Source organism: Saccoglossus kowalevskii, chromosome 2 (genome assembly GCF_978046115.1).
Source record: "Saccoglossus kowalevskii chromosome 2, keSacKowa6.1, whole genome shotgun sequence".
Taxonomy (NCBI): domain Eukaryota; kingdom Metazoa; phylum Hemichordata; class Enteropneusta; family Harrimaniidae; genus Saccoglossus; species Saccoglossus kowalevskii.
Genome location: NC_140642.1, coordinates 40,365,657 through 40,433,898, shown reverse-complemented (window position 1 = coordinate 40,433,898; position 68,242 = coordinate 40,365,657). Strand labels below are relative to the sequence as shown.

General features: G+C 36.7%; 5 protein-coding genes across 5 annotated transcripts; all 5 read left to right on the top strand.

Annotated features, from left to right (window-relative positions):
* Window positions 1-7,563: 7,563 nt before the first annotated feature.
* On the top strand, window positions 7,564-9,780 carry LOC146749013 (uncharacterized). The gene is made up of 8 exons (XM_085505835.1): window positions 7,564-7,846; window positions 8,023-8,092; window positions 8,304-8,419; window positions 8,517-8,609; window positions 8,704-8,823; window positions 8,935-9,026; window positions 9,118-9,225; window positions 9,328-9,780. Exons 1-8 carry the CDS (start codon window positions 7,564-7,566, stop codon window positions 9,778-9,780), a joined length of 1,335 nt encoding a protein of 444 aa, XP_085361961.1.
* Window positions 9,781-13,153: 3,373 nt separating this feature from the next.
* LOC146749012 (uncharacterized) lies at window positions 13,154-15,571 on the top strand. The gene has a single exon (XM_085505834.1). The coding sequence runs from the start codon at window positions 13,154-13,156 to the stop codon at window positions 15,569-15,571; it is 2,418 nt and encodes an 805-aa protein (XP_085361960.1).
* A 50-nt stretch (window positions 15,572-15,621) lies between these two features.
* On the top strand, window positions 15,622-16,704 carry LOC146749011 (uncharacterized). The gene has a single exon (XM_085505833.1). It carries the CDS (start codon window positions 15,622-15,624, stop codon window positions 16,702-16,704), a length of 1,083 nt encoding a protein of 360 aa, XP_085361959.1.
* Window positions 16,705-16,914: 210 nt separating this feature from the next.
* Window positions 16,915-18,495, top strand: LOC146749010 (uncharacterized). The gene has a single exon (XM_085505832.1). It carries the CDS (start codon window positions 16,915-16,917, stop codon window positions 18,493-18,495), a length of 1,581 nt encoding a protein of 526 aa, XP_085361958.1.
* Window positions 18,496-23,727: 5,232 nt separating this feature from the next.
* On the top strand, window positions 23,728-36,005 carry LOC100374484 (leucine-rich repeat-containing protein 73-like). Its single transcript, XM_002738026.3, has 4 exons — window positions 23,728-24,160; window positions 27,555-27,715; window positions 34,556-34,779; window positions 34,919-36,005. Exons 1-4 carry the CDS (start codon window positions 23,889-23,891, stop codon window positions 35,531-35,533), a joined length of 1,272 nt encoding a protein of 423 aa, XP_002738072.1. The 5' UTR covers window positions 23,728-23,888; the 3' UTR covers window positions 35,534-36,005.
* The last annotated feature ends 32,237 nt before the right edge of the window (window positions 36,006-68,242 follow it).

The window sequence follows — 68,242 nt, the reverse complement described above, 5'->3', positions numbered from 1 at the left end:
CAAAAATCTTGGGTGCATTGACATTGGTAAAACAAATGGATAAGAGATTCAGAACATGATGAACAGAAAGTACACAGATCAGACTCCACAATGGGAGGGTTCATCTTGAATAATGTTTTGTTTGTGGTCAGAATATTATGGATTATTTTGAGTTGAAATTCTCTGAGGTGAGTATCAATTGTAGTACGAAAGGGTAACTGGTAGATTGGCAACCAAGACATCAAGTGTGAAGTATTCAATAATACAGTAAAATAGGTCTCAGATCTAGACGAGATAAATTTGTTTTTCACAATACTCTTAGCTACAGTTTTTGTAGTACAATTTTGTAACTCAACCGATGTACTGCCGTGTTTAAGTCTACCATTGTTACACTTACTACACTATAAAGGCAATAACTATGTACAAACATTTAATTACATTGAAGAAAGACAACATAGCTTTCAATGCTATGAAGGAAATGGAAACAAACAACAAATGGAACATTAACAAATGGAACATAGACATGCAAAGAACAGAATCTAAACTGAGGACTTACAGTTTATTCAAAAAAAACATCAAACAAGAATATTATTTACAACAGTTAACTGATAGGCAAGCGGTTCAAACAATGAGCAAATTTAGAATTAGCTGCCACCAACTGTACATAGAAGTGGGTAGACACGCAAAACCAAAAACAAAAATTCAGGACAGGAAATGTGACAAATGTAACATGATTGAGGATGAAATCCATTTCATCACTGAGTGTGATCTCTATACAGAAAATAGAATTATATAGTCTATTCTCCAATCCAAATTTCGAAACTTACAACAACAAAGATAAATGTATACACATTTTAAACACAACTAACAAACAATGTCTACTCGGGTTATTAAATTACACACAGAAAGCCTACAAAATAAGAACAGAAAAGGTGATAATTAATTAATGTATTGTTGTGCTATATTTTCAGTGTGATTTAGTTGTTGTTTATTTGAAGTCTATTATTGCATTGTATGTGTAGTTTGATTGTAGTTTATTTTAAAAAGCTTTAATACAGCAATTACCAAAACTGAAATGTCAGATTTCATTAAGAATGTAATAAAGCATTATTCTATTCCATTCTATTCTCTTCTATTCTATTCTATTCTATTCTATTCTATTCTATTCTATTCTATTCTATTCTATTCTATTCTATTCTATTCTATTCTATTCTATTCTATTCTATTCTATTCTATTCTATAGCGTAGGTCTATGTTTGTTTATGTTTACATTGTTTACCATAAATCGGACAATTTGACCATAGTTTTCATAGACCAACATATGTTGTCATTAAATAGTACATTGATACATTTTCCGCAATTGTCATCATTCATGAAAATATGCGAGAAATTGATATAAATTGTCATAGAAAAATTACTCTGACACCACTTATAGCCTCCGATTACCGTGGTATCTTTCTATTGTTTAATGTGCTGATAGTCAATTATTTCAAAACATATAGTATATTGGAGGAAGGCAGTAAAACTATATATAGTACTAAAATAAATATGTTCCTGGTCCAAGGTCACTTGAAAAAATCGTGGTGCAGAGCAAAATTTCTTTCGTTTTTACCTCAAATACGCGAACAAATATGAGCGATCGTTTTAAACCCGGGTTTTAAACTGACGCGCGCGGACCAGAAACGGTATATTTTTTGTTGGATTAATCACGATTCCTCGAAGTAACAGTGGATTAATGTAATATTTACTGTAAATGAAATGTGACATTCATTTTTGATTCTGCCGGATTGATTATGCTGAATGAGTTATGACGAAACTGAGTAGTTCAACTAAATCCGTATAATATTTGATGGTGCTTGTAAACCCTATTTGAATTATAAATAATGTACATTTGAGCTCATGATTCATGGTGAGATTAAACTACCCCATTCACACTCCGTGAAATCACCGTGATTCCCACAAATGCGTACATTTTCACTCAAGCATGTCACTGCCGGGCGCTGTGAGAGATGGTAATTTGTAAATCAATCTAAATCAACCAGAGCGCATATAACTAGAACGGGGATAATAACCATAAACTCACTGTCGTATAATAGAACAATAAATTTGACATATGCCTTCAATTGTATTTAATTGTCGCACCTCTCTTAACTCTAGTAATTCAATTGGCATTTGCGTATATCATCCATGATATGGTATTAGTTCAGCAACATAACGACGGTCATAGTCACGAAATGCACTATTTATCAATTATACTGCCCGACGTATTTAAAATAGTCTAAGATGAAACGCATCATTAATACAATGATTACTTTCTCCTCAAACTGCAAATTGGCGATGTTTGTTCAACATTAAGTGCCCAGAACTTGATAGGGCATTCCCCACTACAGTTTCCGCGTATATTGTGTTCGATACTGTCTCGGTCCAGTAACCGGCTTAACATTTCAGACAGGGTTTTTTGAGCGCACATTTGTATTATATCCGTCTAACCAAGCATCGAGACAGCTTTGGGAAAATATTTTTTCTAATAAAATTTCAAAATTTAAATATGTACTCGAGGTATAAATATCTGACAGTCCGTTCAATTACCATGGTCATGGTCGCTGTATCGAGATTTACACAGATTGACGAAGTCTCAAATATACACAATGGTTTCCTGTGGATGTAATTTACCGTTATTTTACTGAATGACAATCGTATCTTACCAATTACAACAACTGTATATGTGATGTTATTAATCCATGCGTGATTGTATCTCCAGCCGAGTATTATGACGCGCAACACAGAAATATAGTACTGTGGTCTCCTAATATGTGAAAGTAAAGGGGACAAAATAATACAAATAAACTGTAATCATTTTCGTACATACAGTAAAACGCTGAAATTGTGTGATAACACCCTGTGTGTGGCATTTCGCTTTTACGCGTACTTTTTTTTTAATCTTATCAAACCAATCATAGACCCTAAAATAGATCCATTGTAAGGTCTATGATGCAATAAGTCACAGCTGTGATTTGTGTATACTGTTGGCATGGGAACGGTATATAATGTCTGTAGCACTGCTATACACACTAAGAGTTATGCCACATACAATACGTCTATTAAAATGATAGACAACTTTCACTTATCCTAACACCCAAATAATAACACCAAAAACATTCGATGCTATTACACTAATGGATAACATGGTGAAACAGAATGAAATATATTTATATATTTCAATATTGTTAATATCTTGATGATAATTGATTTGTGGGACTTTTCAATAAATGATTAATATGATTTTCAGCTACACCTTATTCGGGCGTTCGAATTTCTAAGATTAAACGCTCACTAGATAATACAGTCATGGAGTGCACAACACATAATCAGACAGACTTTGTAGTGCGCCCTCACAGTCAATCGTTCGTCATTTCTGAGACCTGTGACTACTACAGCAACGCAAGGAATCTAAGGTGTTTGTTTATTGTAAGGGTTGATCGTGAGTTATGCTTCACACGCAGACCCGTGACGTACCTGTGACGTATTTGCCCTGTGTATCTGTCGCATACTAGTGGTCATTGACGGATTGCCATGGTATCGGGCAGACGTTAAAATCAATTAAATACATATGCTACATTTATTGATATATATGAGGGAGAGAAAATGTGTGAAAATGGCGAACCCTTCACAGAATACAAACTGGAATATTCCATAGAACATATATGTATATAGATAGCACACAACTTAAAATCACAATTTTGTTCCAATATAATTATGACACTACATAACAGCAAATACACGAGTTGAACAAACAATGATTAACTAACATCAGAGGTACATTACTTGGGGTTTGTAACTACGGTGACATGATACCAAGATCCCGTCACAATCTCGCTCTCGCATAAGCGTTCCAACTCAGAAAAAATGCGAATGCGCATGCCCGAGGTAACTGGGATACTGGGATGTCCAGGTGGATCAAAATAGCTGCCCACGATATGACGGATTACGAGAACTATATTTTCTGTACATTTTCGATGTATTACATTTTTCACTATGATAGGGACAAGAAAAGTTAATTTTTTTCATTACAAACTTTGAACATTGATATGCGTCATGTCAGAAGGTCGTCGCCTCAGTCTCGCTAGCTACGAGAAGAGACTTGAATAGGATCTTGACATGATGTCACCATACAGTACTATGCGAGTTGCAAACCCCAAGTAATGTACCTCTGCTAACATACATTATACAAAAAAAAAATGAAAACAATAATACAATCAAGTACAACACTCTCTACTTTAATAAAATGTTGTTATTTATTGATAACCATTTAAATATGCAAAGAAAACAGGTAATGTTTATACAATGTCAATGTACATGCGTTCTATATTACAGTAATATTTTGTAAGTCGCAAAAACAACGTGATTAGTTTTTGATAAATCACAATCCTATGTTATCATGAATATACAGTATAAAACAACACTATTAAAAGTACATGTTCTTGTTCATATTTCATCTTTAAAAAAGTAAATGTTATGCAGCATAATATGAAATACTAGTATATTTGTTATTGCACATGCAAATACATATAACATTTTATTCGATAGATTCCAGCACGTCCCAAGATCCTGTAAATAAAATTACAATTCACCATGGCGATTTTTGCATAATAATACCTAATATGTGTCAGAGTCGACCCAAACCAAGAATATGTCAAATTACTGCCAGATGTAAGTAATATTCATTGTAATCGTATCCCTATTTGGACATCAATATGAATATACAATAACATTGAAATATATTGTGTCAACATTTATTTGAATAAATTACACCATTACCTTCAACAATAACGCATTGAATTACTTTGATTTGTGTGTCCTCCCCTACGATTAAAATACACATAATGATAGTTTTTCATCATTATTTATGGTGAGTCTGAGAATGATGTTCTTCTGCTACAAAGGCAACATCTTTTATAGTTTGTGGTATAAATTGTTGTCACCGTCGATCACAATGTCATTATAATTTATTATATTAACTTTCTGGGTAATTATATGTGAAAATCATGTTTTTGAGACCAATATACTTGCCTTAAATTACCGGCGTTACGGTCACACTAATATCTCCTTTTCATACACGTATATTCAAAACAATAAAATAAATATATTATTCCCGCATATTTATATTTAATACATATTATAAATAATAAATTCGTATTTATTGACACTTCATCAATCAATCAATCAATTAATATTTGTATGTAGATCATCTGAATGCCTCGCTAATGACCCTGTGTTTTAGAACAGTTTCCATACATTGCAATCAGAAAAATGTTAATCAATTCTGAAACCGAGATTAAATAACAAAACATAAAAGTATCTTTCCCTATTTGTTTAAAGTATGTGACTGTTTTCTAATCATCTATTAAAAAAAGCAATGCAGCAAGATTAAAATGCCGTAAAAGGGCAATATTATTTTGCGACTCATCTAATAAATACTCACGCCTGTTGCTAGGGAGATGTATCACCACATGTGTGTAACAAGATCATTCCGCCAATTAAGGGAATGCGGACAGCTGTTTTTGCAGTTTTGATTCCTACATTACAACTCAGACTACTTAATATACATATTTGATATAGTATATGGTATCATTGCACAATAGGATATAATACTACGTAGCAACACATATAATTTCGGAACTGCATTTACTTACGCCCATACGTATAATTTGGGTGAAGAGGTCAAGTCTCGTTTTCACATGTGAACTCTGTTCGAATGAGAAATTCAATCGAGCTTGCTTGTACTCTCTTTACAGAGCGACAAACATATCAGCGTATTGCTCATAAAAAGGTCAGTTTAACTTTTTTTATTTGCACCCCAGTTGTTTGTAATAGTTGAAACAATGTGTACCTGAATTTCTGTGTAGTTGTTTTAGCAAAAAGTGTTTTTTCTAAGCTGCAAGTTTAGGGTGCAATGTGCCCGCGAAATTTGAAAAAAAGATCGAGCAGACAATTTAAAGCTTGTTGTGATCCAATTTGAAAAAGACGTTTTATGGAAATCATTTAATACCCATGTATAGATGTAAACTGTACACATTTTAGTACTAAGTATTACCACGGTTACTAAACAATATAATTTTAGTTACCGTGTTGTGACTAGCATCTTCAATTTAACCGTATAAGTTATGTGTTTGTTTTAGATCTGTCAATATTATTGATAAATCAACAATGAATGCTTATCTACCAGTAGCTCTGCGTACAGTGCTGTGTGTACGGGGATGCGTTCGGTTGATAGATGTCCCCACCACAGCCCTGCGTACCTCCATAGACAAAGTCCGGGACTTTGAAAAATATAATTTTTTTAATGAAATAACATGCCCAGGTACCAAAAATGATGATCGATCACCAGATATATCCAGAACTTTCAGTTCGGAGTCCAATTGTGGATGAAATTGGCTACTTTGACCTAAAAACAAACACATTCTCTTGCGTGAATGAAATTAAAAATGGCATAGTTTGGTGGATAATTCCTCGGGTACCTACGCGTTTACATTTTGTCCGTCTTTACTAGTCACTTTTTAAAGACATTTCAGTTTCAGATAACTTTGTGATGGTTGTTACGGATAACTATCGTCATTTCAACAGATTTCGGCTGGGAAACTACTTATTTTCAACTTGCGCACCAATTACGGTGCGCTCCCGGACTTTGTCTATGGAGGTACGTAGGGCTGTGGTGGGGACATCTATCAACCGAACGCGTCCCCGTGCACACAGCACTGTACGCAGGGCTAATCTACCAGTGTCTTCGGACATACAACGGGTAAGATACATTAATGTCAAGTATTTTCCAAAGTATCTGTTGTTGACTTAAATAATTTAAACATGAAGATGGTATTTGATATTATCTTATTCATATTTTTACAGGTGGTCTCCAAGACTGAATTCACCCACAGTAGTGGCAAACCTATGAATACACACGTAGGTGTGGTTGACACTGTCACTGATATTTCATCAACAGTTTAATCTGTGATTGCATTCAGCAAATCAGTGCATGAAACAACTCTTCCCCAGAAAGCAACTATTGGTTTACTCTTACTCACAGTCGGACAATTTGAAAAAACAGTTGTGAAAACCTGTCCACCTGCTTTGAAGCAGGATATGAAAACTGACATGTCAGAGATAAATAATGTTTTTCTTGTCACTGATCACGTTTGTTCCCGGGCAAGTATGATAACTCCAATTGCTAGTAGACCATCCAGTCAGACAAGTACTACTGCAACGGACAATGATACACAAGTGACAAACACAATGTCAGCAATTCCATCAAATGTAAGTGTGACCACTTCAACAGAGAACTATATTGCTGATCATACCCTCAGTGACTCTAAGATGGGCTTTGTTGACAATCAACAACCTTTCATTGCTTTTGCACAAGATGGTAATATTGATGTTGGAATGAGACCTAACATGAGGGCAAACCTGTTACAACAAAATATGGAATCTAGTCACGCAAGTTCTACTACTGCAGTGCCCAGTACCTTTGAGACAAAATCATTACTTCTTCTTAGTGAAGTAGCTTCTGCAGTCTCTGAAAACAATGAAAACATGAAAATAGAAGAGAAAAACACAGATCTACCCAAAGAGAAGGCATTATTTGTGTGTAAGTATTGTGATAGAAGTTTTCTAACTCTGAGAGCCTGTTGTGGTCACCAAAAGATTCACAAGAATCATAACAAGGCTGACATCATAGAATCAAAGAAGGTGAAGGCGAAGACTCAGAAGCAAAAATCAAGAAAATCTGATTCTGAGCGAGTGGATGCTAAATCATCAGTAAAGCACCTAAAGAATGAATCTTACAAAGTAAAACCTGGCACATGTGCCAATACAGGCAAGTCATCACTAATTTTGAAATTCTACTCCACATTTTAATTCCATTTTATGTTTACGTAGTCATTTTTCCTTCGATTTATGTGATAATTTTTATTTTGAATTTTTTATTTTGAATTTTTTATTTGTTATATTTTGGTATGATTTTTAAGAATTTAGATTATTTATTATTTTTAGGTTTAGGTAAAGCATCATCATCTTATAGATACAGGCTTAGGGCAGTCAGGTCATCATGGAAGAACAAAGTGTTAGTATAGGGCATATACTTCTATTGTATGCTTTATTATGTAATCACTTAGTAGATTTTATTTAGTTTTATAATATAATGTTAATATATATATAAATTTAATAGTATTGTAGTTTTAATGACAATAAACTAGTTGTCAATGAGAAGCAATGGTGAAACGTGTGTTTGTCTAACTGTTTGTATACAATCCATTCTTTCCATTTTATTGCAGTCATTCTGATGATACTGATTCAGAAAGTGATGAAGATGATGGGTATATATTTGACAAGCCTGGCTATATTCAAAATATCAGTTATCTTGACAACACAGCTGAAATTCCTAACTTGTGTAAGTGATTAAACATTACAATATTATCATGCCAGTGATAACATGTTTTAAACTTTACTAATACCATAATTGTAATCTCTGTATTTTTAATATTTAGTAACCAAGGAAGAGAAAGCAAACGATAGAAACGAGTCTAACATTGATGGTGAGTTGGTATGGCCACAGATTGAGGAATCCAACAGTAATAAATGTAAGTATAACACTTTTAAATTAGAAGAGTTAAAAAAATTACCAGTTACAACCACCTAAAGTTGTATAGATAATAATTTTCTATTTCTTTGTAGATGATGTATTTTCTATACATGAATATATTAAAACATCATCAGCAGCACCACATGAATTGTTATTAAAGAATGAAACAAATTCACATGAGAATCTTGATGATTATGATACTCAGATTCAAGGTATGTTTTGATTTTGAATTATTATATTTCTATTCCCGTCTTCACATACTATTTTCATAATTGTCATTCACTTTATGGGAGAATTAACATTTCTTTATTCCCATTTTTTAGTTGATGGTAAATCATGGTTCAAATGGGAAGTCAGACTATTTGAAGAGGCTATGTGGAAGTTTGAAAAAAACTTTTTCAAAATATCTGAATGGGTAAGTTAAACCAATTCTTGTTATTTTATATTTTTTTAAATATGTTATATCTCATATAATAATTTTCTGACTTACATATTCTAAATTACAGATTACAACTAAATCATTCGGCCAATGTGTTGAGTTCTACTACAAGTGGAAGCCTACACTTGAAGAATTCTATCCTGATAATACTTATAGAAACCGAAATGCTAAATTTGTAAGTATTTACACTATTAGCTGTTTGCAAATAAATATATTGTTATTATTCATATTGGTGTTGACAACTTTAATATGTACCAAATATTTTATTGTTTTTCAGCTTGAACGAAAGAAGCAAAAGAAAGAGAAGAGAGATGCAGAGCGTTTAAAACTACTGGAGGAAAAATTGAAGAAGGAAAGAGCAAAAGAAAACAAGAGAAGGGGAAAACAAAATCTGCCAATAAGATTGTGGAATAGAAATGAAGAGGAACAGTTAAAAATAGAACCAAAGATTACAATAACAACTGAACAGTATCTAAAGAAAGTTGAAAGAGCAAAGAAAATTCAAAGATTTTATTGTTATGGTATGGCTTATCCAGAACCAGAGATGCAAAATACTGTAGAAGATGAACATACATCACAAAACATGAATGGAGCTTCATGGAATCTGAAATCTAGAGGACAAAAGAGGCCATTAGATGATAATTGCCAAGAAATTGAATCAAAGAAAAGAAAGAATATAATGGATGATAAGCCTCTCTTTATCTCATTAACACAAGATAAGAAACGATGATATACCAGCCAAGAAAACTAAAATAATGGACGTGAACACCATGGGCAATAGTTCTTTATAGTTTTACAACTAACAATGATAACATTCACCATATTATATCTTGGACAAATTCAGAAAACTTTTTAGCTCACTTTTGCAACACAGATATTTTTTTTTTGAATGACATGAATGAATTTGTGCAAATAAATTACAGTATAAACTATGAATAATAATGATAAAAATTTCATATTACTATTATTAATTAAAATATATCATGCCTCAATATATATATTTTTGATTTAATTTGACTGTGTTATGTTATTTGAGTAAATGTTGTAAAATTATATGAAAATAAGTAAAGCTGTAAATAAATGTTTTACCATATAGATTTTAGATCATGTAAATGTTTCTTACATTACCTGGAAATGTATGTATTTAAGACTGAATTGACTGGTTTATTTATGATTGTCATTTTTTAAATACAAATGATCATAACTAATATTATTTAATGCTTCTCCTTGTTGAATTATTTATCATGTAAACTGTAATTTTAAGAAATTCTAAAATATTAAATTATTTTTTGGTATTACGAGTAGCTTAGCGGTGAGTGGCTTTCGCGGTAATTGGGTTTCGTATCTGTAGGGTTTCGCGGGAAGTAGGGCTTTGTCTCAGTAATTGGTCCTTTCGTCCTTGTTGAGTTTTATGTTTCTTTAACAACTGGCACTATTCTGGGAATACCATCCTGGCAGGAGTTCCAAAGACCCATGCTCTGATAATGCCTCTAGTTTCAAAGACCAATAAACAATTACTATTATAATCTTATTGTTGTTGCAAAGGATAGTTGAATATTGTTTATTGAAATTAATAATCCCCATAACCGCTTTCCAATATAGATAAATTGTAGTACGTAACAAACTGTATAACAACATTTCAGTGTTATTTACGAAAATATTTGTTTATAATTTTATATTGCTTGGCAATACCCACCCCAATTAGATATAATGTGTACATATTTTAATAAATAAAGATATACTAACAAAAATGAAATATTAATTATTTCATATTTTATTATATAACCTGCACAACAGTAATCAATATTTTTCCTTGCTCGAATGATGTGTAACTTCATACGGGAATCCTGATAAAGTTCACAACTGGCGATTTAGTAGTATTAGGGATTGTCAACTTCCCGTGAATTTGATTACCTAACATGTTTAGGTTCATGCGCTGCAAGTTGCAGAGCACATACCTAAGCGGCCGCCCCCACCCCAACAAATAATTAAGCCAAGGCGGTATCGAAATCAAGGAACCCTCAGATTTGACACAATCTGGGAAGTTTGAATTTCTTAAATGAAGCACAGGACGACGAAGCTGAAATATCCAAGAACACATACCAAAAATCTCAAAAGTAAATATTCTAATTGAAAAAAAATCTTAGCCCACCACTGTCATTGCAACAGCCAAAAACTGATTTTTGAATACTTTCGCCCCAAATTTATTACCTCCTATAAGTTTTGTAATTATAGCTGTGTTCAAATGATCATGCTTTTTATTTATTTTGGCTATGTTGTACACTGGTAAGAGATCACAGGTGCCGACATTGTTACACTGTAATCCCAACGCAACTTTGAATGAACTGTAAATGCTGCCTTCAATCTAGAAAATATTATCGCAAAACGGTTGGAAATCTTAAATTTAAGAGCAGAATACGTCCTAGCAATAAAATAAAGTGACTTCTAAAGACTGAGTGTTTTTTTGGCGAACTTCGTATACGGTGCCCGGTGCCTACCGTGGCAACAGCCGAAAACATGTTGCTTGTTTTTTGAGTGGAGCCGATCGCCAACCAGCCTACCAGCTTGTTTTAGTATAAGCTAGTAACAACTTGTTAATAATTATGGGATGATTTGTAGGCATAAGATTGTTATGTGAACTTTGTTCATTAATGGAATACTGTGCGATGACGCTATTTTCAGGGCCTAACTGATTCAGGCTCCTATATTGACTATGTCCCGGGCTGTTTACTCGTACCAACCAACTTACTTGTCAGTGTCTAACTGTTATCACCGTCCCTGAGGGACGGTGCTGTTATATACAGCCCAGAATACGTCAGAACAGTAAAAAAAAAGTCAGCTAATGTCAGTTGCCTGTGCCATGAGAGTCGGCCACAGAACCAAAACAATCTGTCAGCCTTCGCCGCCCACAGCATCGATATGATTTTATATTGTATAGAAATGAACACTAAATGCAGCTATCCCGGTCAGCAATCGAATTATCAATCTTAGTGGTCTGTAAGTGAATGTTGTCAAGTTTGAGAGTGTGTTTTAACGTACAGCGACGTGAACAATATTGCTACAATTTTGGGCTTGAACATGTTCTATATTCACCCAAAACAACGACGAACCTGAAACAAAAGTAACCGTCCGTTCTAAACGACCTGCATCTATGAAAATCGAGTCTTATCTCCTTTGCGTTTCCGATCGACAGAAAGTCGGGTCCAATCTACCATGATTGTTTGCTTATCAATTCACGAGGGTCAAAAACGTTTTTTAAACCTGAATTTAACGACAAACGTTTTGTGGAAAACCTGCTATGTAGTGCTGCTAATTTAAGTGGCTATTTTAGTAACACTGATGACCTGGGGTCACGTTCACCAGGAGCCGAGAACAAACTTCTTATTTATCGATTTTTATGTTGACATTTGTTCCAAAAGTCTAGTTATTATATTAGAGTCTCAATTATTGTTATGAACATTAGCGAAGTTCAAATATGAGAAATAATTCTTAGTTAGAAATTTCGGGTTTTCAGAGCGCATTACGAGAGTTGTTATGAACATCGTGACTGAATTATTATTATCGAACAACAAACATTCAGGATATATCATTGTACAAGATTCGTGATTTATTTGTGTATACACTCTGATATCGGGAAATCGTTTATTACAAAATTTATGCACTAGCTATTCTACAGTTATTGTCATTCGCGATGATTTCACTCTGATTTGTAAGATAAATTCTCCATACTCTTCCATTACCCATGATACTGTTCGAGCCTCGTTGGTAGGTTTTTCTAGAATGTTCAAGATGTCGCTGATGTAACAAGTGTTTGTAAACCGTTCTGTTGAAATAAAACGGAGTTTGTGTTCATCGAGAACCGCGAGTTTCTTCAGTGTCACTGGGAATGGGCGAAAACCTGTATCAGAACATTAAACGTTCCCCACACTGAAAGGTGGCGACCACGACGGGACTTACTGCACAATAGCGTTTGTGTTATACAGAACCGTGTAATACAACAGTGAGTATTATTGCCAGCTTATATAAAAAGAACTGAAACATTTGATGCGAAGTTAAAGAATACGTGAACTGTTCATACTACGCCACACAGAAATACACCAATCATGGCATTTACGGAAGAAAAATTTGCAAGGCAACTAACAATAGCCAAACTCAAGCTTGAGGAAATTACTGAATTATCACAGAGTGAATGTACTGCTGATATAACAATGGCGTATGAACAAGTAGGCGAGTTACTGAAACGGCTGGAGCATTCGAGAGATCAAACAACTGAATATCTGTTAGACAAAGAATCAGAATTAGAGTATGTGAAGCAGTGGACAACAACGCAGAAAGCGTCCATGCAACCAATCAGGGAGGCTCGTCAGCATATCAGAAAATTGGTTGATGATGCAACAGAGCGAGAGACACAAGGGAAACTAGAAAAGGAACTACATATCCAGCAAAGGGTGAGTGAAGAGCAATCCAAACACCGACTACGACAACAACAAGAAATTGAAGAGATAATTATTCGTCAACAAAAACGAGAGGAGGAGTGGTATTTGAGAAAACTTGATTATGAAAAACAAATACAAGCTAGACATGCTGAACAGGTGAGCAGTGGGGAGTCTTTAACAGCGCCCTCTACACAAGCAGTGAAACTACAAAAGTACACTATTACTCCTTTCTCTGGTGATTACAAAGACTGGTTACGCTTTTGGAATCAGTTTACTGTGGAGGTGGATGGGTCCAATATTGCTGAAGTCAGTAAATTTAATTATCTAATTGAATTGGTGAAAGACAAACCAAGAGAGGACATCCTGGGACTGCCTCACACTGCTGCAGGATATCAGGAAGCTAAGAAAATACTTCTACAAACATACGGTAAAGATATTAAAGTACACAAATCACTGATAAAAGACCTTGAGGAAATTCCAACTATTACTAACATTCACAAATTGAATGAAGTACATGACTTTTATAACAGGCTATCAAGAATTGTGCGTACACTCAAAACAATGAATAAACTGACTACAGCACAAAGTTCAGTATATACATTAATGGACAAACTAGGTCCTGTACGTGAAGTGCTTGTACAAAAGGATGACAACTGGGAAGAATGGGGTCTAGAAGAGCTTGTTGAGAGTCTGCGGAAATATGTGGAAAGAAATCCACAGAGAGTTACTGAGGAGAATAATACTACAAAATGGAGAGATGATAAGAAAAGAAAAGATGAAAAATTGCTGCTTGGGAGTAATGGAGATCACACATCGAATCGTAAAATTAAGTGTGTGTATTGCCGTTCTGAAGATCACTCCAGTTATAGTTGTGTCAAAGTGCTCGATTTGGCCACAAGGAGAGCCATACTCCGTAGAAATCGAATGTGTTTCAACTGCACAGGAGTTGGACATCTTGCGAGTGACTGCAGATCAAGGGGATGCAGAAATTGCAAAGGAAAGCACCACACATCAATTTGTGACAGGGCGAAATCTACACTTAACGTTTCAGAGAGTGCAAAAGTAGAAAAGGGACTGAGTATCACTACACAGCATACAAGTGCGATTCATGCTACAGTCCTGAGCAAAGTTGGAACAGAGACAGTTCGAATCATGTTTGACACAGGTGCTGGTAGTTCATATGTGTGTACTGACTTGATAACACAATTGCACTTGAAACCTATAAAGAGAGAACAACGCTGTATAGAACAGATGTATGGCACTGTCAGGAAAACTGTCGAACTGTACAATATTACAATAGAATCACTAGCAGTAGGTGGGTTTTCATTTGATGTCACCTGTGTAAATGCAGAAAAGGGTGTTTTAACCCACTTACCAAACCCAAACATCAAATCACTGAAGAAACGACATGTTCGGTTTCGCAGACTGCAGTTTAGTGAGGAAGAAACGACTGAGAATCTACTTGCTATTCACATCATCTTGGGAGCAGCCGACTACCAGAGGATTCGAACAACAGAACCGCTGGTGTTGGGCATAAATCCAGACAAGGATCCAGGTGCTGAGTTCACTATGTTGGGTTGGACAATTTCAGGAAAACAGTCATCAACAGAAAGTCAAACAGAGAAGCAGTTCTTCATGAAAACCGGATATGAAGAATTTGAGAAGCTGTGCTCACTGGATGTTTTGGGAATTAGGGATGTGGATAGAAGAGAAACTTCAATGATTCATGAAGAATTTAGACAACAGTTGAGTATGACAGAACAGGGATACTACGAAACCAAACTGCCATGGAAGGAAGATCACATTCCTCTTCCTACAAACAAAGGCTTATGCACAGCTCGACTGTACAGCACATCAAAGAAACTAGAGAGAATGGGGAAATTAGAGGAGTACAATGACATTATGAGAGAACAAATAAATGAGAGAATTATTGAGCCTGCACCATTTCATCAAACAGGGGAGGTCATTCATTATGTGCCACATCAGGCTGTTATCAGAGAGAAAGCAGAAACAACAAAGATGAGGATAGTGTACGACTGCTCAGCAAAGCCAACACAAAAATCCCCTCACTCAATGACTGCTTAGAGACAGGCCCCTCACTACAGCCACTACTGTTTGACATTATAAGGAACCGCATGCGAAAATATTGCATCAGAGGAGACATCCAGAAGGCTTTTCTTCAAATTCGAGTACACGAACAAGACAGAGATGCAATGAGAATTTTGTGGTACAACAATCTACAAGATCGTCAACTGATGGAGTACCGTTTTACACGGGTGATCTTTGGAGCAACTTCAAGTCCATATATCCTAGGAGTAACATTGCAAAAACACATTGAGAACTATAGGGAAAACTATCCAATAACAGTCCAAACTCTATTGGATGATACATATGTTGACGATATTCAAGGAGGAGGAGAGACAGAACGTGATGTTGCAGTATTCAAAGAAGAATCTACCAAAATACTATCAGAAGGTGGGTTTTCACTTCACAAATGGCACAGCAACATCACCCATCTTAGCTCCAAAAACAACATAAAACATGAAGGGACTGATAACACATCAACCAGTGACACAAAGATTCTCGGTATCCCATGGAACAAGATGGAAGACACACTGATTCTTGACTTTGAGCCAGGCTTAAAAGGCAGTGAACCAACTACTAAACGGAAAATGATATCGGATATTAACAGCATTTATGACATACTTGGGTGGAGTTCACCAGTAACTATCACTGCAAAATTGATCTTCAGTGAAGTTTGTCTCCTTCAGTTACATTGGGATGAAAGGGTGCCAGAGGGAATTCACAAAAAATGGTGGATGTGGATAAAGAGCTTGCAACTAGCACCAACCATAACCATACCACGCTGTGTGTTTACCGACACACCCACAAGTTTTGAGATTCATGGATTTGCAGACGCCAGCAAAGTAGCTCTCTGTGCTGCAGTCTATGTTGTGGCATGCCGGGACTCAAAACCAGTCAGTCAGCAGTTGCTAGTTGCCAAGTCCAGAATCGCACCAAAAGACAGGAGCATCCCAAGATTGGAATTGGCAGCTGCTCATACTTTAGCTAAATTGCAGAATAATGTTTCAAAGGCACTAGCTGCATTTCCCATCACAGCCTGGAATAGTTGGGTAGACAGCACAACAGTTTTGTATTGGCTTCAAAACCACGGTGAATGGTCAACATTCGTTCGCAATCGAGTAAGAAAGATCTGAGAGCTTACAGATGCTCAGTGGAGATATGTACCGACAACAGAAAACCCAAGCGACTTAGGGACCAGAGGCACAACGCCAGACCGTCTTGGTACACTTTGGTTCAATGGGCCAAAGTGGCTTTCAAGTGAGATAGACAGACCAGTTCAACCAGAGATTTCTGAATCAGCAGGCACGAAAACAGAAAAGAGGTCAACGAAGTACAATAAAGCTATGCTCCTGACAGAAGATGAGAACGACTTGAATAAATGGGTACAAGACCTCCTGAGCCGATTTCCCTTCTGGAAGCTTTTGCGCATAACGACACACATAAAGCGTTTTGCAGACAGCTGTAGAGGGATGAGACGGATTGGGCCTCTCACTAAATCTGAGATGTCAGCAGCGGAAACAGTATGGATTAAAATGACACAACAAACAAACAGAATGACAGTCGACATTGCAATATCAGTAGATCATGACGGGATACAGAGATGCAGCAGTAGAATCCAAGGTTACAATCCAATCTACATTCCACGAAAGACAGCCTTAGCGAGACAGATAATTGAGCATTGCCATATTCTAACATTACACGGGGGAGTAGCCACAACAATGAGTAAGGTGAGAGAGAAATACTGGATTCTAAAACTGAGATCCCTAGTCAAATCAATACTACACAATTGGAACCATTGTAAAAAGTACCGTGCAAAAATGTTGGATGCACCTGTGACATCAGTTCTGCCTGCCTTCCGAACGGAATTTACTGAGCCCTTCGATGTGACAGGTGTGGACTTTGCAGGACCACTTCACTACAAATTAGGCAAGAGTGAAACGAATAAGTCTTACATCGCTCTCTTTACATGTGCAACTACCAGAGCTGTACACTTAAAGCTGTGCAGAGATATGTCAACGATAGAATTCAAACGTGGACTGAAGGAGTTTGTTGCACGGAGAGGATCACCAAGTTGTATGGTGAGTGACAATGCCAAGACATTTGTTGCGACCAAGATGTGGCTAACTAAGCTTCAGAATGATGAAGATATATTCAACTACCTCACAACAAAGGGCATTGAGTGGAGATTTAACCTGTCACGCTCTCCATGCTGGGGTGGTTTCTTTGAGAGACTCATTGGCATCACAAAAAGAGCCCTATCCAAAACTATAGGACGAGCGCTGCTGACGTTCAAAGAACTTGAGGAAGTACTGCTGGATGTAGAAGTTTTCATGAACAACAGACCATTGTGCTACATGGAGGAAGACTTAGAACAAGTAGTTATCACTCCAAATATGTTGTTACGCGGACAGCCAGCACGTTACTTAGAGGACAATGTTCATGACTTAGATGACGACATAGGCAAACGTCTAAAATACCTTAAGACCTGTAGAGAACATGTACGTAAACGTTGGTTGAATGAATATTTACATGCATTACAGGAGCGTAATACCAAGGGGTTAGAAACCAAAAAGCATGAATTGCCAGGAAAGAACTCTGTCATTCTACTGAAGGACTCAACAAAGAACCGAGCAAATTGGAAGATAGGACGCATTGTAGATACCATTGTTGGTAAGGACGGAGTGATCAGAGGATACAAAATCAAGACAGGCAGTGGCTACATCGTTGAAAGGCCACTCCAATTGGTTTGTGACCTAGAAATCAGCAATACAAATGATGAAACTCCAGTGGGTGATGATATTAAATCAGAAGAACCAGTTGGGACCCTCAAGAACCAGAATGTGAGTCGTCCAAGTCGAAAGGCAAAGACTGCTGCAGTGAACCGCTTAGTTGGTGTCATTGCGAACGAGATTGAGGACGATTAGAAAACCATGATATTAAAGTTAAGGTAACTTTAATAGGGGGAGGGTGTGGAAAACCTGCTATGTAGTGCTGCTAATTTAAGTGGCTATTTTAGTAACACTGATGACCTGGGGTCACGTTCACCAGGAGCCGAGAACAAACTTCTTATTTATCGATTTTTATGTTGACATTTGTTCCAAAAGTCTAGTTATTATATTAGAGTCTCAATTATTGTTATGAACATTAGCGAAGTTCAAATATGAGAAATAATTCTTAGTTAGAAATTACGGGTTTTCAGAGCGCATTACGAGAGTTGTTATGAACATCGTGACTGAATTATTATTATCGAACAACAAACATTCAGGATATATCATTGTACAAGATTCGTGATTTATTTGTGTATACACTCTGATATCGGGAAATCGTTTATTACAAAATTTATGCACTAGCTATTCTACAGTTATTGTCATTCGCGATGATTTCACTCTGATTTGTAAGATAAATTCTCCATACTCTTCCATTACCCATGATACTGTTCGAGCCTCGTTGGTAGGTTTTTCTAGAATGTTCAAGATGTCGCTGATGTAACAAGTGTTTGTAAACCGTTCTGTTGAAATAAAACGGAGTTTGTGTTCATCGAGAACCGTGAGTTTCTTCAGTGTCACTGGGAATGGGCGAAAACCTGTATCAGAACATTAAACGTTCCCCACAGTTTATGAAACGAATCAATCTTCTGGTTATCTCTGGTACGACTGCAGTCTTTGGGACAAATTTGAGGGACTGTAAAACGCAATTTATGGTACGCGACTTAAAAACGCAATTTACACGTGAATTTCCCAACAAAGGTTTAAATGTTTTAGTTGTATGTGGTGTGGCACTAGTGTGGAAAGCTGTCGAATAAAATGGCAACAACCTTTGAACGCATTGTTATGCTAATTTGATTTCTGGCATGTTGACAAAGAAATAAAAGATTTCTGGAATTTTCGGCGATAGCTACGTAGATTTGAACCAAAATGTTATCGGCAAGACTCGGAAGGCGACAGTGACAGCCACTGAAACGTAATAGAAGGCAAATGAACACGTCAAGCAAAAAAGACTTTTTCCAGTCGTAGCGTAAAGTGGAGGCACATACCATTTTGACTCTTGAGGGGAATGGAAATCAGTTGATTTCAGGGTGACACAATAAGCGAGAGAGTAAATCGTTTTTATGCTACGAAAAAAATGAAGACCTTGAATGTACTTTTTAGTCCCCGTTCGAACGAAGTCCGAAAACGGGGACTTATAATTTGGTCTCCGTCCGTCTGTGCATCCGTGCGTCCGTTCGGAGTCATATCTCAGAGAATCCCTTGGACGGATTCCGTTCATTCTTTGCATGTGTCTAGTACTTTATGTGGGACATATGCACATGCAGTGGTTTAGCGATTCAATTCAAAATGGCCGACTGGCAGCCATCTTGCTTTTTGAAAATGTTGTATTTTAGACATGCTTTGTCAGTTTTCATTCAAACTTGGTACATAGATCATACATGCTAGGATACATGTCCATGACAATTTATTTCACAATTGGATCAAAGATGGCCGACTGGCAGCCATCTTGTTTGTTTGAAAATGTCGTATTTTGGACATGCTTTGTGAGTTTTCATTCAAATTTAGTACATATATCATACATGTCCCTGACCGTCCGTGAGTTCCTGAGTCTGTCCATTCGTCCGTCCGTGCGTCAGTCTGTCCAGAGTCATATTTCAGAATCCTGTGGACCGATTCCGTTCATTCTTCGCACGTGCCTAGTACCTTATGTGGGACATATGCACATGCAGTGGTTTAGCGATTCGATTCAAAATGGCCGACTGGCAGCCATCTTGTTTTTTGAAAATGTTGTATTTTGGACATGCTTTGTCAGTTGTCATTCAAACTTGGTACATAGATTATACATGTTAGGATACATGTCCATGACTATTTATTTCGCAATTGGATCAAAGATGGTCGACTGGCAGGCATCTTGTTTTGGTTTTTTTATGCGGTATCTTGGATGTGCTCTGTCAGTTTTCATTCAAATTTGGCACATACATGTACTTTATACATGTTAGGATGCATGTCCATAATAATTTGTTTCAAAATCTGGTCAAGGATGGCTGATTGACAGCCATCTGTCTTTTTGGCCTTACTACTAAATTTCCACAATTTATGTACCATTTTCATTCGTATTTGGCACATACATCATACATATCAGTGTGTTTCATAATCAGATCAAAGATGGCCGAATAACGGCTGTTTTTATTTTTGGCCATATTGCTACTACATGGAACACGTGTTTTTATGTAAATAAACAATCTGTTGTATATGCCACTTGGAACTCAAGTTTCAAGGACACGCTCGCAACAACCCCTCTGCTTTAATATGACAAGCACAATGGGAACTTTCAAAAAATTTTTACGGGGACTGTGTCATTTTCAATGACTTGTTGGACTTTAGTACAACGCCATTTTTGTTTGATTACCTAACGTTTTTAGGTCCATGTGCTGTAAGTTACAGAGCACATACCTAAGCAGCCGTCCTTCGGCAAATAATGAAACAAAGGCATTTTCGATGTCAAAATCGCGAAACTCTCCCTTTTTACGCAAACTGGGAAGTTCGAATTACTAAATGAAGTACAGGACGATGAAGCTCAGATATCCAAGAACCAACACACACCAAAAATTATATCTCAAAAGTGAATATTCGTGGTGTACGGTATATTAAGTCTAACCGGACCATAAGTTGGAATTTGTTAGTACTCTGAATATCCAAATATATTTTAGTATAAGGTAGTAAAATAGTGTTATAATTAATTGATTACACAAAAGCTTTATCTGGTCTCTGGGTTCTAATATTTCTATTTCTGCGATTTATGTAAATGGTAATCAATAAAATTGTGCATAGAATGTTCATAGATCATCAAAGAACAGATATCTTTTTTAGAGAATAATCTCATAATAATAAAGCAGTGCTTTTGAAATTGATAAGTACTATCAAGAAATATTGCAATGCTGAGAAATGTTTGAGATTGACAAAATGGGTGGTCTTATGATTTATTGAATACTACTAGTATTCCATGAAAATTTGTTTTTACAATCACATAACAATCTTATTTTGGCTTAGAGTGTAACATTTTTCACTTTGCTTTACTATATTTTAATGTTTAATAAAATGTTGATCAAAGTCTGTACAAATGGGAAATAAAGTGTATTTGCCTAAAATTAGGAAAGAAATGATAGAAACGTACATAAAAATGTACGAGAGATGTTGCACTAAAAATTGGATGGGGAAAAAAATCTTGATATGGCAATATTGAAAATATCTGCACTTTATATCTTTTTTTTTTGCCTGATAAATTGTAATAAAGTGATATTTATTGAATGAAATCTTTAACCATAATTTAAAGTGTTTTTATTGTGTGTGTTATATCTCACAGGCATTGGAATGAGTTGTTGAGAAAAGAATGATTTTGTTGTTTTAGTCCAATATTTACAGAACTATACCCCCTCAGCTATAAATACTAAATTTCCAGGTATAATGTTCCAGCAAAGTGCTTTCATGTGTTTGTGGAGAGAGGGATTTCTGATAAGATACAAAATCTTGTGATTGGAGGGCTTTCTGATTGGATTCACAACCTTGTGATTGGAAATGTATTTCAAAACTGATTTCTGATAGGATACAAAACCATGTGATTGGAGGGCTTTCTGATTGGATCCTCAACCTTGTGATTCAAAACTGATTTCTGATAGGATACAAAACCATATGATTGGAGGGCTTTCTGATTTGATCCACAACCTTGTGATTCGAAACGTATTTCTGATAGATACAAAACCATGTGATTGGAGGGCTTTCTGGTTGGATTCACAACTTTGTTATTCAAAACAGATTTCTGATAGGATACAAAACCACGTGTAATTCAAGAAAGATTTCTGATCCTATACAAAATCGTGTGATTGGAAAGAAGGATTTCTGATTGCACATTATATTTCATTTTGACTAAATTGTTCCTCATAATTTGCAAACTCACAAATTAACATTACTCATGACACATCACAGTGTTTAATGTAAAATCAATTATTAATAAACCATTTTCACTCCAGTAACGGTATTATTAAATAGGCAGTATCTACAGAAAAAAAACAAAAAAAAACAAACATTACATACAACTTCCAAACTCTAATTTTGTATTTTTTGAAATGAAGATTAAATTAGCTGTCCCCAATTCAGTTATATATCACAAACCAGCACTTGGCGTATTTACTTGTCATCAACAAATATATCACAAACCAGCACTTGGCGTATTTACTTGTCATCAACAAATATATCACAAACCAGCACTTGGCGTATTTACTTGTCATCAACAAATATATCACAAACCAGCACTTGGCGTATTTACTTGTCATCAACAAATATATCACAAATCAGCACGTGGCGTATTTACTTGTCATCAACAAATATATCACAAACCAGCACGTGGCGTATTTACTTGTCATCAACAAATATTCAACAATATACCAGTATATTTATATATATATAAATTATCTATCCATATATTCAAATATTCTCAAACAAATAAACATATTAATAATTGTTATAGATATACTTATATTTGTAATTACTAATCTTGTCAAAACCCTTGTAATAACGTTTTATCATTGGGAAAATAAACAGGTTTACGCATTGTTGTATTTTAACACGGGTCCAAATTTGTCTCTTGAATGGCGCCCTCTGTCGGCAGCTTTGTTTATATGTACGGTACATGAACATAGACTTGACTGGCCATGTATAGGCATGTTAAAAGGTTTTGACCGATTTGCAGTAGAAGACAGTTTGTTATTTCCATAGATTGAAATTAACGATTGTGTGTAGTCATTGAATATAAATCAAATAAGAAGCGTTAATCATTTCGAATACCGGCGTGGGTGTATAAATAGTTCAACGTGAATGTCACACGTGAACGTGTGAGTATTCTGCCTGGCGCCACCACTCGTTTATTGATTAGCACTGATGGAGAGTTTGTATATATATATGGTTAATGATACAATGCATAACGATTTCATCTCCAGCTTGATTAAAGCATGACAACATTTCCTTAGATCGGTGACATCTTCGAGAAAAATAACGAACATATATATAGTGCGATGACGAATAAAGCTTGTACCCCTATGGTACAATGGTTTATTCCACCAACTGTGTATAGCGTGCCATGCGCACAGCAAAACAAAAGTAAACATACTGTTATCGCGATGTACGCTTTGAAAACTACTGGCGGCATTTCACACATACCTTTGTTAATATGGAATGGCTCCACCATATATAAGCGGGCTACATTTTTAATTGGCATTTGAATATTTCTCAAGCTCGCATATAGATATTCGTTCCGAAAGACGACAAAAAAAAACATGTTACTGGGAACTGTGCAGATAGCGGGAGAGACTCTGACATCGAGAGAGGTTGGAGATATTTGTGAATCGTTCGAGAGCCAAACGCTACGTTTACTGTCCTTACGCGGCTGTAAAATTATGGACAGGGACTTCAAAAAGATGATGACTGCATTTGGAAACTGCACTTCAATTGTAAACATGAACCTGAATTTGAAGGTAATATCTCATGTTTCGAGGACGAAGCTACTTGCTGAAGCGTTATATAAAAACAGATCATTACGTGCTTTGTTGTAAGTACCATTCCTATTGTACATCCGAGGTTACACTGTTTAAGGTCCTTACTTTATATTTGGACAATACCACACCTCACCTTTTGTTCACAGCATTTTATTGTTTTCTGTTTTCTTGTTGCATTTAAGGTCAATTATGTGCGAAATACGATAACGGCACCCGAAATAAGTAGTGAGCCCATTTTAAAACCACGTCGATTCAAACGAAAACCGCAAAATAATGCACAATGGAGTGAAATATATTCCGAACAAAGTGGAACGAATCTTATTAATTCTCTACAAAGTTGCACAGCTAACGGCCGCAGAGCGAGGTTTCTGTGAGGCATGAAGTTTTAATACCAGTGTTTTGTTACATGATTGTATTTACCCCGCAATGTTTAACTACTGTACTGAAGTGTTTACATCGGCTGATAGTAGCATCGGGTTGCACGTTATAAATGTATGGTACTTTTGATAGGCGTGTTTGGCTCGAAAACGAAAAAAAACAACAACTATTATGACAATGCGTGGAATATTATGAGTAATGAGGTCAAGGCAGAATTACAAGACAACGTTGACCAACAAATAATGTCACATATCAAATAGAACAACAAATTGGTTGAAACTTTAGCTTTGCCTGTCACTGACTCACTTATTAACAGGTGGTCGAAACATTATGTTATTCCTCCCTGCCGACTAAGTTATCTGTTATGTTTTGTATTCTAATTAGTTTCGGTTTCTTGGCAATCAAAACAGCAAGTGTGAGTTAGTGATCAACAATAATGATTCTCATGCCTGATAACTATAATTGTATCACACTGGAGGAGTGAAGAGAAAAGCTATCTTTGTGGCTTTTCACAATTTATATTCTGATCCAGTTGTTTTTTCATACTCCTTGATTGTATGCAAGTGATCCCTAGTGAGCGGAACTGTAATTTAAATTGATAGGGTAGTTTATTCCCCTCTGGTAATGCGATCAAATGTTAATGGTACAAGGCGTTAAGTGAATTTAACACCAACACCATACATCCCTAGAGACAAGATAGTAGCTCGCTTTTCAACCTTAATATTACACTCCATTTGATGTACTTAACCGAGAGTGAAATGAGATAAAATATGCAAAAAAAACACAAAAAAAACCTCAATATGTTCATGTTACTCTGTATCACACAGTACTGCAGTTTGATTTTGGTAATTTTACAATTTCTATTTTTAATCTCATGATGTAATTTGACCTTTGACCTTTGACCTTCCATATATAATATAAAACAGCAGAGTATTGGCGCTGTCTGTTGCTTGCAACCAGATACGATTATATCAAATGAGAATTCATTTCAATCTGTTAATACAGAGTATGTGAAATATTTGTATATATCAGGGTGATACTGAATTCATTTCAATCTGTTAATACAGAGTATGTGAAATATTTGTATATATCTGGGTGATACTGAATTCATTTCAATCTGTTAATACAGAGTATGTGAAATATTTGTATATATCAGGGTGATACTGAATTCATTTCAATCTGTTAATACAGAGTATGTGAAATATTTGTATATATCTGGGTGATACTGAATTCATTTCAATCTGTTAATACAGAGTATGTGAAATATTTGTATATATCAGGGTGATACTGAATTCATTTCAATCTGTTAATACAGAGTATGTGAAATATTTGTATATATCAGGGTGATACTGAATTCATTTCAATCTGTTAATACAGAGTATGTGAAATATTTGTATATATCTGGGTGATACTGAATTCATTTCAATCTGTTAATACAGAGTATGTGAAATATTTGTATATATCAGGGTGATACTGAATTCATTTCAATCTGTTAATACAGAGTATGTGAAATATTTGTATATATCAGGGTGATACTGAATTCATTTCAATCTGTTAATACAGAGTATGTGAACTATTTGTATATATCAGGGTGATACTGAATTCATTTCAATCTGTTAATACAGAGTATGTGAAATATTTGTATATATCAGGGTGATACTGAATTCATTTCAATCTGTTAATACAGAGTATGTGAACTATTTGTATATATCAGGGTGATACTGAATTCATTTCAATCTGTTAATACAGAGTATGTGAAATATTTGTATATATCAGGGTGATACTGACAGCATTTTGTTGCAATTATCTGACACTATTTCAAGGAAAAATTGTTCTGTATTACAAAATTACACAAAATTTTCCAAAAGGTTCATTATATTAAAAATTGATTTATTTATCCAGATGTTGCATGTTCTATCCAATATGCAAAGCTGATCAGATAGTGAATCAATAGGTGAATATTTACATACTATATATAGTAGTCACTTTATTGAAAGCTTTTTACTAATTTTTCTCGCAAAAACCCCATTGCAGATAGTATTAAATTTAAATAGATTTATTTAAAAAAATGTTTAACTGCTATACTTTGTTGGATGACTGATTGCATTTTTTTTGGTGTGTAATTGTGATATTTTGATGCGTGTTGAATGACAGACATAATCCTTCCTATATGATGTACAGTGATAGTATTACAACTACGTGTACAAAACATTAGTCATGATTAATCACATGAGACATGTTTGCATTGCTAAGTGCATAGAGAAACAAGTACTGTACTTAAGCTTTCATGTACTTGTCAACAACATTTTTAGCTCAACACACTTGCCTACTTCTAACAAAATGTGTCATTGTTAAAGCTTTTATTATAGAAGGATATCGAAAAATAATACAAATAGCTTAAAATACACTGAAGTAGCAACTGTACTGTGAATTTCACATAGGGTAATAAGAATTATCACTCTATTATATGTAGGTTTGTAAATTAGTATCAATGTCATAATGTTAAATGAGTACCTTGACCTATCAATCACAGTCGGACAGTTCATGTTGTGATTCAGGTGAATACACTCTGACTCACATTTCATTACAGTTTACTTATTTAAAACTGTTATATTTATTAACAAAAAGTCTGTAAAACAATACAGATGCATTATAATTGCCTCCTTAGTTTTGTCAGATTACTAGTTGTTTATATCAGTATTCCCAAACATGTAAATGTCAGTTCACAAATTGTACATCTAACTTCAACAAATCTGACCATTTATACATTATCTCAATGGAAGCCATAGTCATAACATTAATTTAGTATACAGCATAAAATATTGAATCACCAACATAACAATTCTTCTATTAACATGTTGTGATTATGGAAGAACAATAAAAGAAAAATTCATCAAATTTATTTGATTTATTATATTTGTCTTTGGAGGGTACATAGTGTTTTTACATTTTGTTTATTTGAATACATTTACACGACACTTTCTTTTTTGGTAATAAAAATCACATCAATCAGATGATTGACTCACCTGACAGATTCTATTGACTCAGTTTATTAATATTTCATTTCAGTTTACATGGCAATCATATCGGTGATGAAGGTATGGAAATTCTGTATGATTCATTGTCAATGCATCCATCTCTGGTCTCGCTGGACATGGGAGACTGTCGCCTAGGAGACAAAGCAATCAGATTGATCAGTAATTTGTTACCTGATGATGGTGCCAAACCAGGTGAGTTGGGCGTTCTAATGATCTGTTTGTGTGTGTTCATTAGCTACACCTGGTTACTTGCATGTATCTGTGAAATGTGTATTTGAAAAATGAATGATACAATGAATTATTCATATTTGCTGGACAATATTTTAGTGATAAAATGAAATGTTGTACAAATCAAACTTAAAGAGTCAAAATAAAAACACCATTAAATATTACTTTCATCCGGAAGTGCCACATTTGTCAGACTGATATTGGTTTCATGCTTCGTTCATAAAAATATATGTAAAATACATTGTTTCTTTGTGTTAAAAGTTCTGTGAAAGTACCCTTTTTACCATTGTTTTTTATTATTATTATTAATCCTTTATTTCAGGCCAAAAAAAAGTCCCATATTAAATACATAACAAACACGAACACTAATAAATACAACGTCTAAGATTAGTCCAAAATTTGGATAAGAAAAAACTGTCAGAGTTGACACAAGTACGAATTAAAGCATTATCGCTTGTAAGTAGGCGCTGACTGAAGTTATATAATTGCACTGAAGAGATTCAAAGTTGAAAATATTTCTATTCACGCAATTACCACTGGCGCTGCTAGCCCGTTTAAGGCTAAAGACCAATCTTATAGCGTTATTATAAGCCACTCGCACAGTATTCACAATTTGTGTACGATAATCACACCAAACATTCAAACAATATATACTGTATAAATACGTTCTAACTTGCAAATTATTGTATTTATCTGAAAGATCACTCATGGGCGATGTAAATACCAGAAAAAATAACGCAGTAGTAAAATAAATGTTTTTTCAAGTGTGAGAAATAATAAGGAAGAAATCGCCATTGACAGGTTTAGCGAGAATTTTATGCACAGAGCGACAGTGTCGGTCCAATGGAACTTTCTAAAATATATGGCAAAAAATAAAACTGACGTCTAAAAACTTGGTACTCTTGTTTTGTGCCAAAAATGTATAATACAAGTTCGTTGTTTATAGAAAACTAGTTATTTAGATGCAATAATAAATTCAAAATTATGCTTGTACTGACACCGGGTCAATCTAATCAAAGACGTAAATTCATGCATCAGGATACTAATGGTATACATATATGGTAGCAATGAACTTTCAAACTTTCAACAACATGGCGCTGAAATCATTCAAATTTTCTAATTCTGTTCACATTGACTGAGGAAATGTTTTGATCAATATGCATTGCTTCAAAGCACTTTTTGTTCCTTGACACATGCCTATGGTTAGGTTTATGTCATGAGTAAAAAAAGATTGAAGTTCCTGTTCTTTTGATATCATTTTTAGTACGTTGTGTTACAATCTCCAGAAGGGATCACCATGCATCAGGAGTTCACGTTTTAATACAACACATTTTAATCTGACACAAATTTAAATCTTTATTTAACACCGCGAATACATTTAATATTTGTTTACATGTCATCTGTTGTGTGAATTAGTAGAGTCCACAAATTAATAGTTTTTATGCTACAGAGTGTAGATCAACTACCATGAGAAATCCAATCTTTGTTGACCCGGGGCGAGGGCATGAAAACAGTTGATTGTGCAACAATGTTGAGAAAAAAAGTGTTGAAACAGAGCCCTAGGCAGTGTATCTGGTGATCTCCCAAAATATGACCTATTATCCAAAACATCACCAAAGGTGATCTTTAAGGTAAATACAGTAATGGGAGTCAATATGCAAGGACACTTGGGGATAAAGTGAAAGGATAAATACCCTATTTATATATTATCAAATAAATATGTTTAGGGATGCAGTGTTAGACTAAAGTATTCCTTGAAAATATTTCCTGAAATTTGAAAACCAAAGTTTTTAGTTTTTGAATGTATCCTAAAAAAGACATTTTTAATCACTGATGTAGGGCATAATAATAGCGCGGCACTCTGCGAAAGAAAATGTTTCTTTACATTCAACAAAATGGTGTTTAGAAGTTACTTTTGTACATAATATATTATAAATGTTGGGTACTTATTAGTTTTAGCCAATTGGATATGGCATGTTGCACTTAACTAGCAGGGCAAGTAAACTCAAACTAACAGATTGCAAAGGGAGAAATATACACTTGGTTTAACATATTTAATGTTGCTGGGATATTCTTACGTTTTCTGTGCATGGTTACTCTTTTTTAGTAACCCTTGTCTTTGGTTATATTTGAATGTACGGTAACAAACTGATCAGGAAACCTTCCTTTTCAAGCTGCATGTACTGTGCAGGTTTTTAATACTCTAACCTAGGAATGTCTGCATTTGTTTTGACTCAGCACTTTCAATTCCAACAACCATTTTCATGAGGGTTGTTAGGTGATAAAAACAACAATTTTCTGTGTACATTGGTTGGTCCACAGAAATTATACAGTACTAAAATATAAACTTTGTTTTTTTTAAATTTCAATGTTATAGTGAGAAGGAAAATCCAATTATGGCTGAATATCATATGAGGTCATTCAAAATACAACCATGGACCTAACCCTGTTTTGCTGATATTTCTAAATCACATTGCACATATGCTCTATAGAGAGTTAATTTTGTATATATATATCTGTGTGGAACACCTTCTATCTATCTCTGTGTTATATGGTTGATAGACCATTATAATTCCAATGATAGACAACATACAGTATAACTAATATTTACAGGCAATACATGACTAGAGTGAAATAAAATATGGAAGGACTTCATATGCAAATGAGTGTTGAACACTGACAGGAATATTACAATGTTGCAAGGGAGATCGAAAAGTAGAAATTAGTTTTTCTTATCACATTAGCTGGCTATTGTAATTAGCATTTATCTAGCAGTAAAATAAATAAAAATAAAAACCCAGTTATTAATAGTTAATAATAATCTGTAAAATAAACATGTGTTTTATTGGATAAAAACAGTTGCCCTGGTACTCAAATAACATTCCCAACAAAGCATTAATATTTTCACCTATTATATTAACAGTTTATGCAAATTTTAGAATTGATGTTTGGAATGTCAAACAAATAGAAATGTCATGGTTTTTGTGGTCTGTTGTTGCCAAAGTAAGATAACAATGGTTCTTTGTGGTCTGTTGTAGCCAAAGTAAGATAACAATGGTTCTTTGTGGTCTGTTGTAGCCAAAGTAAGATAACAGTTGAAGTATATGAATAGCTTATTAAAGATGTAATTATTATGCAATGGTTTATTAATTAATATTCTTTTTTAAAAGTTTTGTTCATGCCACTTAAGTTTATTTTTCAAAATGCATACAAATATGTGAATAAAACATATTTTCAACATTTGGGATTATTTAATGACAGAATCTTAATTCTCTTTCGTCTGATGACAATTACCTATAATAGACTAAGTCTGTCATGCTTGCAACTATGCTTTGTTTCAGCATTTACCAGACACATTGTACAACTATGCTTTGTTTCAGCATTTACCAGACACATTGTACAACTATGCTTTGTTTCAGCATTTACCAGACACATTGTACAACTATGCTTTGTTTCAGCATTTACCAGACAGATTGTACAACTATGCTTTGTTTCAGCATTTACCAGACAGATTGTACAACTATGCTTTGTTTCAGCATTTACCAGACAGATTGTACAACTGTGCTTTGTTTCAGCATTTACCAGACAGATTGTACAACTATGCTTTGTTTCAGCATTTACCAGACAGATTGTACAACTATGCTTTGTTTCAGCATTTACCAGACAGATTGTACAACTATGCTTTGTTTCAGCATTTACCAGACAGATTGTACAACTGTGCTTTGTTTCAGCATTTACCAGACACATTGTACAACTGTGCTTTGTTTCAGCATTTACCAGACAGATTGTACAACTGTGCTTTGTTTCAGCATTTACCAGACAGATTGTACAACTATGCTTTGTTTCAGCATTTACCAGACAGATTGTACAACTGTGCTTTGTTTCAGCATTTACCAGACAGATTGTACAACTACAATGTATGCTTTGTTTCAGCATTTACCAGACACATTGTACAACTGTGCTTTGTTTCAGCATTTACCAGACAGATTGTACAACTGTGCTTTGTTTCAGCATTTACCAGACAGATTGTACAACTATGCTTTGTTTCAGCATTTACCAGACACATTGCATCAGAATTTGTCTGCTGGAAATAAATATTCATGCAAGCTTAACAGAGGGGAGGCAAGGGGGTAGCTGGTACAGTTTTACGGGAAATAAAAAGGGATTTTTACAATTTACAAGAAAAAAAGACGTTTTTACAGTTTACAGTGTTAAAAAATGGAACATTGAATGGTCCAAAGAGCTCCCCGACTCAAATTCTCCGTCATTGCTGCGCCGTGTGTAGAGACGTATGCGCATATTACCCTCGTAATGCTCTTCATCCGGTTAGAGGGCCTTTTACGTCTTGACATTCAATTTTGTAGTGAATTGTGTCATCTAGTTGTTTTACAGTTTCTAAAATGTAATTTCCCTGGATTATTCTTTACGATTTTTTTTATTTGGTGTAAATTCTTGTACGTACCGAGAAAAATGACACATTTTTACAGTGTACGAAAAAAATATTTGATTGATTACATTGTGATTACAGAATTACGGAATTTATTTTTTCAATTTACATTGTACGAACAAAAAAATATTGCAATTACGTTGAACGAGAATAACCCTTGCCCCCCCTTTTAACAGGTTTGGGTCAAAACAGTTTGTACTGGTGTAAAAATGTATCAGATTAGACTGTTTGGTTCTACCCATGTATTGGTTGTAGTATTATACCACTGCTAGGGCAGAATGGGAGAATGCAACTTTCTGTTCATCTTCTCTCCTGAATCCCTCTCAAAGGAAAGTAAATTTGAATCTCGCCATACAACAGCGACTGTCTCATCTCTTTGCCTAGAGGTAAACTGACCTCTCTGCAAGGTAGTTATTTTATCACTCTCTGGATTTCTCCGTGGGTTGGTTTTAAGGGCATCAGGAAACCCTACCCTGTCTTGTCTGACACTCCCCACTACATAAGTATGGTGATGGGCAAGGAGATGTTCTGCCATATTTATACTAGTGTAGAAGCTATCAGTATACAATATATGGTAGAGTCTTCTGATAGGTTGAATCAAATCAACACAAATAGCAATTGTCTTGGATTCATTGTGCTGGTCTTGGTCATGGCTTCCAGTCATGAATACCATGTGATATATGTACTGAGTTACTGAATCAGTGAGAGCATACACTTTAAATGCTTTGGGTTTTCCCTGGATGTGAGCAGTGGGAATCTTATTATACCGACCCTTGTATGCAATGATAGCCTCATCAATTGCAACATGCCGATGAAGATTGTAACACTTCCTTGAACGTTGCATTATTACATCCAATACAGGGGCTACTTTGTACATGGGTTGGGCTCTGCATTGTCTTGTTCTCTCAGTGATATCAGTGATGTTGGGGGTCACTAGCTGCATCATTGCAATGAAAGTATTGCATCAACTTTTGGAATCGGTTTCTGCTCATTATTTTTTACAGAATGAGCTAGAAAATGAGAATATAAAATGATGAGTAAAATGTATTTTTTTTTAAAAAACAAAATCAATTATAAAATAAAAATTTTGATATTTTTTAGCTTATCAAATTTATGGGCTAATGAGCCATTGGGTCGGTGTTGTGTTGCCCTTTCAGCTGTTGGTTCGTGGACGGTTTATTCTTAAAAAAACAATGATCTGTAGCTAGCTTGAATGAGAAGTTGATCCACCAAACACTAGCTACCATAGATACTGTGATTCAAGAGTACAATGTTTGTTGTTAACTTGCGTGAATGGATAAACCCTTTTTTTTGACAATGTTATCACTAAAAAAAGAACAAAGTTTCATATCAACTTGTGTATGGAAAAAACATAGCGGATATTGTATTGCTTCAAGTGTTTGCATGCGTTCGAAAATATGTACTTACAATGAAACTAAAAAGTTGAATTTTACATGCACTGTCAACTTCTTCATAAAATCAGCTTACCTGACTGCTTTTATATTTTATAGGAAACTTTGATGATTCATAAGGAAATTAATAGTAGATATTTTGAAAATTTTTAGTAAAAATAAAATATCATATGCTAAATTTCTTTCAGATTTGATATGTAGGTGAACATCTCTCAGGTTCATTCATTTCATGCTATTTTTAATTCTCTAATCTTAGTAATAATTTTTGTATTTTTGGTAAAAAAAATTATTTTTGACTTCTTCTTGAAAACAACTTTTGTTAAAAGTCATTGAGCAGCAAGCCATTGTCCTATTTTTAATAAGTTGTGCATCCTAACATATGCCCAATCAGGTATATCAATGACATTCCATTCCCCCTATCTGGTATATCAATGACATTTCATTCCACCTACTCATGCTAATTCTTTACACATTGTACTCAGTCAGCTTATGAAAAAAATCAATTTCAATAAAATCTTTCCACAATAATGATTTCATTAGAATCTACAGTATGTGGACCCTGTGTACAACTACATATCTCTTTCATCTGACTGCAGCGTAACCAAGCAACCATTGGGAAATACCATACAATGAAAAGTGGACTTTATACAAAAATTTAATACCTGAGGTTGTAATAAAAATATTTTCTTTCCCTGTCTGTGCCAAAACTGTGTTGTTGCTATGCAATGGGTAAATGTTTTTAAATATCACTGTAGAACTCCTTGTTTTCTGCTTATGTCTTCAAATAGGTTTTAATTGGGTGCCAAGTTACCATGAAACTTCATATATGAGAAAATTTTCAAAGAGTGCTGATATGTTTTGAAACAAGTACTGATGCAGAACGACGAATTTTATTGTTTTCTGTGCTAGATTTATAATTATGTTTTTTATGACTATTTTTTCAAGGTTTGAAAGAGTTAACACTGAGCGCAAATCCAAGCATATCACCAAGTGGTTGGGCCCATTTTGCAGTTGCTTTAGCAGCGGGCTCATCAATAAAACTACTTAATTTAGATTACAACAATATTGGAGATTATGGATCAGGTTTGCTAGCGGTTGCTATAGCATCCAGTAAAACATTGGAAGTTATTGACTTGGAGGCTACTGGAGTTACGCAGCAAGGTGGAGAAGTAAGTCCTCATTATTCTAATTTGGTGTTAATTGTGGTTTAACTTACAACATCTTAATTCTTGTTTCAGTTTGAAAAATTAGCAAATATTATGTGTGGGTGTGACTATAATAACTGTAATATATGATTGCTGTTTCCAGGTTTTGCTTGATTTGGTGCAAAATTACCCAACACCACTCAGAGAATTGAATCTCACTGAAAATTATATCACGGTAGATGTAGAGGTAGAAATAAACGAGCTTCTTGGTTACGATGATGAAGAGTCTGATGATGACGATGAGGATGTGTCAGATGACGATGAGGACAAGAAAGAGGAAAAAAAAGAAGAGGATGTCAAGAGTAAATTCAAAGATGATGAAAAGACTGTGCCAAAAGTAACAGCAAAGGAAAAGGCATCATATTCTACTTTGAGAGAAAATACAGCCGAAGCTTTTGACAATTATGAAAAAGAAAAAAGTACTCCCAATAATTCAGGTGAAAAAGGAAATAGCAGCACTTCAAACAATAGTGGTGATGAAAGGAGAAGCAGTTCCCATAATAATAATAGTTACAGAATGAACAGTAGAAGTAGCAGCTTTTCTAGCACTCTTAGTAATAACAGTCTAATGCACATGAGTAGAAATACTATAGAAAATAGAAGTGTGTCTTGGAGGTCTCCACCTGTGTCAGGTGAGCATAATTTTAATGCATTCCGAAATACAGAGCGAAGAAAATACAGACCATTACCAGTACCAGGAAAACCAGTCAAGGCATAGTGGCATATTATGTCATTAACCATGATTCCTGCCAATGAATTTAGAATTCAGACAGCATTATTGATTGTCATCTAATGATGTGATCAATAATACACAAGATACATACTTGTTTTGCTCTGTATACAGCCTTACTCATTAAAACCTTGTTTTTTAATGGCAGAATATAGAGCCATTTTGGAAGTGTGATTGGATATGAAAACATGGTACACAAAAAATAATTTCTGGTCAAGTTGTTTAAAGTGGGAGGGTCGTCACCTGTGCACGTGCGAGAATTGAGTCCCAAATGATGATAACAATACATGCTAAAAGTGCAAAGGCTCATGGGTAGACGCTTGTTTGTAAACAATGACACGCTATGGCCATCTGACACAGGTGACGACTCACTCGCTTTAAATTTCTAGAGGCATACCTTTTTTAATTTTTATTTTAATTTCCAAATTTAATAAAAATTACGCTTTTAGTTCATATAAATTTAGTATTTCTTCTAAATTTCTCATAAAAATGTTTCTAAAATGTTTAGCTAGTGCACTTGATGACCAGAAACACTGATATTGTTTTTATGGGCCATTCCTACCAAAAGTACGATATGTCAAAAATGTGCTAGTGACATTAACTCCATTTACAATTCAATGATATATTTATCATTAATGAAAGTAGTTTGCCAAAGAGTTTGCCAATAAACAAATTAATTCATTATCTGTTTTTAAATGGAAATATTTCTGATATATTGTTGTTCAATAATGATAAAAAATGGGACTAATATATTTTTAAAAGGATTTATTCTCAATAAATGTTCTTAAACATCATTCTTTATAGATCAAATGCATCATAATGTATAGTGGATTAAATGAGTAATAAGTCTAATATTAAAATGTAATAATTTCAGTGCAATATAAAAAATTGACACATGCTCAATGAAGGGTATTTTTAAAATCACATATTTTTCTATGTGGGTGGGTGGCGTGGGGAGGGAAGAAAATGGAAGGGGGGGGGTTGTACTTTTTCAGTGTAATTTAGTGTGTGTTTTGAAGCTATGAATATAAATGTGACTTTTCGACTTTTTTGCAGAACACACTCTATTATTGGTTGTTCAAATCAACTTTTCAGACAAAATGTGCACCAGAGTTTTTGCGGAGGGCATCACTGAATGAGTGATTGGAAAGTCTTTGATACATATTGTTTGGCATTCCCATCATTACAGTACAACACATGTCAAAACAAATGAAACATTTGAATCTTGAAACCAGGACAGCATATATTCTGTCAACCCTATTTTATTTCTATGTAAAACATTATATTAAAAAGAAACAATCACTGGTGCAGCCCTGCTTCAATTTTCCATTTATTTTCAATTACTATCGAGAGTGCGTGTACATACCAGCAGAATTGACTAATAAGTGATTATTCCAGCTATAAAGGATAGGATTTCAGAACGGAAATGAAAAACAGTCAAGTTTTGCCAGTAAAAAAGGAAGTAAATTATCTAGATGGCATTGTGTATAAAATGTGAGCTTATTTCCTAAATGTATTAGAATGACATGTAGCTGGCATTATAAGAGTATTTTCATACAACAGACTGGATTCTATTAAAAGATTTCCAGGAATGATAGACACTTCTTACTAAACTCATTTTAGATGAAATTGAAGCTTGTTCATTGCTTGTTAGTTGTCTGTTCATTACATAAAATACTTTGATACAAGTCTCTTAAAAAGACTTTGAAGTCATAAATTGGTAATTTGAATGCAATTTTAATTTTGTACAATTTTATTTCAAGATTTTTCATGTTTGCTGGATAAATTTATTTCAGCTTTGTCATTCTGTAATTTTTTATTGTAATTTTCTTGGGGAGGGTTAGGGAATAATTAGTTTAATAACACATTTATACAGACAATTACATTTGTTGCCTTCTGAGTCATTACAATATTGTTTATTTTGACTATAAGAAACAACCAATTTACGTAAGTGTTTACGCTACTAATAGACTAGATGCTGTCTATTATTGTGAGGCTTTGAAAATTCTATCAACAATAGACTAGTGAATCGGCCTGGAGGGCTGTGGGTGGGCCTTGCATGCAAGTCAGTCTGCACCCCCGTCTGCTCATGCAATGGTAATGTACTGAAGTCAGGGAGACAGTCAATCAGTGATGACACAGAATTCAGTGCTATTTACATGTTTACATAGTGATTCACCAGACCATTTTGAGTATATTGGGTACTCTAAATGACAGGATTCTAGGCTATGCTACGAGTAGAGCAAATACGATAATACCATATTTATATGTGAATCTCCAATAGAAACATACATAAACTAAAATTCCATTGACTGTGTCCTGGATTGATATTATACAACTTATTATGATTTATTATATGGGAGGTTAAAATCACTAAAAACTTGATTTGATACAAGGCTTTTTGTTATATAGAAATAGTATAATGTATGTATGTATTCTTCTTGAATTAGTTGCATGGTTTCATTTTGTTGCTGTACTGGTTTTATCTAGTCATTTATGTGATTCTGAAATAGTGCCATGTAATCTAGCAATTTTCCTTACAAGTATTATTCTGATGTTGGATTTTATTTTATTAATTGTCAAATATATTACTGCAAGTTTTTTATTGAATTAATCTTTTCACTTGTGCTTTTAAGTCACAAATTACAAGAATTTATAAATTAGTCACTTACAGTCTGCAAAATTACATTTAATTGTTTTTCTATAAATAATGGCTGGTTTCCAGATTTAACATGCATTGATGCCTAGTGACTGGCTGAGTCATGTTAATAATCAGTCTGTATAATCAGGATTGCTAAGTTACTTAATTGCAACCATTATAACAGCTCATAAGTCACTAAGCTGTATAGCTCTGATGACATATAATCTCAAGGTATCAATGTAGCAATTTGATTCATGTGACTGAAAGCAATTATATCTTTGCTGTAGTAGTACAATGTATAAGCCAATGGGAACTCAGTGTTGACTGGTAGCACAGTTACAATTACACTGATGTTTTGATAACAGGTTATGCAGTGTCATTCAGCCACACTTACATGATTCTAATTTTGTCATGGCAAGTTTCTTCTTTATTTCAAAAAATATATAGGATCATTCTTATTATTTGTACAAAAATAAAAATCTCTGATTGTGTCATCAATCACATTGATGTACATTTATAGTGCAAATACTATACTGTTCTCCTGCTGTGCTTATTGCTTATTTCAATACATGTGTTTTCATACCTGCAGGGCGACTTACAGAAAGCTTAGCAAATAACCCAAACTAAATGTCTGCATTTTCATAGCTATTGGTCATCATGATTGAGTTGGGTATATTATGTACCGTAGTTGGATATTTGTTTGGAAGCAAGTGTGTTATAGGGGCCATTAAATATTTGAAAACTGACATGCCCAAGAGATGGAGCAAAAAATTGAATAATTGCACATTTTTCAGAAGGGTTGTTATTCAGTGGTGAGCTAATGGAAAGTTCTATCGTTATAGCTAATTAAGCGATGTATATATATATCACATTTCTTTCCCTGTCAGCCTAATGCATGTTATCCACCAATTCATCACTGGCAGAAAGGTTGACCAAATGGGCTCATGTAAAATTCATCACTTCTCTAAGTGACTGTAGTGGTATATACCAATTTGTCTTAGATGTCCATTGGGAGATACAACAATGTTGTATACTTGCTTTTGAATTGTCATACTACAAATGTTCTATATATTACCCACCAAAATAACATTTTATGTCATTTTAATAAATGAATTAAAAAAATGGACCACCATATCATATTTTAGCTAATTGTAATCATTTAATAAATACAAATTAATTTGTTCTGTATTATTTATTTAATTCTGTCAAATCTTTCTGTATCTCAAGATTTGTATCGCTGAAGGCACTTGTATGCCTATTATTCTATCCTCTCAAAGTAGGGGAACATTAAAAAAAAACACAAACTACTGAACAAGGGTACCTCATGTGTATTGTGCACTTTGTCCCATTACTACAATTCCCAGTGGGAGGTATAGTAATTGTGTGATCAGCATAAGAAAATCATGAATAATTTAATTGACATCTGCTGATGCTAATGTTGATGTAATCTCAAGTAAACTATTTTATTCAGTAATGCAATCAAGAAAAATATTGTGATATTTTATTTTGAATTTTAAAAATATGAATAAACTGATTGTTAATTAGCATTGTGAAATTTTCGTCCAAACAAAAATAATACAATTCACTTCTTTTTTGTTGCAATATAACTAGTTGGTTGCTCTCTGCTGCAGACAGAATGCATCAGCAGAGTACTAAAGTGCTCTTTAGAGAAACTACTTTGTACAATTGAACAAGAATGATAAATTTCAAGAGTTGAAAAGTATAAGGCTCAATTGCTTGTCAAATATAATGTGTGTTAGTCAGTGTGAGGTTGTGACAACATGCACTTATGATCTACATCTACTTGGGGAATATACAACTAGTGACTCCTGTTATTATGCCATGGTTAGGAAAGTAACAAATGTCAAACCAACTATATCAGACAACAACCTATCATGTCAATAATATAAGTCATCTTCAATCCATCAATAGCTTACATTGACAGATTATTAAATTCCATTCAACTGTTCATATTTACCACAGACTGAGTTCATCTGTGTTCCTACCACGTATGCAGCAACAGACTGAGCGGAAACTAGACTACACATTTAATGCAACAATTTCCTGGTGTCTGCTCGGTTCATTGCTACTTTAATGGTTTATTATGATGGTAATAGTTAATAAAGATGATGACATCTGTCATTCAGCATCACATGACGCGTGGTCAGTGGTTGGAGGAATGTTATTAGGGCATACAAGAATTTTTTTTATTATTTATTTAGCTCTCTTTGCCTTGATGCTGGACTACTAGCAAATAACACTGTCTTGTGGCACTTTGTGTTAAAACTACTAATAATGGTTAAGATACGCATTGTAAGATTTACACATATATGATGAGTATAATTCAGTTCCTGGGGGCTTCATGTCAATTGGTAATAGTAATAATGTGATCAAATATTGAAGGAAAAACTGCCCACATGTAATATATCATAACATATTCTCTAGACAATCTATATTAAAACTGCTAATATTAGTAATGCATACATGTCTTTATTAGATATATATGCCTTTGACAGTATTTCCAGCAAAATTGATCAGACATATCTTATTATGTATGTTTTTAAGGGTGAACCATTTTAAATGATGGGGTGGGGGTTATTTCGTGCATGATCTTTTTTTTCCTTAGATATATTAAATTCCACTGTAGTGGAATTATTTTCTAAATATATCCCTTCAATGAACATCTATTTTTTTAATTAAATATTTGACCCCCCCCCCCCATGCGTTCAGTTGGTACAACTCCTTCAGTTTGATATTATTTTATGTATAAAGACATACCACAAATCTGGTTACTACTGGAAATATATTACACATAGTGTACTACTCAGATTTGATATAATCTATCACAAATTCGTTTTTCACAACACAACCAGGATATATAAATGTTATATGTTTTGTTCCCGATATGCACAAATCTTTCGAGAGATTGCTCCAAGAAATGCAAATCCAATAATAAGGTGAAATCTCAATTCATCATTCAATTCTGAAGCCGATCCATATAAAAAGACAAATATTAATAAATGATGTCATATTAGCGGAAATGATGACTGGAAATAATAAATCCATCAATTACTGTAAAAATATTTCACAAGGCAGTGTCATTTTAAAATATCTATAAAAGTATGAATGTCCATCAATCCTAAATGTCTATTGTATGCATTTCAGGTAACTAATTAAATGTGACATACAGCTGCGGGTCAGGTGTTGAACTGGTTATGTGATCAGCTAGGTAACTGATATAACAAATTCATAAAACTATTCACATTTCTGTTTAGATTTATGCTCCGTCATATATATATTCCGAATCTGACAACCCAATGATGGGATTTGATTAAACAAAACTGAAATCTATAAACATTTATTGAATTTTACCTGATAAGAAGAGAAATTTTTGTAAACAAGAAATGTATAATGCTTTGGGCTGAAAAAATGTGAAATAATTAATCTCGATGGCGACCAATTCAGTCTTGATGTTGACTGATTCAGGCTTGATGTTGACCAATTCAGTCTTGATGTTGACTAATTCAGGCTTGATGTTGACCAATTCAGTCTTGATGTTGACTAATTCAGGCTTGATGTTGACTAATTCAGGCTTGATGTTGACTGATTCAGGCTTGATGTTGACCAATTCAGGCTTGATGTTGACCAATTCAGGCTTGATGTTGATCAATTCAGTCTTGATGTTGACCAATACAGGCTTGATGTTGACTCATTCAGGCTTGATGTTGACTCATTCAGGCTTTATGTTGACTAATTCAGGCTTGATGCTGACCAATACAGGCTTGATGTTTACTAATTCAGGCTTGATGTTGACTGATTCAGGCTTGATGTTAACCAATTCAGTCTTGATGTTGACCAATTCAGGCTTGATGTTGACCAATTCAGGCTTGATGTTGACTAATTCAGGCTTGATGTTGACCAATTCAGTCTTGATGTTGACCAATTCAGGCTTGATGTTGACCAATTCAGGCTTGATGTTGACTAATTCAGGCTTCATGTTGACTAATTCAGTATTTATGTTGACCAATTCAGGCTTGATGACCAATTCAGTCTTGATGTTGACCAATTCAGTCTTGATGTTGACCAATTCAGTCTTGATGTTGACCAATTCAGGCTTGATGTTGACCAATTCAGGCTTGATGTTGACCAATTCAGTCTTTATGTTGACCAATTCAGGCTTGATGTTGACCAATTCAGTCTTTATGTTGACCAATTCAGGCTTGATGTTGACCAATTCAGTCTTTATGTTGACCAATTCAGGCTTGATGTTGACCAATTCAGTCTTGATGTTGATCAATTCAGTCTTGATGTTGACCAATTCAGGCTTGATGTTGACTAATTCAGGCTTGATGTTGACCAATTCAGGCTTGATGACCAATTCAGTCTTGATGTTGACCAATTCAGTCTTGATGTTGACCAATTCAGGCTTGCTGTTGACTAATTCAGGCTTGATGTTGACCAATTCAGTCTTTATGTTGACCAATTCAGGCTTGATGTTGACCAATTCAGTCTTTATGTTGAACAATTCAGTCTTGATGTTGACCAATTCAGGCTTGATGTTGACTAATTCAGGCTTGATGTTGACTAATTCAGTATTGATGTTGACTAATTCAGGCTTGATTTTGACCAATTCAGACCTGATGTTGACTAATTCAGGCTTGATGTTGACCAATCAGTCTTGATGTTGACTAATTCAGGCTTGATGTTGACCAATTCAGGCTTGATGTTGACCAATTCAGGCTTGATGTTGACCAATTCAGTCTTGATGTTGACCAATTCAGTCTTGATGTTGATCAATTCAGTCTTGATGTTGACTAATTCAGGCTTGATGTTGACCAATTCAGGCTTGATGTTGACTAATTCAGGCTTGATGTTGACTAATTCTGGCTCGATGTTGACTAATTCAGGCTTCATGTTGACTAATTCAGTATTTATGTTGACCAATTCAGGCTTTATGTTGACCAATTCAAGCTTGATGTTGACCAATTCAGTCTTGATGTTGACCAATTCAGGCTTTATGTTGACCAATTCAGGCTTGATGTTGACCAAATTCAGTCTTGATATTGATCAATTCAGTCTTGATGTTGACCAATTCAGGCTTGATGTTGACTAATTCAGGCTTGATGTTGACCAATTCAGGCTTGATGACCAATTCAGTCTTGATGTTGACCAATTCAGTCTTGATGTTGACCAATTCAGGCTTGCTGTTGACCAATTCAGGCTTGATGTTGACCAATTCAGTCTTTATGTTGACCAATTCAGGCTTGATGTTGACCAATTCAGTCTTTATGTTGACCAATTCAGGCTTGATGTTGACCAATTCAGTCTTGATGTTGATCAATTCAGTCTTGATGTTGACCAATTCAGGCTTGATGTTGACTAATTCAGGCTTGATGTTGACTAATTCAGTATTGATGTTGACCAATTCCGGCTTGATGTTGACCAATTCAGTCTTGATGTTGACTAATTCAGGCTTGATTTTGACCAATTCAGACCTGATGTTGACCAATTCAGGCTTGATGTTGACCAATCAGTCTTGATGTTGACTAATTCAGGCTTGATGTTGACCAATTCAGGCTTGATGTTGACCAATTCAGGCTTGATGTTGACCAATTCAGTCTTGATGTTGACCAATTCAGTCTTGATGTTGATCAATTCAGTCTTGATGTTGACTAATTCAGGCTTGATGTTGACCAATTCAGGCTTGATGTTGACCAATTCAGGCTTGATGTTGACCAATTCAGTCTTGATGTTGACCAATTCAGTCTTGATGTTGATCAATTCAGTCTTGATGTTGACTAATTCAGGCTTGATGTTGACCAATTCAGGCTTGATGTTGACTAATTCAGGCTTGATGTTGACTAATTCTGGCTCGATGTTGACTAATTCAGGCTTCATGTTGACTAATTCAGTATTTATGTTGACCAATTCAGGCTTTATGTTGACCAATTCAAGCTTGATGTTGACCAATTCAGTCTTGATGTTGACCAATTCAGGCTTTATGTTGACCAATTCAGGCTTGATGTTGACCAAATTCAGTCTTGATATTGATCAATTCAGTCTTGATGTTGACCAATTCAGGCTTGATGTTGACTAATTCAGGCTTGATGTTGACCAATTCAGGCTTGATGACCAATTCAGTCTTGATGTTGACCAATTCAGTCTTGATGTTGACCAATTCAGGCTTGCTGTTGACCAATTCAGGCTTGATGTTGACCAATTCAGTCTTTATGTTGACCAATTCAGGCTTGATGTTGACCAATTCAGTCTTTATGTTGACCAATTCAGGCTTGATGTTGACCAATTCAGTCTTGATGTTGATCAATTCAGTCTTGATGTTGACCAATTCAGGCTTGATGTTGACTAATTCAGGCTTGATGTTGACTAATTCAGTATTGATGTTGACCAATTCCGGCTTGATGTTGACCAATTCAGTCTTGATGTTGACTAATTCAGGCTTGATTTTGACCAATTCAGACCTGATGTTGACCAATTCAGGCTTGATGTTGACCAATCAGTCTTGATGTTGACTAATTCAGGCTTGATGTTGACCAATTCAGGCTTGATGTTGACCAATTCAGGCTTGATGTTGACCAATTCAGTCTTGATGTTGACCAATTCAGTCTTGATGTTGATCAATTCAGTCTTGATGTTGACTAATTCAGGCTTGATGTTGACCAATTCAGGCTTGATGTTGACTAATTCAGGCTTGATGTTGACTAATTCTGGCTCAATGTTGACTAATTCAGGCTTCATGTTGACTAATTCAGTATTTATGTTGACCAATTCAGGCTTTATGTTGACCAATTCAAGCTTGATGTTGACCAATTCAGTCTTGATGTTGACCAATTCAGGCTTTATGTTGACCAATTCAGTCTTTATGTTGACCAATTCAGGCTTGATGTTGACCAATTCAGTCTTGATGTTGATCAATTCAGTCTTGATGTTGACTAATTCAGGCTTGATGTTGACCAATTCAGGCTTGATGTTGACCAATTCAGGCTTGATGTTGACCAATTCAGGCTTGATGTTGACCAATTCAGTCTTGATGTTGACCAATTCAGTCTTGATGTTGATCAATTCAGTCTTTATGTTGACTAATTCAGGCTTGATGTTGACCAATTCAGGCTTGATGTTGACTAATTCTGGCTCGATGTTGACTAATTCAGTCTTTATGTTGACTAATTCAGGCTTCATGTTGACTAATTCAGTATTTATGTTGACCAATTCAGGCTTGATATTGACCAATTCAGGCTTGATGTTGAGCAATTCAGTCTTGATGTTGACCAATTCAGTCTTGATGTTGACCAATTCAGGCTTGATGTTGACCAATTCAGGCTTGATGTTGACCAATTCAGTCTTTATGTTGACCAATTCAGGCTTGATGTTGACCAATTCAGTCTTTATGTTGACCAATTCAGGCTTGATGTTGACCAATTCAGTCTTGATGTTGATCAATTCAGTCTTGATGTTGACCAATTCAGGCTTGATGTTGACTAATTCAGGCTTGATGTTGAACAATTCAGGCTTGATGTTGACCAATTCAGGCTTGATGTTGACCAATTCAGTCTTGATGTTAACTAATTCAGGCTTGATGTTGACTAATTCAGGCTTGATGTTGACCAATTCAATCTTGATGTTGACTAATTCAGGCTTGATGTTGACCAATTCAGCCTTGATGTTGACTCATTCAGGCTTGATGTTGACTAATTCAGGCTTGATGTTTACCAATTCAGCCTTGATGTTTACCAATTAAGTCTTGATGTTGACCAACTCAGCCTTGATGTTGACCAATTCAGTCTTGATGTTGACTAATTCAGTCTTCATGTTGACCAATTCAGTTTTGTTGTTGACTAATTCAGGCTTGATTTTGACCAATTCAGACCTGATGTTGACCTATTCAGGCTTGATGTTGACCAATTCAGTCTTGATGTTAACTAATTCAGGCTTGATGTTGACTAATTCAGGCTTGATGTTGACCAATTCATCCTTGATGTTGACTCATTCAGGCTTGATGTTGACTAATTCAGGCTTGATGTTTACCAATTCAGCCTTGATGTTTACCAATTAAGTCTTGATGTTGACCAACTCAGCCTTGATGTTGACCAATTCAGTCTTGATGTTGACTAATTCAGTCTTCATGTTGACCAATTCAGTTTTGTTGTTGACTAATTCAGGCTTGATTTTGACCAATTCAGACCTGATGTTGACCAATTCAGGCTTGATGTTGACCAATCAGTCTTGATGTTGACTAATTCAGGCTTGATGTTGACCAATTCAGGCTTGATGTTGACCAATTCAGGCTTGATGTTGACCAATTCAGTCTTGATGTTGACCAATTCAGTCTTGATGTTGACCAATTCCAATCTAGATGTTGACCATTTTAATCTAGATGTTGACCTATTTAATATAAATGTATTTTCTCCCCATACATAAATTATTGTTATTTAGAACAATACTTGAAATGCACTGCACTAATTAACATTTGTTGATAAGATGCCAATCATCAGACTCTTATGGCATTCATGTCCTCTATTCATAGACAAAAGATGATGTCATCAATTTCAGTCCTGATTACACCCTTTTTTTATTCATAGACTGCAGAGACATGATAGTTACTTCACTTGCAAAACTATAAAAAAAATGACATCTTGAATGTTGACAACTTAACGTTAAATATCTTTATTAATCTCATTAAATAAAAAGAAAGTATATTAATAATTAGCTGTTTTTATTCTAGAATGTGATAGCCAGTTAAAGTGGTGGATGTTGGCATGATATAATGCCCAAGTCCATACAATCACAGTCACATACACATGCACAGTCACATACATTAAACCCCTCGCTCCCCAATATGATTGATTATCGTTCATGTTTGCCTTTATACCCTGATTATATATTGTTGGCAGCTCTATCTAAATTCATGAGCCGAACTGTATACCAATTTTAGTAATTTTTTCGATTGACAGCAATGATTCATATAGTGTGTCATTCAATCAAAGCCTGTACATGTTGTGAAAAAGAGACATGTGTACACCATAAACGTAAAAGAAATTTCAATTCAGGAGTTTACCGTTGAAATTTTGGGGGAACAATAGCTGTGCATTCTTTTCTTACTTTTAGGAGTCTACCAGTTGAAATCACTGGGAAGGGGAGGCTGTAAAGGAGTGATCAGTGCAACTTTTTTTTTTATCTTAACATGTTTACCATTAACATTATGCTATTTTTCCATTCAGCCACCTCACATGATTTAAAATGGCCAACCCCTAATTTGCATTATATTTCCCCAAAATATGTATTTATAATGCCATTTAGTGCTTAAATACATTATGTCTGTGTATTTGTTTTCCCATTTCAGTGTCTGGGTAATTGCAAAGCACATTGAAATGCATATGAAATCTAAATCCTTGTTATAATTTGAAAAATATCTATCAATCCGGTTTCAGATTTTGTTTTACAATTTTAGTAAAAAGACACCTAATTTGGTTGAAAAGCCAAACTACAATTTCATCACAAACTTAGGAAGTCAATATTTAAAAATCACTAATTTACCTATCTAATGAATTTACCTAACGAATGATTGAAAAACATGTAAGGCCCTCCTATTTGCAAGGGCATATGCCTCTATATAATTTCATCATGTATTTCTATGGAAGGAATTTGAGGAATTTCCTATGTGTCAGTACAGGACAGTTATATTCCAATTAAAAAATTAATGAGGATTGTTTTCACTGATAGGCAAAGATTTGCTTTACTCAAATGAAGACATTGCCAATTAAAATTTGCATTTAATTAAGAGTTGATATTTTGATCAAAATCACTTTTTCACCATTCTGGACTGGATCTTAGTCGTGTATGGACAGAATATTTGGGTTAAACATATACATTGCTTGCTTTTGCAGCTATTGTTTTTACTGATTTTCTTTTATAATATGATTTGTTTCAAGCCCATAATACTTCCTGTCGTATTGACCATTGCCTTCTATATGTTGCACATTTCAATATGTATGTTGACCATTTCAATTTGCTTGTTGCCCATTTCAATCTGTATGTTGACCATTTTAAATAGATTGTTGCCCATTTTAATCTGTATGTTGACCATTAAATTTGGATGTTGACAAATTCATTCTAAATGTTGCCCATTTCAATCTTGATGTTGACCTTGTCAATTTAGATGTTGTCCATTTAAATCTGAATATTGCTCATTGCATACAAGGTGTTGCCCATCTTAATCTGGATGTTGCCCATATTGCATTCTTGATGTTGTCCATTTAAAGCTGTACGTTGACCATTTAAATTTGGATGTTGCCATTTCAATCTAGACATTGCCCATTGCATTCATGGTGTTGTCCATTTAAATCTGGATGTTGCATTCTAGATGTTGTCCATTTCATCTGAATGTTGTCCATTGCATTGTATATGTCGCCCATTTCAATCTGTATGTTGACCATTTAAATATGGATGTTGACAACTTAAATTTGGATGTTGACAATTTCAATTTCAATCTAAATGTTGCCCATTTTAATCTGCATGTTGACCTTGTCAATTTGGATATTGCCCATTTCAATCTGGATATTGTCCATTTCAATCTAAATGTTGCCCATTTTAATCTGCATGTTGATCTTGTCAATTTGGATATTGCCCATTTCAATCTGGATATTGTCCATTTCAAACTATATGTTGGCCATTTCAATTTTAATATTGCACATTTCAATTTGGATGTTGCCCATTTCAATTTCAACACACAAACATAAAAGCCATATGTAATGGTTTTAATGCTCCCCTATTAAAGCAACTACTGTAACTGGAATGAATTAATGCATGAAGCTCCAGTCAATTTCGAGAAATGACGAGTAAATCAAATTACTGTATAGACATAACATGAAGGTTACATCACCCTGTTTCAAATTAGTGCCTTCAATCACACAGAATACGAGGACTGAGTATTTGATATCCACTGTACTAGAAGTCATAGCTAAAGCCTGGTTGAGTATATCTCTAGGGAACAGGTCATTTAGAGGACGGAGGCTTTTATATTCATTGTCATTAAAACTAAGCCTTGTTTAATATGTCTCTTAAGGGGCAGGTCATTCACAGGACTGAGGCTTTTATATATACTTAGCTAGTCATCAAAGCCAAGCTTTGTTTAAGATGTATTTTAAAGGGATGGACCGTTTACTCTCAGGTGGGAACTCAAACATATATACAATACAGGTACAGTGACAATGAAATTCTAGTGAGGTGCCACACATATTAATGTGAAATGTCTATGTGTATTTTAAAATTTACAATATTATCGCACTACAGAAATACTAGTATCCGAAAAAGTGGCAGAATTAATATCACTTTCTATTTTACATGTAAATGTCTATATTATCCAAACTGAAAAGCATCAAAATTCTGTTTTGACAATTTCTGCGAGAAGGAATTTGATGTTATCTGGTTATAATAAGCATCCATAGAAAAACGAAATTATATGGTGATATTAACAGCTGATACAGCTTACAGTAGTGGCTATAGACGTGCGTTTATACAATGATCCATCCACTGATCAGATCACACATCACCTTACAAATCAGCAAGCACTGATATACCCTAAACATTGATTATGGAAATACATTTCTCCACAGCCTACCATCTGATGCCCCCAGGTTAAGAACTGTATGTTTCATATATGACAGAAATGTAACTCTAACTCTAAACCTTCAGGTTTCAGAAACACTAAATTTATTTTTTATCAGAAATATGAATAAATTAACCTATCGAACAAAAATGATGGCGTGGTATATGTTTCATCATGTGACCAATGTGATAATGTAGATTACTGCTCAAAACTAAAAAATGATGAAATTTTTTTTATTTTTAAAAATGTAGGATTTTAAAAATATTTTGCAATATGTTTGAGGCACATGTCTTTCAAAGTGACCAAAAATGTATCTATCACTTACATGGTAATATCCAACATATAATCATGGCAGGGGACATAGTGGAAAGCATAGCGACTAGACACACCCAAACATATAATCATGGCAGTGGACATATTGGAGGCATAGCGACTAGACACACTCAAACATATAATCATGGCAGGAAACATATTGGAGGCATAGTGACTAGACACACTCAAACATATAATCATGGCAGGAAACATATTGGAGGCATAGTGACTAGACACACTCAAACATATAATCATGGCAGGGGACATAGTGGAAGGCATAGTGACTAGACACACTCAAACATATAATCATGGCAGGGGACATAGTGGAAGGCATAGTGACTAGACACACTCAAACATATAATCATGGCAGGGGACATAGTGGAAGGCATAGCGACTAGACACACTCAAACATATAATCATGGCAGGGGACATATTGGAGGCATAGTGACTAGACACACTCAAACATATAATCATGGCAAGGGTCATATTGGAGGCATAGTGACTAGACACACTCAAACATATAAACATGGCAGGGGACATATTGGAGGCATAGCGACTAGACACACTCAAACATATAATCATGGCAGGGACCATATTGGAGGCATAGCGACTATACACACTCAAACATATAATCATGGCAGGGAACATAGTGGAAGGCATAGCGACTAGACACACTCAAACATATAATCATGGCAGGAAACATATTGGAGGCATAACGACTAGACACACTCATATATATCATCGTGGCAGGGAACATATTGGAGGCATAGCGACTAGACACACTCAAACATATAATCATGGCAGGGAACATATTGGAGGCATAGTGACTAGACACACTCAAACATATAATCATGGCAGGGGATATATTGGAGGCATAGCGACTAGACACACTAAAACATATAATCATGGCAGGGGACATAGTGGAAGGCATAGCGACTAGACACACTCAAACACATAATCATGGCAGTGGACATATTGGAGGCATAGTGAATAGACACACTCAAACATATAATCATGGCAGGGGATATATTGGAGGCATAGCGACTAGACACACTTAAACATATAATCATGGCTTGGAACATATTGGAGGCATAGCGACTATACACACTCAAACATATAATCATGGCAGGGGACATATTGGAGGCATAGCGCCTAGACACACTCAAACATATAAACATGGCAGGGGATATATTGGAAGCATAACGACTACACACACTCAAACATATAATGATGGCAGGGAACATATTGGAGGCATAGCGACTAAACGCACTCAAACATATAATCATGGCAGGGGACATATTGGAGGCATAGCGATTAGACTCACTCAAACATATAATCATGGCAGGGGACATATTGGAGGCATAGCGTCTAGACACACTCAAACATATAATCATGGCAGGGGACATATTGGAGGCATAGCGACTAGAAACACTCAAACATATAATCATGGCAGGGGACATATTGGAGGCATAGCGACTAGAAACACTCAAACATATAATCATGGCAGGGGACATATTGGAGGCATAGCGACTAGACACACTTAAACATATAATCATGGCAGGGGACATATTGGAGGCATAGCGACTAGACACACTCAAACATATAAACAAGGCAGGCGACATATTGGAGTCATAGCGACTAGACGCACTCAAACATATAATGATGGCAGGGGACATATTGGAGGCATAGCGACTAGACACACTCAAATATATAATCATGGCAGGGAACATATTGGAGGTATAGCAACTAGACACACTCAAACATATAATCATGGCAGGGGACATATTGGAGGCATATAGCGACTAGACACAATCAAATATATAATCATAGCAGGGGACATATTGGAGGCATAGCGACTAGACACACTCAAATATACAATCATGGCAGGGAACATTTTGGAGGCATAGTGAATAGACAAACTCAAATATATAATCATAGCAGGGGACATATTGGAGGCATTGCGACTAGACACACTCAAACATATAATGATGGCAGGGGACATATTGGAGGCATTGCGACTAGACACACTCAAACATATAATCATGGCAGGGGACATATTGGAGGCATAGCGACTACACACACTCAAACATATAAACAAGGCAGGCGACATATTGGAGTCATAGCGACTAGACGCACTCAAACATATAATGATGGCAGGGGACATATTGGAGGCATAGCGACTAGACACACTCAAATATATAATCATGGCAGGGAACATATTGGAGGTATAGCAACTAGACACACTCAAACATATAATCATGGCAGGGGACATATTGGAGGCATATAGCGACTAGACACAATCAAATATATAATCATAGCAGGGGACATATTGGAGGCGTAGCGACTAGACACACTCAAATATACAATCATGGCAGGGAACATTTTGGAGGCATAGTGAATAGACAAACTCAAGCATATAATCATGGCATTGGAGGCATAGCGACTAGGCACACTCAAACATATAATCATGGCAGGGATCATAATGGAGGCATAGCGACTAGGCACACTCAAACATATAATCATGGCAGGGGTCATATTGGAGGCATAGCGACTAGGCACACTAAAACGTATAATGATGTCAGGTGACATATTGGAGGCATAGCGACTAGACACAATCAAACATATAAACATGGCAGGGGACATATTGGAGGCATAGCGACTAGACACACTCAAACATATAATCATGGCAGGAAACATATCCGAGGCATAACGACTAGACACACTCAAACGTATCATCGTGGCAGGGGACATATTGGAGGCATAGTGACTAGACACATTCAAACATATAATCATTACAGGGGACATATTAGAGGCATAGCGACTAGGCACTCTCAAATATATAATCATGGCAGGGAACATATTTAAGGAACAGCGACTAGACACATCCAAACATATAATTATGGCAGGAAACATATTGGAGGCATAATGACTAGTCACACTCAAACATTTAATCATGGCAGGGGACATATTGAAGGCATAAAAACTAGACACACTCAAACATACAATCATGGAAGGAGACATATTAGAGGCATAGCGACTAGACACACTCAAACATATAATCATGGCAGGGGACATACTGGAGGCATAGCGACTAGACACACTCAAACATATCATGGCAGGGGACATATTGAAGGCATAGCGACTATACACACTCAAACATATAATCATGGCAGGGGACATATTGGAGGCATACCGACTATACACACTCAAACATATAATCATGGCAGGGAACATATTAGAGGCATAGCGACTATACACACTCAAACATATAATCATGGCAGGGAACATATTGGAGGCATAGCGACTATACACACTCAAACATATAATCATGGCAGGGAACATATTGGAGGCATAGCGCCTAGACACACTCAAACATATAAACATGGCAGGGGATATATTGGAAGCATAACGACTACACACACTCAAACATATAATGATGGCAGGGAACATATTGGAGGCATAGCGACTAAACGCACTCAAACATATAATCATGGCAGGGGACATATTGGAGGCATAGCGATTAGACTCACTCAAACATATAATCATGGCAGGGGACATATTGGAGGCATAGCGTCTAGACACACTCAAACATATAATCATGGCAGGGGACATATTGGAGGCATAGCGACTAGAATCACTCAAACATATAATCATGGCAGGGGACATATTGGAGGCATAGCGACTAGAAACACTCAAACATATAATCATGGCAGGGGACATATTGGAGGCATAGCGACTAGACACTTAAACATATAATCATGGCAGGGGACATATTGGAGGCATAGCGACTAGACACACTCAAACATATAATCATAGCAGGGGACATATTGGAGGCATTGCGACTAGACACACTCAAACATATAATCATGGCAGGGGACATATTGGAGGCATACCGACTAGACACTCTCAAACATATAATGATGGCAGGGGACATATTGGAGGCATTGCGACTAGACACACTCAAACATATAATCATGGCAGGGGACATATTGGAGGCATAGCGACTAGACACACTCAAACATATAATCATGGCAGGGGACATATTGGAGGCATAGCGACTAGACACTTAAACATATAATCATGGCAGGGGACATATTGGAGGCATAGCGACTAGACACACTCAAATATATAATCATAGCAGGGGACATATTGGAGGCATTGCGACTAGACACACTCAAACATATAATCATGGCAGGGGACATATTGGAGGCATACCGACTAGACACTCTCAAACATATAATGATGGCAGGGGACATATTGGAGGCATTGCGACTAGACACACTCAAATATATAATCATAGCAGGGGACATATTGGAGGCATTGCGACTAGACACACTCAAACATATAATCATGGCAGGGGACATATTGGAGGCATAGCGACTAGACACACTCAAATATATAATCATAGCAGGGGACATATTGGAGGCATTGCGACTAGACACACTCAAACATATAATCATGGCAGGGGACATATTGGAGGCATACCGACTAGACACTCTCAAACATATAATGATGGCAGGGGACATATTGGAGGCATTGCGACTAGACACACTAAAACATATAATCATAGCAGGGGACATATTGGAGGCATTGCGACTAGACACACTCAAACATATAATCATGGCAGGGGACATATTGGAGGCATACCGACTAGACACTCTCAAACATATAATGATGGCAGGGGACATATTGGAGGCATTGCGACTAGACACACTCAAATATATAATCATAGCAGGGGACATATTGGAGGCATTGCGACTAGACACACTCAAACATATAATCATGGCAGGGGACATATTGGAGGCATAGCGACTAGACACACTCAAATATATAATCATAGCAGGGGACATATTGGAGGCATTGCGACTAGACACACTCAAATATATAATCATAGCAGGGGACATATTGGAGGCATTGCGACTAGACACACTCAAACATATAATCATGGCAGGGGACATATTGGAGGCATAGCGACTAGACACACTCAAATATATAATCATAGCAGGGGACATATTGGAGGCATTGCGACTAGACACACTCAAACATATAATCATGGCAGGGGACATATTGGAGGCATACCGACTAGACACTCTCAAACATATAATGATGGCAGGGGACATATTGGAGGCATTGCGACTAGACACACTAAAACATATAATCATAGCAGGGGACATATTGGAGGCATTGCGACTAGACACACTCAAACATATAATCATGGCAGGGGACATATTGGAGGCATACCGACTAGACACTCTCAAACATATAATGATGGCAGGGGACATATTGGAGGCATTGCGACTAGACACACTCAAATATATAATCATAGCAGGGGACATATTGGAGGCATTGCGACTAGACACACTCAAACATATAATCATGGCAGGGGACATATTGGAGGCATAGCGACTAGACACACTCAAATATATAATCATAGCAGGGGACATATTGGAGGCATTGCGACTAGACACACTCAAACATATAATCATGGCAGGGGACATATTGGAGGCATACCGACTAGACACTCTCAAACATATAATGATGGCAGGGGACATATTGGAGGCATTGCGACTAGACACACTCAAACATATAAACAAGGCAGGGGACATATTGGAGTCATAGCGACTAGACACACTCAAATATATAATCATGGCAGGGAACATATTGGAGGTATAGCGACTAGACACACTCAAACATATAATGATGGCAGGGGACATATTGGAGGCATAGCGACTAGACACACTCAAATATATAATCATGGCAGGGAACATATTGGAGGTATAGCAACTAGACACACTCAAACATATAATCATGGCAGGGAACATATTGGAGGCATATAGCGACTAGACACACTCAAATATATAATCATAGCAGGGGACATATTGGAGGCATAGCGACTAGACACACTCAAATATGCAATCATGGCAGGGAACATTTTGGAGGCATAGTGAATAGACAAACTCAAGCATATAATCATGGCAGGGGTCATATTGGAGGCATAGCGACTAGGCACACTCAAACATATAATCATGGCAGGGGACATATTGGAGGCATACCGACTAGACACTCTCAAACATACAATAATGGCAGGAGACATATTAGAGGCATAGCGACTAGACAAACTCAAACATATAATCATCGCAGGGAACATATTGGAGGCACAGCGACTAGACACATTCAAACATATAATCATGACAGGGGACATATTAGAGGCATAGCGACTAGGCACACTCAAATATATAATCATGGCAGGGAACATATTTAAGGAACAGCGACTAGACACATCCAAACATATAATTATGGCAGGAAACATATTGGAGGCATAATGACTAGACACACTCAAACATTTAATCATGCAGGGGACATATTGAAGGCATAAAAACTAGACACTCTCAAACATACAATCATGGCAGGAGACATATTAGAGGCATTGCGACTAGACACACTCAAACACATAATCATGGCAGGATACATATTGGAGGCATAGCGACTAGACACACTCAAACATATAATCATGGCAGGGGACATATTAGAGGCATAGCGACAAGACACACTCAAACATATAATCATAGCAGGGAACATATTGGAGGCATAGCGACTAGACACACTCAAACATATCGTGAGAGCGCACATATTGGAGGCATAGCGACTAGACACACTCAAACATACAATCATGACAGGAGACATATTAGAGGCATAGCAACTAGACACACTCAAACATACAATCATGGCAGGGGACATATTAGAGGCATAGCGAATAGATACACTCAAACATATAATCATGGCAGGGGACATATTGGAGGCATAAAGACTAGGCACACTCAAACATACAATCATGGCAGGGGACATATTAGAGGCATAGCGACTAGACACACTCAAACATATAATCATGGCAGGGGATACATTGGAGGCATAAAGACTAGGCACACTCAAACATACAATCATGGCAGGGGACATATTAGAGGCATAGCGACTAGATACACTCAAACATATAATCATGGCAGGGGACATATTGGAGGCATAAAGACTAGGCACACTCAAACATATCATCGTGGCAGGGGACATATTGGAGGAATAGCGACTATAGACGCACTCAAACATACAATCATAGCAGGGGACATATTGGAGGCATAGCGACTAGACACACCCAAACATATAATCATGGCAGGAAACATATCCGAGGCATAACGACTAGACACACTCAAACGTATCATCATGGCAGGGGACATATTGGAGGCATAGTGACTAGACACACTCAAACATATAATCATAGCAGGGGACATATTGGAGGCATAGCGACTAGACACACTCAAACATATAATCATGGCAGGGGACATATTGAAGGCATAAAAACTAGACACACTCAAACATACAATCATGGCAGGAGACATATTAGAGGCATATCGACTAGACACACTCAAACATATAATCATGGCATGGAACATATTGGAGGCACAGCGACTAGACACATTCAAACATATAATCATGACAGGGACATATTGGATGCATAGCGACTAGGCACACTCAAATATATAATCATGGCAGGGAACATATTTAAGGAACAGCGACTAGACACATTCAAACATATAATTATGGCAGGAAACATATTGGAGGCATAATGACTAGACACACTCAAACATTTAATCATGGCAGGGGACATATTGAAGGCATAAAAACTAGACACACTCAAACATACAATCATGGCAGGAGACATATTAGAGGCATTGCGACTAGACACACTCAAACATATAATCATGGCAGGGGACATATTGGAGGCATAAAGACTAGGCACACTCAAACATACAATCATAGCAGGGGACATATTAGAGGCATAGCGACTAGATACACTCAAACATATAATCATGGAAGGGGACATATTGGAGGCATAAAGACTAGGCACACTCAAACATATCATAGTGGCAGGGGACATATTGGAGGAATAGCGACTATAGACGCACTCAAACATACAATCATAGCAGGGGACATATTGGAGGCAAAGCGACTAGACACACCCAAACATATAAACAAGGCAGGGGACATATTGGAGTCATAGCGACTAGACGCACTCAAACATATAATGATGGCAGGGGACATATTGGAGGCATAGCGACTAGACACACTCAAATATATAATCATGGCAGGGAACGTATTGGAGGCATAGCGACTAGACACACCCAAACATATAATCATGGCAGGAAACATATCCGAGGCATAACGACTAGACACACTCAAACGTATCATCATGGCAGGGGACATATTGGAGGCATAGTGACTAGACACACTCAAACATATAATCATGGCAGGGGACATATTGGAGGCACAGCGACGAGACACATTCAAACATATAATCATGACAGGGGACATATTAGAGGCATAGCGACTAGGCACACTCAAACATATAATCATGGCAGGTTACATATTGGAGACATAGCGACTAGACACACTCAAACATATTAGAGGCATTGCGACTAGACACACTCAAACATATAATCATGGCAGGTTACATATTGGAGGCATAGAGACTAGACACACTCAAACATATAATCATGGCAGGGAACATATTAGAGGCATAGCGACTAGACACACTCAAACATATAATCATGGCAGGGGACATATTGGAGGCATAAAGACTAGGCACACTGAAACATACAATCATGGCAGGGGACATATTAGAGGCATAGCGACTAGATACACTCAAACATATAATCATGGCGGGGAACATTTTGGAGGCATACCGACTAGACACACTCAAACATATAATCATGGCAGCGGACATATTGGAGGTATAGCGACTAGACACACTCAAACATACAATCATGGCAGGGGACATATTGGAGGCATAGCGACTAGACACACTCAAACATATTATCGTGACAGCGCACATATTGGAGGCATAGCGACTAGACACACTCAAACATACAATCATGGCAGGAGACATATTAGAGGCATAGCGACTAGACACACTCAAACATACAATCATGGCAGGGGACATATTAGAGGCATAGCGACTAGATACACTCAAACATATAATCATGGCAGGGGACATATTGGAGGCGAAAAGACTAGGCACACTCAAACATACAATCATGGCAGGGGACATATTAGAGGCATAGCGACTAGACACACTCAAACATATAATCATGGCAGGGGACATATTGGAGGCATAAAGACTAGGCACACTCAAACATACAATCATGGCAGGGGACATATTAGAGGCATAGCGACTAGATACACTCAAACATATAATCATGGCAGGGGACATATTGGAGGCATAAAGACTAGGCACACTCAAACATATCATCGTGGCAGGGGACATATTGGAGGAATAGCGACTATAGACGCACTCAAACATACAATCATAGCAGGGGACATATTGGAGGCATAGCGACTAGACACACCCAAACATATAATCATGGCAGGAAACATATCCGAGGCATAACGACTAGACACACTCAAACGTATCATCGTGGCAGGGGACATATTGGAGGCATAGTGACTAGACACACTCAAACATATAATCATGGCAGGGGACATATTGGAGGCATAGCGACTAGACACACTCAAACATATAATCATGGCAGGGGACATATTGAAGGCATAAAAACTAGACACACTCAAACATACAATCATGGCAGGAGACATATTAGAGGCGTAGCGACTAGACACACTCAAACATATAATCATGGCATGGAACATATTGGAGGCACAGCGACTAGACACATTCAAACATATAATCATGACAGGGGACATATTAGAGACATAGCGACTAGGCACACTCAAATATATAATCATGGCAGGGAACATATTTAAGGAACAGCGACTAGACACATCCAAACATATAATTATGGCAGGAAACATATTGGAGGCATTGCGACTAGACACACTCAAACATATAATCATGGCAGGTTACATATTGGAGGCATAGCGACTAGACACACTCAAACATATTAGAGGCATTGCGACTAGACACACTCAAACATATAATCATGGCAGGTTACATATTGGAGGCATAGCGACTAGACACACTCAAACATATAATCATGGCAGGGGACATATTAGAGGCATAGCGACTAGACACACTCAAACATATAATCATGGCAGGGGACATATTGGAGGCATAAAGACTAGGCACACTGAAACATACAATCATGGCAGGGGGCATATTAGAGGCATAGTGACTAGATACACTCAAACATATAATCATGGCGGGGAACATTTTGGAGGCATACCGACTAGACACACTCAAACATATAATCATGGCAGCGGACATATTGGAGGCATAGCGACTAGACACACTCAAACATATAATCATGGCAGGGGACATATTGGAGGCATAGCGACTAGACACACTCAAACATATAATCATGGCAGGGGACATATTGAAGGCATAAAAACTAGACACACTCAAACATACAATCATGGCAGGAGACATATTAGAGGCGTAGCGACTAGACACACTCAAACATATAATCATGGCATGGAACATATTGGAGGCACAGCGACTAGACACATTCAAACATATAATCATGACAGGGGACATATTAGAGGCATAGCGACTAGGCACACTCAAATATATAATCATGGCAGGGAACATATTTAAGGAACAGCGACTAGACACATCCAAACATATAATTATGGCAGGAAACATATTGGAGGCATAATGGGTAGACACACTCAAACATTTAATCATGGCAGGGGACATATTGAAGGCATAAAAACTAGACACACTCCAACATACAATCATGGCAGGAGACATATTAGAGGCATTGCGACTAGACACACTCAAACATATAATCATGGCAGGTTACATATTGGAGGCATAGCGACTAGACACACTCAAACATATTAGAGGCATTGCGACTAGACACACTCAAACATATAATCATGGCAGGTTACATATTGGAGGCATAGCGACTAGACACACTCAAACATATAATCATGGCAGGGGACATATTAGAGGCATAGCGACTAGACACACTCAAACATATAATCATGGCAGGGGACATATTGGAGGCATAAAGACTAGGCACACACAAATATATAATCATGGCAGGGAACGTATTGGAGGCATAGCGACTAGACACACCCAAACATATAATCATGGCAGGAAACATATCCGAGGCATAACGACTAGACACACTCAAACGTATCATCATGGCAGGGGACATATTGGAGGCATAGTGACTAGACACACTCAAACATATAATCATGGCAGGGGACATATTGGAGGCACAGCGACGAGACACATTCAAACATATAATCATGACAGGGGACATATTAGAGGCATAGCGACTAGGCACACTCAAACATATAATCATGGCAGGTTACATATTGGAGACATAGCGACTAGACACACTCAAACATATTAGAGGCATTGCGACTAGACACACTCAAACATATAATCATGGCAGGTTACATATTGGAGGCATAGAGACTAGACACACTCAAACATATAATCATGGCAGGGAACATATTAGAGGCATAGCGACTAGACACACTCAAACATATAATCATGGCAGGGGACATATTGGAGGCATAAAGACTAGGCACACTGAAACATACAATCATGGCAGGGGACATATTAGAGGCATAGCGACTAGATACACTCAAACATATAATCATGGCGGGGAACATTTTGGAGGCATACCGACTAGACACACTCAAACATATAATCATGGCAGCGGACATATTGGAGGTATAGCGACTAGACACACTCAAACATACAATCATGGCAGGGGACATATTGGAGGCATAGCGACTAGACACACTCAAACATATTATCGTGACAGCGCACATATTGGAGGCATAGCGACTAGACACACTCAAACATACAATCATGGCAGGAGACATATTAGAGGCATAGCGACTAGACACACTCAAACATACAATCATGGCAGGGGACATATTAGAGGCATAGCGACTAGATACACTCAAACATATAATCATGGCAGGGGACATATTGGAGGCGAAAAGACTAGGCACACTCAAACATACAATCATGGCAGGGGACATATTAGAGGCATAGCGACTAGACACACTCAAACATATAATCATGGCAGGGGACATATTGGAGGCATAAAGACTAGGCACACTCAAACATACAATCATGGCAGGGGACATATTAGAGGCATAGCGACTAGATACACTCAAACATATAATCATGGCAGGGGACATATTGGAGGCATAAAGACTAGGCACACTCAAACATATCATCGTGGCAGGGGACATATTGGAGGAATAGCGACTATAGACGCACTCAAACATACAATCATAGCAGGGGACATATTGGAGGCATAGCGACTAGACACACCCAAACATATAATCATGGCAGGAAACATATCCGAGGCATAACGACTAGACACACTCAAACGTATCATCGTGGCAGGGGACATATTGGAGGCATAGTGACTAGACACACTCAAACATATAATCATGGCAGGGGACATATTGGAGGCATAGCGACTAGACACACTCAAACATATAATCATGGCAGGGGACATATTGAAGGCATAAAAACTAGACACACTCAAACATACAATCATGGCAGGAGACATATTAGAGGCGTAGCGACTAGACACACTCAAACATATAATCATGGCATGGAACATATTGGAGGCACAGCGACTAGACACATTCAAACATATAATCATGACAGGGGACATATTAGAGACATAGCGACTAGGCACACTCAAATATATAATCATGGCAGGGAACATATTTAAGGAACAGCGACTAGACACATCCAAACATATAATTATGGCAGGAAACATATTGGAGGCATTGCGACTAGACACACTCAAACATATAATCATGGCAGGTTACATATTGGAGGCATAGCGACTAGACACACTCAAACATATTAGAGGCATTGCGACTAGACACACTCAAACATATAATCATGGCAGGTTACATATTGGAGGCATAGCGACTAGACACACTCAAACATATAATCATGGCAGGGGACATATTAGAGGCATAGCGACTAGACACACTCAAACATATAATCATGGCAGGGGACATATTGGAGGCATAAAGACTAGGCACACTGAAACATACAATCATGGCAGGGGGCATATTAGAGGCATAGTGACTAGATACACTCAAACATATAATCATGGCGGGGAACATTTTGGAGGCATACCGACTAGACACACTCAAACATATAATCATGGCAGCGGACATATTGGAGGCATAGCGACTAGACACACTCAAACATATAATCATGGCAGGGGACATATTGGAGGCATAGCGACTAGACACACTCAAACATATAATCATGGCAGGGGACATATTGAAGGCATAAAAACTAGACACACTCAAACATACAATCATGGCAGGAGACATATTAGAGGCGTAGCGACTAGACACACTCAAACATATAATCATGGCATGGAACATATTGGAGGCACAGCGACTAGACACATTCAAACATATAATCATGACAGGGGACATATTAGAGGCATAGCGACTAGGCACACTCAAATATATAATCATGGCAGGGAACATATTTAAGGAACAGCGACTAGACACATCCAAACATATAATTATGGCAGGAAACATATTGGAGGCATAATGGGTAGACACACTCAAACATTTAATCATGGCAGGGGACATATTGAAGGCATAAAAACTAGACACACTCCAACATACAATCATGGCAGGAGACATATTAGAGGCATTGCGACTAGACACACTCAAACATATAATCATGGCAGGTTACATATTGGAGGCATAGCGACTAGACACACTCAAACATATTAGAGGCATTGCGACTAGACACACTCAAACATATAATCATGGCAGGTTACATATTGGAGGCATAGCGACTAGACACACTCAAACATATAATCATGGCAGGGGACATATTAGAGGCATAGCGACTAGACACACTCAAACATATAATCATGGCAGGGGACATATTGGAGGCATAAAGACTAGGCACACTGAAACATACAATCATGGCAGGGGGCATATTAGAGGCATAGTGACTAGATACACTCAAACATATAATCATGGCGGGGAACATTTTGGAGGCATACCGACTAGACACACTCAAACATATAATCATGGCAGCGGACATATTGGAGGCATAGCGACTAGACGCACTCAAACATATAATCATGGCAGGGGACATATTGGAGGCATAGCGACTAGACACACTCAAACATATTATCGTGAAAGCGCACATATTGGAGGCATAGCGACTAGACACACTCAAACATACAATCATGGCAGGAGACATATTAGAGGCATAGCGACTAGACACACTCAAACATACAATCATGGCAGGGGACATATTAGAGGCATAGCGACTAGATACACTCAAACATATAATCATGGCAGGGGACATATTGGAGGCGAAAAGACTAGGCACACTCAAACATACAATCATGGCAGGGGACATACTAGAGGCATAGCGACTAGACACACTCAAACATATAATCATGGCAGGGGACATATTGGAGGCATAAAGACTAGGCACACTCAAACATACAATCATGGCAGGGGACATATTAGAGGCATAGCGACTAGATACACTCAAACATATAATCATGGCAGGGGACATATTGGAGGCATAAAGGCTAGGCACACTCAAACATATCATCGTGGCAGGGGACATATTGGAGGAATAGCGACTATAGACGCACTCAAACATACAATCATAGCAGGGGACATATTGGAGGCATAGCGACTAGACACACCCAAACATATAATCATGGCAGGAAACATATCCGAGGCATAACGACTAGACACACTCAAACGTATCATCGTGGCAGGGGACATATTGGAGGCATAGTGACTAGACACACTCAAACATATAATCATGGCAGGGGACATATTGGAGGCATAGCGACTAGACACACTCAAACATATAATCATGGCAGGGGACATATTGAAGGCATAAAAACTAGACACACTCAAACATTCAATCATGGCAGGAGACATATTAGAGGCGTAGCGACTAGACACACTCAAACATATAATCATGGCATGGAACATATTGGAGGCACAGCGATTAGACACATTCAAACATATAATCACGACAGGGACATATTGGATGCATAGCGACTAGGCACACTCAAATATATAATCATGGCAGGGAACATATTTAAGGAACAGCGACTAGACACATTCAAACATATAATTATGGCAGGAAACATATTGGATGCATAATGACTAGACACACTCAAACATATAATCATGGCAGGTTACATATTGGAGGCATAGCGACTAGACACACTCAAACATATCATCGTGGCAGGTTACATATTGGAGGCATAAGGACTAGGCACACTGAAACATACAATCATGGCAGGGAACATATTAGAGGCATAGCGACTAGATACACTCAAACATATAATCATGGCTGGGAACATTTTGGAGGCATAGCGACTAGACACACTCAAACATATAATCATAGCAGCGGACATATTGGAGGCATAGCGACTAGACACACTCAAACATATAATCATGGCAGGGGATATATTGGAGGCATAGCGACTAGACACACTCAAACATATAATCATGGCATGGGACATATTAGAGGCATAACGACTAGACACACCGAAACATATAATCATGGCAGGAAACATATCCGATGCATAACGACTAGACACACTAAAATATATCATCGTGGCAGGGGACATGTTGGAGGCATAGCGACTAGACACACTCAAACATATAATCATGGCAGGTTACATATTGGAGGCATAGCGACTAGACACACTCAAACATATGATCATGGCAGGGGACATATTAGAGGCATAGCGACTAGACACACTCAAACATATAATCATGGCAGGGGACATATTGGAGGCATAAAGACTAGGCACACTGAAACATACAATCATGGCAGGGGACATATTAAAGGCATAGCGACTAGATACACTCAAACATATAATCATGGCGGGAACATTTTGGAGGCATAGCGACTAGACACACTCAAACATATAATCATGGCAGCGGATATTTTGTAGGCATAGCGACTAGACACACTCAAACAAATAATCATGGCAGGGGACATATTGGAGGCATAGCGACTAGACAGACTCAAACATATTATCGTGACAGCGCACATATTGGAGGCATAGCGACTAGACACACTCAATCATATAATCATGGCAGGGGACATATTGGAGGCATAGTGACTAGCCCCACTCACACAAATAATCATGGCAGGGCACATATTGGAGGAATAGCGACTATAGACGTACTCAATCATACAATCATAGCAGGGGACATATTGGAGGCATAGCGACTAGACACACCCAAACATATAATCATGGCAGGAAACATATCCGAGGCATAACGACTAGACACATTCAAACATATCATCGTGGCAGGGGACATATTGGAGAAATAGCGACTATAGATGCACTCAAACATACAATCATAGCAGGGGACATATTGGAGGCATAGTGACTAGACACACTCAAACATATAATCATGGCAGGGGACATATTGGAGGCATAACGATTAGACACACTCAAACATATAATCATGGCAGGGGACATATTGAAGGCATAAAAACTAGACACACTCAAACATACAATCATGGCAGGAGACATATTAGAGGCATAGTGACTAGACACACTCAAACATATAATCATGGCATGGAACATATTGGAGGCACAGCGACTAGACACATTCAAACATATAATCATGACAGGGACATATGGGATGCATAGCGACTAGGCACACTCAAATATATAATCATGGCAGGGAACATATTTAAGGAACAGCGACTAGACACATTCAAACATATAATTATGGCAGGAAACATATTGGAGGCATAATGACTAGACACACTCAAACATTTAATCATGGCAGGGGACATATTGAAGGCATAAAAACTAGACACACTCAAACATACAATCATGGCAGGAGACATATTAGAGGCATTGCGACTAGACACACTCAAACATATAATCATGGCAGGGGACATATTGGAGGCATAGCGACTAGACACACTCAAACGTATAATCATGGCAGGGGACATATTAGAGGCATAGCGACTAGACATCCTCAAACATATAATCATGGCAGGGAACATTTTGGATGCATAGCGACTAGACACACTGAAACATATAATCATAACAGCGGACATATTGGAGGCATAGCGACTAGACACACTCGAACATACAATCATGGCATTGGACATATTGGAGGCATAGCGACTAGACCCATTGAAATATATAATCATAGCAGGGGACATATTGGAGGCATAGCGACTAAACACACTCAAACATATAATCATGGCAGGGGACATATTGGAGGCATAAAGACTAGGCACACTCAAACATACAATCATGGCAGGGGACATATTAGAGGCATAGTGACTAGATACACTCAAACATACAATCATAGCAGGGGACATATTGGAGGCATAGCGACTAGACACACCCAAACATATAATCATGGCAGGAAACATATGCGAGGCATAACGACTAGACACTCAAACATATCATTGTGGCAGGGGACATGTTGGAGGCATAGCGACTAGACACACTCAAACATATAATCATGGCAGGGCACATATTAGAGGCATAGCGACTAGACACACTCAAACATATAATCATGGCAGGGGACATATTGGAGGCATAAAGACTAGGCACACTGAAACATACAATCATGGCAGGGGACATATTAGAGACATAGCGACTAGATACACTCAAACATATAATCATGGCAGGGAACATTTTGGAGGCATAGCGACTAGACACACTCAAACATATAATCATGGCAGGGGACATATTGGAGGCATAGCGACTAGACACACTCAAACATATAATCATGGCAGGGGACATATTGAAGGCATAAAAACTAGACACACTCAAACATACAATCATGGCAGGAGACATATTAGAGGCATAGCGACTAGACACACTCAAACATATAATCATGGCATGGAACATATTGGAGGCACAGCGACTAGACACATTCAAACATATAATCATGACAGGGACATATTGGATGCATAGCGACTAGGCACACTCAAATATATAATCATGGCAGGGAACATATTTAAGGAACAGCGACTAGACACATTCAAACATATAATTATGGCAGGAAACATATTGGAGGCATAATGACTAGACACACTCAAACATTTAATCATGGCAGG

Excerpts from the sequence above, each read along its gene's own strand:
- LOC146749010 (XM_085505832.1), top strand. The coding sequence starts at position 16,915 with ATGCTCCTGACAGAAGATGAGAACGACTTGAATAAATGGGTACAAGAC.
- LOC146749011 (XM_085505833.1), top strand. The coding sequence starts at position 15,622 with ATGCGAAAATATTGCATCAGAGGAGACATCCAGAAGGCTTTTCTTCAA.
- LOC146749012 (XM_085505834.1), top strand. The coding sequence starts at position 13,154 with ATGGCATTTACGGAAGAAAAATTTGCAAGGCAACTAACAATAGCCAAA.
- LOC146749013 (XM_085505835.1), top strand. The coding sequence starts at position 7,564 with ATGAAAATAGAAGAGAAAAACACAGATCTACCCAAAGAGAAGGCATTA. Across the intron at positions 7,847-8,022 it reads TGGCACATGTGCCAATACAG|GTTTAGGTAAAGCATCATCA; the intron begins GCAAGTCATCAC and ends TATTATTTTTAG. Across the intron at positions 8,420-8,516 it reads AGCTGAAATTCCTAACTTGT|TAACCAAGGAAGAGAAAGCA; the intron begins GTAAGTGATTAA and ends TTTAATATTTAG.
- LOC100374484 (XM_002738026.3), top strand. The coding sequence starts at position 23,889 with ATGTTACTGGGAACTGTGCAGATAGCGGGAGAGACTCTGACATCGAGA. Across the intron at positions 27,716-34,555 it reads TGATGATGGTGCCAAACCAG|GTTTGAAAGAGTTAACACTG; the intron begins GTGAGTTGGGCG and ends TATTTTTTCAAG. Across the intron at positions 34,780-34,918 it reads TTACGCAGCAAGGTGGAGAA|GTTTTGCTTGATTTGGTGCA; the intron begins GTAAGTCCTCAT and ends TGCTGTTTCCAG.